At 35.9% G+C, this 53923-nt stretch overlaps 3 pseudogenes; 2 read left to right on the forward strand and 1 right to left on the reverse strand.

Annotated features, from left to right (window-relative positions):
* The first annotated feature begins 6615 nt into the window (after positions 1-6615).
* LOC109676471 (solute carrier family 2, facilitated glucose transporter member 3-like) lies at positions 6616-7686 on the forward strand (annotated as a pseudogene).
* A 25905-nt stretch (positions 7687-33591) lies between these two features.
* On the reverse strand, positions 33592-35118 carry LOC141416260 (fatty acid desaturase 3 pseudogene; annotated as a pseudogene).
* A 1838-nt stretch (positions 35119-36956) lies between these two features.
* Positions 36957-38181, forward strand: LOC109676472 (transcription factor 7-like 2 pseudogene; annotated as a pseudogene).
* Positions 38182-53923: the final 15742 nt, after the last annotated feature.

Consider the following 53923-nt stretch of genomic DNA (forward strand, 5'->3'; position numbering starts at 1 on the left):
AAAAGAAGATAGTTTTGTTATTAAGTTTATTTAAGATTGATATATCCAGATAGCCAACATTATGTTTATTATAATTTAAATATGTAAGATTTTATCAGTAGTGTTTTTCTAATTTGTGAAAATAACAGTTATCAGTTATACAGTATCTTCTATATACATTATTTCACAATAAAATGCTTTTCTTATCCTCATACACAGAAACGCACATGAGTGAGTATAGTTTCCCTTATAAGAATGAAGAGTTTCAGGTTTGGACAAGTAGTCAACACTTAATGGTCAGATTTCTCAGGTGTCTGACTCTAAGCACACTCTTTATGAGATGACTACCATGGTTCACAATTAATGATTAATAAGACTCTTTAATAAGAGCAATATAGTCATTTGTACTCTTTAATACATTAACACTAACATAGGAGTTAAACTACTTCAGCCATGTTCTTTCTCGTACGGACTCATATTTCTAACTATTGGCACATAAACACATCAGGTACCAGACTCCAGAAGCACATCTGTTGAATGTTTTAGGATTCTCCAGAATGTCTTCACCAAGACAATATGCAAAAGTGGAACAGTATCTGGGATTCATTTAGTGTCCTTGAGGGATTGTTTTATTAGATTATTCAAGACTTGGTACAAATTTTTTTGATTTTGGAATGGAGCAGATCCTCATTTATTTTCTCTTAACCAGTGTTTCTACTTTTCCTCACAAACACATCAGTTGTTGCTTTGGCTCAAGTTAAACAAACACAGATGCTAAAATCATCAGTTTTCTCATATTTTCCTACCTATTTCTGCTATGGAAAGTCATTAAGTTGCTGTAAAAGACACATTTTCCCAATTCATTTCACCTAAAGAAACTGCCAGGCAAAGTGAGCTGCCAGCATATGGGCTGTGCAGACTTCCTTCCTAACATGTATTTTGCAAGTAGGTGTTTCATTTGCAGTTTACCAGAAGCAAACTGGTTTTCAGATTCGTGGAGAATATCATCTCTGTAAAAAAATGGAATGGTAATAACTACTCCTGGTAGAGTTTGCTCAATAGGAGAGCAATATAGAATATATTTGACAATATAGAATTGTCAAATAAAGGATTGAATGGAACACAATGTTTAAACAGCTTAAGTATACCCATCTAGTGGGGATTCATGTTAATTACCAACCCCAGAATGGATGGAGATACAACACCAGCACAAAACCAGAAGATGGGGATTAACATTGTTAAAATGCATTTTATGTAAAACACAGTGATTCATCATGCCCCTTGAATTCAGTGGTAGTATATCTATTTGCTTGATAAACAAAACTGTGGCTTAAATTTTGTGCAACTTTCCCAAATTCACAGAGGTAATAAAGATTACAATATGCTTCAACCCCCTGTCAGTGTGATCACAAAACCTAACAGCAAGTACTGGAATTCTCTTTTGGGTTCTACTCTCTTGGACTATTCCATATGAATTCCAAGAAACAAACACAGTCATGACATTTTTTCAAGACACTAGGAAAAAAATGACCATTAGCTTTTCTTTCTTTTTTTTAATTTTTATTTTATTCATATGTGCATACAATGTTTGGGTCATTTCTCCCCCCTTCCCCCACTCCCTCCCTTAAACCCCTACCCTCTCCCCTCACCCCCTACCACCTCACTTCCTGGCAGAAACTATTTTGCCCTTATCTCTAATTTTGTTGAAGAGAGAGTATAAGCAATAATAGGAAGGACCAAGGGTTTTTGCTAGTTGACATAAGGATAGCTATACAGGGAGTTGATTTGCATTGATTTCCTATGCATGTGTGTTACCTTCTAAGTTAATTCTTCTTGAACTAATCTTTTCTCTAGTTCCTGGTCCCCTTCTTCTATTGGCCTCAGTTGCTTTTAAGTATCTGCTTTAGTTTCTCTGCCTTGAGGGCAACAACTGCTATCTAGTTTTTGAGGAGTCTTATCTATCCTCACACCTCCCTTGTGTGCTCTCGCTTTTATCATGTGATCAAAGTCCAATCCCCTTGTTGTATTTGCCCTTGATCTTCTTATTGCCCAATTCTTTACATTACAACATGAATCATAAAGAAGTACTATTGTCTGTTCATTTAATATTTACTTTGTTGTCACCCATGTATCTATAGCAAGGATAATCCGTAGCTCCCATGGTAGCATAGATACTAATGGCAGTATAGTTTTAACTCTAAGCTTATATATAGATTTCATATCTATTAATAATCATTATGTTGTTCATTGACTTTCAAGATTCCAGTGTAGCACTCCACCCAAAATGCTACTGTGATCATCTACAGGAAACAGGTCTTATAGTAGAGAACTGCAGGATGCTTGCTATAAGCTCTGAATTTCTAATCCTTATCATCTGGGAACATAATGAATTTACTTAATATTACCACAGTTTAGTTTAATTTTCTACTAAGTGAATTTAGAGGTAATTTCTACCTCATTGGGTTCTTTGACACATTAATGAGATAACGCATCTTGATCATTGATGAGATTACATCTTTTTGTCTCATATATTAGGATGCTAATTAATGCTTATCATTTTTATTGCATATAGAATATGTATATTTAGAGTTTATCTGTGTTCTTCAGCAATATTAGCAGCGCCATGAGATATTTAGATAAAATTAAAGCCCTCACACTTTTTCAACTTATCTGTGCAACACATTTCACAACTGTCTTCTTCTGCTAATTTATCCATTTGTTTTGTATTTTATTATTTTTACCTCTAAATTTCTCAATATTTTAAATAATTTTAATAATGTTCCTATCTTCCAGCTCAACAATGGCTACTAGTGGTCAGCCACATGGCTTCTATATGTTGATTTGGGATCAGGTTTTTCTGCTTATTTGTTCATTTTGCTGTTGTTGTTTTGTTGTGTTTCCAAATATTTATAAATAACATATTATTTTTAAAACAAAAATAAATACCTGCGGAGTGAAATAGAAAAATTTTCACGAAGATAATATACACTATCATGTTGTATTTTTGTCAACATATTATTTGGAGTAATCCTATATTTGGCAAGGCTAGCTCAAAGAGTCAAACACATAGGTGTTTTTCAAGATATTGCCAAATGGACTTTTATATAAGTTGCAATCTTTTATATCGCATCCAATAATGGAGTTTTTCTCCTTAATCATATTATCACATAGTTCTCTAATTTCTGAAATTAAAGTATCGAAAGTGGAATCTGAATGTTAGTCCACTGTTTTCCATTTTAGCTCTCAAGAAGCATTAATGATAACAGTCAATTATTTAGAGTTACCTCTAAATAAATAATTAAATGATAACAGTTAATTATTTAGATAATTAAATGATAATTAAATAAGTTAATTATTTAGAACTCTAAATAATTAACTCCCCCAACCCCACTCTATGTAGAGTCACCCAGAGAAATACAGGGAAAGAAACAGGACAGATTATGGTGAAAGGAGGAGAGAGGTCAGAGAGAGTTGAAGCTTGATGACTTCACCTGCCACTATTGGCTTTGACTACCCAGTGAAAGAAACATGAGACAACAAAGAAATTGCAGAATTGCAGTCTCTAGAAGATGAGAGTAACCACTGTCAACAGCCATCATGGAAATGCAACCTGAATCCAACATCCACAGGCACGTGAATTCTTCCAGCCATCCAAGAGCATCTGTAACCAGATTCTGCCCCAAATTCCCCTGATGAGATCCAGTAGTGCCAGAGCCACAGCAGAGAATTTACTGGAGCTGATGGATTTCTGATCTACAAATCTGTGTGAAAATAAATTTGCATGAATTGAGCCACTGAACATGTAGTAGCTTATGATACAATGTTTTCTGTAAGAGAAAAAAGTTGCAGTAACTTTTATACAGTTAAAATTGAAAGGAAAATAATAGCTAAGGAGAAGGAAATGACTTTGGATAAAACACAAATTATTAATGCTCTCCCCTATTTGTAGAGAGCTATAGATTGAAGCAGAAAGTGGGGTAACTGCAGGTAATGAAAATCATTATCAGAGAGTAAACTGTTCATTTAAGGCAAGAGTCCAGAAAATTCTAATAATGGCACCATACTGTGATGCTTCCAGGAATAAATGACTAAGCCACAAATGACAACTCAGGAGTTAAATGAAATGTGAGGGGAGAGAATTGAGTGAACCCAAGAAGTTAAGCAATGCAATATCCTCAGAGTTGGGATACAGAGGAAATTCTGAAAAACATGACAAATCCTCAACAAATTAGTTAGAATTATTAATAAATTGGCAGAAAAAAATAATGAGGTAAGTGGTTGTTAAAATCAAATTTTATTTAAAATTTTATTGTTGAGTGATGTTTATACCAAGGAAAGTTTTGGCATTTATTGTGAATATTTCCATAATTTAGGAGACTGCTTGTATTTTTCCAAAGAACTTTTACTTCATAAAATTTTGTGGTAGAATTTTATAGTTTTGGGACTGGCAGAGTGGCTAAAGTGGTACAGAGCCTGCTTAGAAAGCAAGAAGCCCTGTGTTCAAATCCCAGTATTGCCAAAAGATAGTTTACAGTTTTTACATTCTCACAGGTTAGTTAGCTTTAAGTAAATGACAAGTGCAGCTGACATATATTTCTAGATACTGCTTTCAACACCAGTGACAGGAATTAAGCATTTAACAGGGATTTCTATTAGGCATTGTTTGAATTTTATGAAATACTAGACTTTAAGAATCTTAGAGAAAATTTATTAGTGGGCTCACCTAACCCCATGGCTTTAAGTTTCACCTTTATCATAAAAACATCTTTCCTTATTATTGAATTTACCTTTCTGGAGCACTAGGGTCTATTTTATAAGTGCAGGATTGGCACAAGAAACAGAAACTCTAGATATTTAAAATATGAAGTGCTTTAGCACAGAAGTTTGAAAGAGGAAGACTTATAAATTCTAGTCTTCCCTGACTGTGCTTTAAAAGTATGCCTAAGTAGCTTCAGTCTAGATATTAGGAAACTCCCCTTAGCATCCAAACACCAGAAAATGCAGAAAATCACTGTTAATATCACAGCTGCCACAACTAGTGAACAGACATTAGAGAAAGTCTTTTTGCTAAATCTCATGGCTCCTTAGAAAGACAAATGACCTCTAATGACACTCCACCTTCCAAATCTAGGGTATTACCCAAATGACACAACTTAAACAACATCCAAAGCTCCAGAAACAAAATACCCTCCCTGTGTTTCTATATGTGACAGAATGGTGAGCGTAAAATGAGGGTAAAAGTGGCACCTGAACATCAAAGACAGTACTTAGGAACTGCTCCAAATACTTACATGCTTCTGTGACATACTTACTTGGATTTTCCTTAGGCATCTCACATATGGAAAAAATGTAAAATACAAAATAAAAAAAACCCACTGAAATCATCTTTCTGGTTCTTCAAAAGTCTATCACCTCTGAGTCATCTTATCCATTAACTCTTCAGGTTCATAATACACCACATTTTTTAATACAATAAAATTGGCTACATTTGGCATTGATTTGGTATTCCCAACACTCTAAAGAAATCATTGCCCAAGATAAAACTATTATTTTTCTATAATTGTTAGACTTCCAGGATGTCTGTGTATGTTTGCATGGTCCTAACGATCAAACCCAGGCACTCTATGACAGAGCTATACTCCTAACCCGTGGTGCTTCTTTTTGATACGAATGAACCCTCATGATTTGGCTCTTGACACCTCTTCAGGTTTTCTCTTTTGCCTGTCTTGTGTGTCTTCCTGCCCTTCATTTATATTAAAATACTTGAATGCTATCAAATAAGACATATTCTTTAATTCCATAATGTGTTATTATCAGGTGGTTTTTCCTTCTTTTTTTCTGTACTTTCTCCTGAAACCACATCTGCATGGGTAACATCAACCCATCATTCAAGAATGGCAAGTGTCTTGCCTGAAATATTTTTCCTTCCAGCTGAGTCTAGACTCAATGTCATTCCTCTGGTGACCTTAGACTACCAAACACAACTTTTACTTTATTATTTACTGTAGTTATCACAAAAAAATCATTACATCTGGTGATAATTTAGAATCCTAGGTACTTGCATCTCTGAAACTCATGGTGCATTTTATGTTCTAAGCATATTCCAGTATGCTAGTAATTGAATACAAGAAGTACTGATGATAGTAATGATACCTGAAAACCTATAAATGTAGAAAGAGATAAACATTTGTAAACATAAATTCTTATGTAGGTTGCTAATATTAAGGTGGACAGCATATAAAGTATAGAACTTGAAAGATATGATAGTTTGTGTATATAGGTTCTATTGCTAATAAAGATACATAGACATAGAGTACTAAGTTAAAATTCACAGATATGGTGAGCATGTTTTAAATATAATGGTGTGATATGTTGTTCAGGCATTTTCTGTGTTTATAAGATGCTTAGCAATGATGTGGCCAAATGTAGCTTTAGATTGGTGCATTTTTATGAGATTGGCATATACTGGGATGGAAACGGAATTAAACGTCCTTTTAAATCCATACATATATTATAAATCTGCATATCTCAGTACTATAGAATAATTGACCCTCAGTTTTATTTCAGCATTATAGTGTAAGATACTGATTCCAACAAAATGATTATTTTGAAAAGTATCCTCTTGATTAATCACTTAATCCTCCGTTCTTGCTCATTAACAAAAATGAAGAGGAGCATACCAAGGAGGTCCTGCAGCATCTGTGGGGCAGCCCAGATGTGACCGAGGACATCCAGGAGATGAAAGAAGAGAGTATTAGGATGTCACAGGAAAAGCAAGTTACCATGCTAGAGCTCTTCAGGTCACCCAGCTACCAACAGCCCACCCTCATTTCCATCATGCTCTAGCTCTCACAGCAGCTCTCTGGGATCAATGCTGTGTTCTATTACTCAACAGGAATCTTCAAGGATGCAGGAGTCCAGGAGCCAATCTATGCCACCATCAGAGCAGGCATGGTTAATACTAGCTTCACTATAGTTTCTGTATTTCTGGTGGAAAGAGCAGGAAGAAGGACCCTGCATATGATAGGCCTTGGAGGCATGGCTTTCTGTTCCATTCTCGTGACGTTTCATTGTTACTGAAGGATGACTATGAAGCCATGAGCCTTGTCTGCATTGCTGCTATCTTGATCTATGATAATTGGACCAGGCCCCATTCCCTGGTTTATTGTGGCTGAACTCTTTAGCCAGGGACCCCACCTGACGGCCATGGCAGTGGCTGGCTGTTCCAACTAGACCTCCAACTTTTTGGTTGGACTTCTTTTCCCCTCGGCTGCATCCTACTTAGGACCCTACGTCTTCATCATCTTTGCCACTTTCTTCATCATCTTCTTAGTCTTCACCTTCTTCAAAGTCCTTGAGGCCCGAGGCAGGACTGTTGATGACATCACCCGGGCCTTTGAAGGGCAGGCACAGGAGGCCAGTAGATCTGGGAAAGGCCCTGGAGAGATAAACAGCTGTCAACCTGTGAAGGAGGCCACCACCAATGTCTAAGATAGACCTCCTTCCACCTCCCTCCCAACATGGAAAGCAACCTCTCCCTGAAGAGGGGAGACTCCATCAGGATGAAACCAGGACTGCTGAATGCTGCTACTTGATTCCTTTCTCATCCCACACACTTCACGAACACTGAAATGAACCCAGTGCTGGGGTAGTCAGCTCTTCAATGGCTTCTTAAGTATTTCATTTCTTGGACATTCTCTTCTGTTCAGAAGAAACCAACTGAGCCTACCTTCATTTCAGGAGGGATTGGCTGCATGGCATATGACAACTCTGCCAGCTCTTCTTCCCTCAGGTTCTGTGTTTGCCTCACTAGGGCACATGGGGGAGTAGGTGCAGTCCCCACCTCAGCTTACCAGCAAGCAGATATACAGAGGCGAGGCCCACAGGGAATTACACAGGTCCCTTTCCTCACTTCATACAGCTCTGCACAGCAAAGTAACTTGAGTTTTATTTATTTTACTTTCTGGTTTTATTGCATATTTATTTTTTTAAGTATAAAATAATTTTACCAAATAATAAAAACCATAAGGAAATGAGGTTAGAGGGAGGTGTCTAGAGAGGTCATAGGGTAATGTTTTGGTACTGGAGAGTTGTTAAGTAAGGTGCAGCAGAAAGGGAAGAATTGGAGTGAAATGTCAGTTGTCCTGGAGGGATGTGGATGTGGGTTTGCACGTTGTGTCTTAACAATTTCAGTATTGCACATAGAAACTCTTCAGTTTAGTTTCTCAGAAGAGTTGTGTACCTGTATTAAAAAAAGCTACTGGTTTCCTTTGGAACTTTTCTTTATAATTTATACATAGTATTACTTGAAATCTAGGATCGTTACTAAGATGGGCATTGTAGTTAATGGTGGTTGATAGATTTTCATTTTTGATGGAGTCCAAGAAGGGAAGGTTATTTGTAGAAAATCTCCCTGCTTCCCTGCTCCAAACAACCCCTTCCCCTTGTAGTGGACTCACTTTTTTTTTAAGTGATCTCACCCATCTGGTAGGAGAGCACTCCAAATGAGAAACCTAAAAAGTTTGTACTTGGTAGAGGCTTGATATTTCTTCATTTTGTTCTTTAAGAGATTTTATGTGTTTATTTTTATTTTATTTTAACTTGTAGCTTTAAGGGGATTCTGAGAAGAATGTTCACAGCTAACTTGGAATTTGTAATCTCAGCTCTGGGAGAGGATCTCTCCTGAACGATTATTGCCTAGTTTAAGTGTGCTGTTGCTCTCAGGTCATGGCATGCTTGTCTGTCTGTCTCTGTGCCAAGTTAGCCTTGTCACCATGTTACTGTGATGCTATTCCAAGTCTCTTTAGCAGCCTTGACTCTTTCTGATACAGACATTTGAGATAGTATGAGTAAAGGTGCAGTGTAGCCCACACATGAGAATTTGAATATATGTGCACTGTCACTTTGCTCTGGGTGAAAGTAGTTTATTGGTGACAGGTTTCCTTTGCTTCTGTAGTCTTCCTTTTGAATAGAATGTATTAAAACTCATCCCTGTGTATATAAGGAACACTGCCTCTGCTGGGTGGAGTTTACATCCAGACTTTAGATTCAGACTCATCTGGCTACCTTTTCCCTGGGGGGAGGAGCTTCCTACATCATGGGGTTGAGAGTGGAGGGCTTAACCTCACTCAGATGGGAGCGACATAAGAAAGTGCAAGGTCAGGGCACGTGGCTCTTGGAAATCCTGTTGTAGGGAGACAGAGGCTTTTGTTGAAGGGGATAAGAAACACATGAAGACTTTCTTCAACTGGAGCCTTTGAGAGGTTAGAGGAGATGACAAGACTCCTGCTGCAGATCACAGACACCTCCACACTTATCTCTTTGTTCCCCATCCTTTTGTAAATGGAGATTGGACCCTTAAGACACTCTCTCCTCCCCTTGCTTTTTTGTAGATTGCCTGATCTCCCTATTCATCCTTGGTGCTTACACATTTCAGACACTTTAGCCAAGCCCTGGTGTACAACAGTATTTTAGTCCTCAGTTCTCACCATTCTGTTTGGTTGTTGAGCCTTTGATTAAAAACTCACATAGCTATAGAGGCGGCTTTGCTGGAAGGTGACTTTTTTCTAACAACTCTTGTGGCTCCTTGGTGAGTTGACAGTAATGCAAGGTGGAATTTTTCCCATTTCTCAGTGACAAGATTATGAATATCTGCATATGGGTTTTCTATTAATGTTACTGTGGTTCTTTGTTTTGAAATAAAAATTCTGAATGTACATATGATAAAAAATCACTTATGCATGTATTATTGAAAATGTACAGATTAGGTTTTATCATAAGTTATAAAGAAGACCACATAATTATTTCAAATTCATTGCTTATTTAATTTTTTTGGCAGTACTAGTGTTTGAACTCAGGGCTTTGCATTTGCAAGACAAGACACTCTATCCATTGAGCCACATCTCCAGATATTGTTAACAGTTTTAACTCCTACTTACATAAACATAACTTAAGAATTATAACATAATATAGCTGTGTATGTGGCTTATACATGTACTCCCAGATTCTTGAGAAATGGAGGTCTGCAGTGCAAAGCCATCCTGTGATAAATGTTAGTGAGATCTCATCTCAACAAACAAGCCATATGTGTTAGCATGTGCCTGTAATCCCAGCTATGTGAGAGTTGAAGGTAGGAAGATCATGGTGCTATGATAGCCCTGGACAAAAGCACATGACTTTATCTGAAAAATAGCTAAAGCAAAAAAGGGCTGGAAGTGTGCTTGTTTTATAGAGCAACTGCACACCTAGCAAATAAGAGGCCCTGATTTCAAACTGCATCACTTGCAAAAACAATAAAGTTTTTTTTGACATAACATAAATACTACATACAGCACAAAAACTTCAACTTCAAAATCATGCATAATGAAATTGCATCAAGAAAAACACATGAGGAAATGGTTAAATACTACAGTATAAATTAAAAATTAAGGTAATTGTTTCACATTACTTTGAATTACTTAACTTCACTGCTGAAGTTAAGCTCTAAATATATTATCATTCTTCAAAATCAATCAAAACCAAGTGTGATCAATAAAAAGAAATGCAATAATGTAGTTTAATACAAATTTATTTTTCATTTTTCTTGTTTAATGTGAGTATATTTAAATGAATTATGAATTATAATTTGGTTGTATCAATACTTATGGAAAGCAGAAACAACATGTGATATGTATTTTTGTGGTTGATGCTAATCACCAACATGGAATCTGGGCAGCTGCAGCCTACATCTCCAGGAACAGAGGGAAAGTAATGCTTCACCTAGTCAGAGCCCTTCCTTTGGTGAGTTCATCAAGAGTTGCTGTAAAACCTCAGGCTTCAGAATATAATATGTGTAGAGGCTGCAGTCTATCATAACCTAAGAACTTTTCTGGATAAACTCCATTTTGTATATATTTTCCCCTGAAAAGTATCACTCTCCCTAACAGAAGCACATCCATGTTTTAGGCTTTAAATCATTGTATATGGATATTTATCAATTTTCACATATGGTAATAGTTATATGGTTAATTATCTTTTAATAACTAAAAGAAATGGTTGACTATAGCTTCTCTCTACCTATCCTACTTAATAATACTCACATGCACACACACAGACATGTGGAAGTCATAAAAATGCTCATAAGACTGATGTCTAACAGGCTGTGTTATTTCCTGCTTTATTTACTAATGTAAATAGAAAAGTATATGCTGCAAGATATTTAGTTTTAGGAATACACTAAGTTTAGAATGAATTGACATAACATTCCAAAATAAGAACCCAACAAGTAGATCTTTAAGAAGGAGAAATTCTGCCTGGAGCTAATACCACAAGAGAGAAGCAGGTGCTTAAAACAATTAGGGGTGACAAACAGCTTGGAGAACCGGAAGTAAAGAGAAATGTAATCTTAAGATGTTTGGGAGAAGACTTGTAATTAACTATAATGATTACATTGTGGTTATAGAAAACTGTAAGTTTTCTGGTAGGTGGAGATTGGGAGAATTGTGGTTTGATGCCAGGCAAGGCAAAAGTTAGCAAGATCCCATCCCAATTCATAAACCAACCATGTGGTATATGCCTGCCATTCCAGTCACATAGGAGGCATAAGCAGGAGAATCATGGATTGTGAAAACTGTAATCAAAAATTAACTATAGCAAAAAATATGGGCTGAGGACATGGCTCAAGCCTTAGAGAACCTGCCTCCCAAGTGTGAGCCCTTGAATTCAACTCTCAGTACCACAAAAAAAAGGAAAACATTTTCAAGCCAGGGTGTGACAAATACAAGCATGTTTGTATGCTAGCCAGTATATGATACATCAGAGATCTGTTTGTTTTGTTAACTGCATTATTTAACTATATTATTTTTAAAATGAATTTGGATTTGCTCTCTTTAATTTGAGAAGTACACATCTAAATGTGTAAAATACATGTATGGTTCAAAGTGTGGGAAAGAATACCATGAAGTTGTTATTTTCTCAGTATAAGGCATATTGTTCTTGAAAAAAATCCTAAGAATTATAACCAGATATGATATAAACATACTACATAAAGGGGAAATCTAGTAACATAGTCTACCAGTCTCAACATCAACTTTTTCATTTGTTTTTGGTACTTGACATTGAACTTGGGCCAAGTTCAAGACATGCTAAGCATGCACTCTGTCACAAAGTTGCACCAATAGCCCCTTACCATCAATTTTGGAGTGACTGCCAGAAGATACCCACACATTCCATGAGATCCTAGTGACACTGGTCTTGACATTATCAGACTGATAGTAAAGGACCCCCTACACTGATCTGCTGTGCTGGAAGATACCTCCCCATGACAATCATTTCCACTGACCTTAGACAAAGCATGACAATGAACCCAACAGGATTTTATCTAGGGTAATGTGATTGTTCCTCACATTTTTATGAACCTCATTTGCACAAAGAAGCTGAAAAATCCCAGATCATCCTTCCTTCAAAGTCAGTCCATCTTATGGATTCTGACACATGGAAACACCAACTGTGTCCCCTCCCCCACCTTCACAACCCTTCCCAGTGCCCCTTGAAACTTGGGTCTTCATCAGCACAACCCCTCCTAACTTAACAATGTTATCTGTACTTTGATTGGAAGCTCTGGCTATCGTCAAAGTAAGTCACACACAGTGGTATGTAGAAAGTATTGTTTACACTGCCTGCAGTTCTCTCAAGCTGGGGCTATTTTCTCCTCTGTAGCTCTGTTGCCACTGGATTTAAAGGCAACTGATGCTACCCTCCCTCTTCCTGGCCCTTTACTCTCACTTAATATTTACTTTTGTCTTTTCTCCAATGGTTCCTTTTTTCCTCTTTCAGAGTAACTTATATGTCTATTAAACACAGTCTCTTGTCTTTATTTACTTTTATTCATTTCTTTAATGTTTGAAGTAATTTTTGTAGTCATACTTCAACCACTACCTTAATGTTCAAAGCATCAAAACAAAAAAAAACCCTCACATTATCCTGATGTTTACTTTATTGCTTAAAAATGATTCTTTGAATTTTAGCAATTTCTAAACTCCACAGGACTCTTGATTTTGTGGTTTTCCCTTGTGAGATACTCATCTTATCCTATATGTTTGACAGTATTCTGGATAATCAAATTGACTTTCTTCTATTTGTATCACCTCAGAAGTTCAGTTATTATTCAATTTTGGCTCATTCAGGCCCAAAATTTAATATTAGATATGCATGTTAGTAAGAAAACAGCACAGTAGTCCAGCTCTGAAACTTTGGAGTTTAAGGATCTACTCTCAGTTGTCTTCATAAATAGAGCACAGAACAAACTTAATCCCTTCTGTTTCCGAACTCTATATTTCAACAGAATTGAAGTCTCAGACCCTCAGTTAGCTATGCTCAAGATTCGTGGGTTAGAAAGCTCTGATCTGATCATACAGCTGACCTTGAAATCACCCACTGAAAGTCATATCCCTTAAATTTCCAGTGACACCCAGGACTTCATTCCCCTTTATCTTTTATTCTCAGTCTTGAAGCCACTCCTATTAATTTCTCAAGCCACAGAGGAGAGTGTATTGTTTTAATTCTAAAAATGTGATCTCAAACCTCAGTGTCTATTTCTCCATAGATGTCAGCAGCTGTGTGGGTGAAGAAAGTCAAAAATTCAGGGTTGGTAAGGCAGGGAAGAAGAGAAGATCTGCAGCCTTCAAGATTATCACCTCTTTCATTTAGTTTTATCATTTTCCTTATAACATCTCCCCAGGACAATGTAGAGATTTATGCTTTGGATTTTTGCCATATTTTAAAAATATTTCTCTTTACCTATATGTTTTACTGTCTTCAGTAGTGGCAGAAATTTGATAAAATGATTTGTGTGGTTTGATGGAGTCAATAAAGAAGTTTCTGTTTCCCTCACTACTTTCATTCAAGACAAAAGGAAGCCAAGAACTTGGACAAACTGAAACAAGAATTTTGGATTTCTACTCATTCAGCTCTTACCGGATATGCCTTTGACCTGAGACAACAATGGCTTCCATGTACCTAATATAAAATGTAGACAGATTTATCCACACTCAGGCAACATTGCAAAGCCACAATCTTCTGCCACTTACTAGGACCTCTTTGCAACATTTGCCATAGACAAAACCCATAATTTTTGACAGGAAGTATCAAGGAGAGACAGAAAGAGCTAAGCTTTACTTCTCTGCAAATCCTTCATACAAGTTTAGTGTCGATGGCAGGGAGAGCAAGAGTCTAGCCATAACAGATGGACCTTCATAACAAAGCAAGGCAACTTAAGTAAAATTTAACTTAAGTTGTATTTAGTAAAATTTGATTTACTAAATGAGGTTTTTGAAAAACCTCATTTCAGGCAGAATTGGGTAGCAACAAAGAATATCCTTCTGCAGTCCAACAGCCTGGTAAAGAACCCAGCTCTGGCATTGAGTACCCTGGGGAACTTGGAGAGGTTGCTGATGCACACTTGCCTCAGTTTCCTCTTTGCACTCACAAAGACCAATAAATGTGTTAACATAAAAAATTCACAAAGAACCATGTCTGATGCTCAGAAGCTCTGTAGAATTGTTTATTCCCTTCCTTTCCTACAATCTCTAATCATCAAAGTTCTGGAGGCAACTAAGTATATTTATTAATTTCCTCTATAAAGTAGCTTCTTTATTAACAATGCATACCTTATTTTATTTTTATTAAAACATGAAAATGCTTACTTAGGAATTATGCTTATTCAATATATAAACTGCAATTTCAACATCCACATTAAACTGCATAATTATGCTCTTATCTAGGTGTTCATACTTTGACTGGCATCATTGCTCCCCTTTGTTTTGAGCAGCTACTGGCTTCCATGGCTGTCCAAACCATGGATGGCCATTGTGGGACTACCCTGTAGTCAACCTAATAAACTCCTCATATGTGCACACTCTGTTTCTATTCCTTTAGGGAAACCTGACTAATATAGTGGTGATGAACTAAGACAATGAGCATTGGTTTTATAACAGATGTCAAGTGTTTTAGTAAGAGAAGTATCATATACTATAAAAGAGAAAGGATCTCATATAGTTTTGAAATCAGTGACATTTTCCTAGAGAAAATGAAAACATTTTTAATATACCATGAAATTCTTGTAAAAATAGGAAAAGATACTGAGGAAGAGGGAGAATGACTTCCTGGCACAGGAAAGAGAAAGTGCAGACTCCACATCTGAAACAGTGTGAGACATTTGCTGAAATGAATGAAATTTTGTAAGATTAAGAACAGAAATAAATTGTGACTGAAAAGAAAAGGAAGAGTCTCAACGCTATCTGAAGACTAAGGCTGTTCTCCACTGAGCACAGGAAGTATGAAACTACACCAAAGAGTTTCTGCAAATTTGAAGAAAAATGTATTTATGCTTTTATTCAGATCCGATTTTCAACACAGCAAAATCCAATGGGACAAGATAGAGAGGAAAAGATGAATAAACTGAGTCAAAGAAGAAAACATAGATAGAAAAATATTAAATAAACAAATTTGGAAACATTCTAAATATTAGAAATGCAACAAGCAGGAAAAGACACAAAGTAATCAATGTACTGACATATTAGAGTAATTACACAGGGAAAATTATATTTATGGTTTGGGTGTTTTTAGATTACTTTTTTTTTAGCCTTTGATGAATTTATGGAAAGATTTCTTGGCTAATTCTAAGGAAAATAGTTGTGGGAAACATAATGCTTGCATTGTTTTATCACAATATTGATAATGTTTCCTTTTTTGAATAATGAGCATGCTTTGTATTTGTTTACTTATTCATTTTTGGGATCCTGGGATTCAAATTCAGAGCTTTGTCCATGCTAGAAAAATAATGTACGCTTGAGCACATCCTCAGCCCTGATAACACTTTCTACTTTCAAGTTTCACCAAATAAAAGCCACATTCTTTCATTTTATACTACCAAGCAGGTTTAACTTAATCTATTATAAAAACCTTAAATATTTAAAAGAAAATTAAATTAGTAAGTTTGTAATTATTATCTAAGCAAACTTAAATTTGTATGCAAAACAGTGATTTCATAAGGAAGCTTAGTTATGCATAACACAATCTTAATGATCCTCATGAACCTTAGCAAACTGAGTCATGAAAAATTAAAATTTATGTTCCTAAATAACTTTTAGATCTATGATAGTAATAAAAATAAATTGAAATATTTTTAATCTACTCCTGTGTTATTGACTTTTCATTACTCTGACAAAATACCTGAAAGAAATCAATTAAAAGGAGAAAAGATTTATTTTAGCTAAATTTCGCAGGATTCAGTCTATTTTCACTTGGTCCCATTATTTTGAGTGTTAGGCACAGTCAAATGTCAAAGTGCAAAGGGTGTGGTAAAGCAGAGCTGCTCAATTTATGACTGCCTGTAAGCAGAGAGATAGAGAGGGAGCAGGAACAAGGTAAGCCTTTGAAGGGCCTACTACCAGTGAATCAGTACCACAGACAAGGCCCCTCAATCATAGTTTCCACCACTTGCCAATAATGCCATCAAATTATCAATCCATCAATGGATTAGTCAGTTGATGAAGGAGTCATCATGATCCAATTACTCTCCCATACACCACCATTGGGGGAAATGTTCTCCGTTTCATCTTTCTAATGTACAATAATACAATTACTACAGGTCCTTCTGACAATGGCTAAGTTAAGAAGATGGGTATACATAACCCAGTACAATTTTAAAACATTTTAAAAATGAATATGCGCCAAACAATAGTACAGATTTTACAATTTTAGAAATACATTTCAAAACTTTTTAATGGGGAACATGAGAATGTTTATTGTATTGAATATGAGGAAATAAACTCAACATAGAGTTGTCCAGGGTCAACCATGAAACTATCAGAAGTCAGAAAATAATCAAAGCAATTTTTTTCTATCTCAGTCAAATTTGTTCCACCATAATTAATGTCATTGTTATAATGGATATCCACTTTATTTCTATCAGTCAGCACTTTTTTGTGGCACAGTGATTTGAACTCAGGGCTTTACATTTGCTAGGCATGTGCTCTATCCCTTAAGCCATTTGGCCATTCCTGTTTTGCATTGGATATTTTTGAGATAAGGTCTCATGAACTACTAGCTGAGGTTGTCTTGGAACCTGGATCTTCCTGATCTCTGCCTCCTGAGTAGCTAGGGTGACTGGCATGAAAGTAGGCATTTACTGAATTCATACAATACATGGCATTGAATTTTCCATTAACAGAACTGCCAGTTCTTTCCAATCTAAAAATGATATGAACATTTTTGTTTCTTAGGATCTTATTGTCTAGAAAATTTTGTAGACTAAATGTTGCTTTGTTTACCTTGACTGTCAGCTTGATTGGATTGAGATATGCTGAGGAGATTAATGAATCATACTTCTGAGTATGTTTGCAAGGGATTTCCAGAAACCATTTTGTCATGAAGATTCATAAAATAGTTTAATCCACTGATGGTTTCAGAGTTTGAGTACACTACTGGGAAGTGGTGAAAGTCTAGGAGGTGAGCCTACTTCAAGGAAATGGCTCACTGGAGGTGTGCCTTTGAAGGGTACATGGTGGCCCTGGCCCCTTCCTGTAACTCCTTGCTTTCTGGGTGCCATAAGATGAACATCTTTTCTAACCTATCCCTGGCTCCACGATGTCTCTGCCTTGCTATGAGAGTAAGAGCAATGGAACTTGCTGCCTGTGGGCAGAAAACTCTGAAACCTGGAGCCAATGTAAATCACTTCTTCCTTGGTTGACTTTCTGAGGTATTTTGCCAAAACAATGAAAAGCAAGGCTGGCTACAGGTGCTTCTTTTAAACCAAGACAATTTTCAAATAAACATAACGTAGAATACTTTCTGTAATAACTTGGTAAGAAAAGGAAGTACATTTAAATATGCATTGAGAAAATGTATTAAACAGCAAATACATGTGTATGATACGCTATACACACTCAATATGAATTTAGTGGAGAATAAAATTAAGCCTCCCTACAGTTTTAAACTTAGAAAAAAGTATTAGTTCCAATCATGTACAACCATTGCACTGAAGTTAAAATAGTTCAGTAGCAGTGTCATGTGACTTAATTTGTTCTTTTATTAAGAGTTCTAATGAAGTCTTCTAGAGTATGAAGACTTAAAAGCTAAGAGCACAGAGATAAATGTGTTCAGTAACACACTGTAAACTTCTATCTGATGACTTCTTACTGAATTCCAAGATTAACAAAAGGGGAAACAATTAAATGAAAATCATATGCCTCAACTTTTGAAACTTGTCTTCTTGAAAGTTCCTCAACATTATAAAAGCTATATATGACAAACCTACAGCCAGCATTATACTTAACGGAGAAAAATTAAAACCATTCCCTCTAAAATCAGGAACCAGACAAGGATGCCCACTATCTCCACTCCTATTCAACATAGTACTGGAATTCCTAGCCAGAGCAATTAGGCAAGAAGAAGGAATAAAAGGAATACAAATAGGTAAAGAAACTGTCAAAATATCCCTATTTGCAGATGACATGATCCTATACCTTAAAGACCCAAAAAACTCTACTCAGAAGCTTCTAGACATCATCAATAGCTATAGCAAGGTAGCAGGATATAAAATCAACATAGAAAAATCATTAGCATTTCTATACACTAATAATGAACAAACTGAAAAAGAATATATGAAAACAATTCCATTTACAATAGCCTCAAAAAAAATCAAATACCTAGGTGTAAACCTAACAAAAGATGTGAAAGACCTCTACAAGGAAAACTATACACTTCTGAAGAAAGAGATTGAGGAAGAATATAGAAAGTGGAGAGAACTCCCATGCTCATGGATTGGTAGAATCAACATAGTAAAAATGTTGATACTCCCCAAAGTAATCTACATGTTTAATGCAATTCCCATCAAAATTCCAATGACATTCATTAAAGAGATTGAAAAATCTACTGTTAAATTTATATGGAAACACAAGAGGCCATGAATAGCCAAGGCAATACTCAGTCAAAAGAACTATGCAGGAGGTATCACAATACCTGACTTCAAACTATATTACAAAGCAATAACAATAAAAACAGCATGGTACTGGCACAAAAACAGACATGAAGACCAGTGGAACAGAATAGAAGATCCAGATATGAAGCCACACAACTATAAGCAACTTACCTTTGACAAAGGAGCTAAAAACATACGATGGAGAAATAGCAGCCTCTTCAACAAAAACTGCTGGGAAAACTGGTTAGCAGTCTGCAAAAAACTGAAACTAGATCCATGTATATCACCCTATACCAAGATTAACTCAAAATGGATCAAGGATCTTAATATCAGACCCCAAACTCTTAAGTTGATACAAGAAAGAGTAGGAAATACTCTGGAGTTAGTAGGTATAGGTAAGAACTTTCTCAATGAAACCCCAGCAGCACAGCAACTAAGAGATAGCATAGATAAATGGGACCTCATAAAACTAAAAAGCTTCTGTTCATCAAAAGAAATGGTCTCTAAACTGAAGAGAACACCCACAGAGTGGGAGAAAATATTTGCCAACTATACATCAGACAAAGGACTGATAACCAGAATATACAGGGAACTTAAAAAACTAAATTCTCCCAAAACTAATGAACCAATAAAGAAATGGGCACGAGAACTAAACAGAACTTTCTCAAAAGAAGAAATTCAAATGGCCAGAAAACACATGAAAAAATGCTCACCATCTCTAGCAATAAAGGAAATGCAAATTAAAACCACGCTAAGATTCCACCTCACCCCTGTTAGAATAGCCATCATCAGCAACACCACCACCAACAGGTGTTGGCGAGGATGCGGGGAAAAAGGAACCCTCTTACACTGTTGGTGGGAATGTAGACTAGTACAACCACTCTGGAAAAAAATTTGGAGGCTACTTAAAAAGCTGGACATCGATCTACCATTTGATCCAGCAATACCACTCTTGGGGATATACCCAAAAGACTGTTACTCCAGAGGCACCTGCACATCCATGTTTATTGCGGCACTATTCACAATAGCCAAGTTATGGAAACAGCCAAGATGTCCCACCACTGATGAATGGATTAAGAAAATGTATCTATACACAATGGAATTTTATGCAGCCATGAAGAAGAACGAAATGTTATCATTTGCTGGTAAATGGATGGAATTGGAGAACATCATTCTGAGTGAGGTTAGCCTGGCTCAAAAAACCAAAAATCGTATGTTCTCCCTCATATGTGGACATTAGATCAAGGGCAAACACAACAAGGGGATTGGACTATGAGCACATGACAAAAGCGAGAGCACACAAGGGAGGGATGAGGATAGGTAAGACACCTAAAAAACTAGCTAGCATTTGTTGCCCTTAACGCAGAGAAACTAAAGCAGATACCTCAAAGCAACTGAGGCCAATAGGAAAAGGGGAACAGGTACTAGAGAAAAGGTTAGATCAAAAAGAATTAACCTAGAAGGTAACACCCACGCACAGGAAATCAATGTGAGTCAATGCCCTGTATAACTATCCTTATCTCAACCAGCAAAAACTCTTGTTCCTTCCTATTATTGCTTATACTCTCTCTACAACAAGATTAGAAATAAGGGCAAAATAGTTTCTGCTGGGTATTGGGGGGGGAGAGGGAGGGGGCGGAGTGGGTGGTAAGGGAGGGGGTGGGGGCAGTGGGGAGAAATGAACCAATCTTTGTATGCACATATGAATAATAAAAGAAAAATGAAAAAAAAAAAGAAAATTGTCTTCTTGATATATGTCAGGTCATTGGAAAGTCAAAGACATGCATTTATTTGCTTCACTCCATTTTAAAATAACTTTACTAATTTGTAAACTAATATTTTGCTGATTGCATAATGAAATAAAGTAATTGCTGTACTTAAAAATAGCACATGAATACTTTTTAAAACCTTATTCTCTTAAGATTATTACATTGAATATTTATTTTGGAATTTGCTAGATTTGAAATACTTTTTTTCTACTCACTTTTTTCTGAATTTATATAAGTTGCTAGATTTCTATATTGATAAGACTATTTTTGTTCACAAATTTATGACTTTTTTCAGATGCCTGTTTTTTTCTGGATATACATATATACCTATAATAGGGAAAAGTACCCAGAAAGACAACTTACATATGCAAATGTTCTCAATAAAAGACAGATAAGTCTCTTAATCATAAATGCCTATACTAAAAAAATTAATCCTAAATGAAGAAAGAATTTTCATTTCACACGAAGATTTCAGTAAGACATAAAAATAGGCTTCCATTTCCCACATTTACATAATCTCTTTAGTTTTGAGGTTTCATGAGAAAATTTCCCATGTATTTTAATTGATATTTTTCATCTTTAACTGACAAATAAGGGTATGAGGTGATGTTTTACTTATATACAAATTATGAAAAGTTTAAATCAAGCTAATTAATGTAGTCATCACCTCACTTTTTTTCTGTGAGAATGTTTAAATTTCCTTGTGGCAATTTTAAAACACATTACTATTTACTAAGGTCACCATGAATGGACTGGATCCACAAAACGTAGTCCTACGTCTAACTGGAACTTTGTACACTTTGATCCACATTGTCCTCTCCCCTGTCTCCTTCCACAGTCTGGTAACCAGCATTCTACACTCAGTTTCTGACATGAAATTGAGATGGAGATCAACCCATAGCTGCATTTTGTAAGGTTTTAGATCCCTAAGACTTGCATAAATATTACTGACAACTAATATGAAAAGTAGTGGCATATAATATTTATCTAAAATATTTAAAATTTCATATTTAAAATTTTATATGTAAGAGAATGACAAATAAGAATTGATGTAAGTAGAGTATTGGCATTGTTATAGGAATAATGTTTCGTTATTTGTGCTCAAAATACATTGTTCAATATTTCATAAATTGAAAGATTTATTACTTGATGTCTTCAAATGTGAAGTTAGAGAACATTAGATTCGTGGTTTACTTGGTGTTCTGTTTGTAGGACTTAAATTTTCTCTGAAGTATTTTATATCACAAGATAAGATCTTCTTATGAATCAGCAAATACATTCTGAGAATGGTGAGGTTATGGGAAGTCTTCAGAGAAATGTTCAGTGACAAACGTCATTCATCATGTACATGATAAAATTGACATTCTAAAATCATTTTATCAGCTCCACAGAGTTCAAAGCTGTCTGCATATTGATTGTTTATAGAGATCATTCTAGCAATTCAACAGGCAAAATACAGTAATGGAAGTTATACATTTCACAGAGTTTAGAATGAGAATTTTTTAACTTTAAGGAGCTCAGCTGTGAAAAGAAATGATAGAAATGCCATTTCAGAAAATAGTTTTTATAAAATACACATAAATTAGTGAGAAAAAGTGAAAATTCTCATGAGCAAAATTATACATTCAGATTTAGATATCTTAGCATATCTAAATCACTTTGTCAATTATCAATAAGGGCAAAATAGTTTCTGCCTGGTATCTAGGGGATAGTGGGGGAGAGGGAAGAGGAAAGAGAGGGGCCAGGGAAAAGGGGGGAGAAATGACCCAAACATGGTATGCACATATGAATAAAAGAAATAAAAAATCATTTTGTCTATTTACTATCATTGATTACCTGTAAGTATTTAAAATTAATGTATCATATTTTCAAATTATTATGCAATTTCATGTTACTGAATTTTACATCGAAATCCATTAGACATTTTTGGTGTCTGAATGACAGCAGTATTGGAAAAAGTCATTTGCTCATTATAAGGAAGCATTTTGTACATCCTGACACAATTGTGAAGTTTCTAGATTTATAGAAATGCCTATTTCTCACTCTTCTAAGGTCTGGCATTTAACCTTTTCCTTTGCATTCTATGAAGTACTCCAAATTCACTCAATAAATACCAGTTTTTCTTTAAAGTAATCATGTTTGTTTTTTACTGTTGGTAAAAAGAATAACAATACTGATATAAAATATCTTCAGGAATCACTTGTTAGACCTGCCCTGTCAAACATAAAATAACTAAAATAGAATACATTTTACCAGTTTTATTCCACAGGCTCTATAAATTTCTCATTCTAATAGTTTTTATCTATATGAGATGACAAAACATGTGTGAATATTCTCATACAGAATATTTCTAATGTATTTAAATATATATATATACACACATATGCTTCCCTGGAATGTCATTAACAAGTCAATCGTTGTTTTTAATCACATATGTAATATCACTTGAGATTAATTATTAACATGTATACAATTTTGTACCCACACTTACATAAGGCAGAAGGACATTACTGAAGACAAAAATTAAGGAGAATTTTCTAAAAATGGAAAGGCATAGAATAAAGAAAGATTGCAGTAAATTTTGATATATTGTATGTATGGAAGGCTCTATATCCATTTCCTTTGGAATAATTACTTTTAAAATGTATCTGGGTATGTGAGAAGGATTGCCTTTTTCATGTACACTTGATTTAGAAATTACTTTATCCCTCACCAGCTTACTTCAACTATATTTATATTCACCAGAAAGAAATCCTGGAAAACAGCCTAGCCACCAACACTGAAATATTGCCTCTAAAAGTGCAATTCAAATAGGAGGACAAGTTTGATAAATGAGGGACAGTCACATACTTACATTAAGTTGAAGTTGGGCAATTGCAAATAGGAAAGAATTCACAAAAGATCTGAAATTCAGAATGCTGCAGACAATTGTAACAATTCCAATTAGCAGAATAGCTTGTTGTCAGTTGTTTAGGGAGACAATTGTTGAAACTGAACTGAGAAAATGTTTTCAATAGATACTAAAAGGTAACATCTAGATGTAATAGTAAATGAACAAAGTGCACTTGAAGGAAATGGAAAGGACTGTTAGCCTTATCCTTATCTTACTTTTTCACCAACCATGTGTTGAAACAAGGAATTCTGTGTGAGTACAGTTTAGATCTAATATAAAGTAACTATGATTAAAATGAGAATCAATGTGCAAATAAGGTTACTCAATGTGATCTGTTTGTTTGCTGATGAGCTCTGAAAGACATTGGAAAAGTCACAATTTTACTTTATCCAGTGTATGAAGATAAACAACACAGAAATATATTTTCACATAAAATAAAAGAATTTTAGAAATTGTAGTTTACAAAAAATTATATAAATTAATTGATAGGAAATATTTTATATATACATATTTCCATTCTACAGCATTAACAATATGAATAAATAGAATAGAAAGGACAAACACTTAAAACATTTAAAGGATTATACTGTGAAATTGTATTTTAATATTTTTATAACTAAAGTAATGAAGATAAAAACACAAAGTATCAAACTTTCTTGATTTCAATGATGTAATAATCATTGGTAAATTTACAGTTTTCTTAAAATGTAAAACTGACTAGTATATTAAAAAATCACAAAACAATGTACTAAGCTTCTAACTAATAATAAAAAGAAAGTAAATAGAAATAAGTAATCAACTAACTAAAGTATTAAGGGATATTATTTAAAGACAACAATCAAAGTTAAAAGTTGGTCTTGAAAATAAAAATAAAATAGACAATCTGGTAATTCAAAGCAAAAAGAAGACAGATATGCTTTACAAATAGATAGCTTCAGAATTTTTTTCAAAAATTATCTAATTATAGATAACAAAGGAAATCAATGTTAGTTAGCATATATATTCAGTAACTAGAATTCTAGAATCTTCTAGACTAGAATAGAATTTAACATCTATGTAAAATTGGAAATTATTTGGGAAAATAAAGTTATATCAGAAATTTTATTAAAAATGATTGTTTTGTCGATAAATTATCTCTCCTCTAAAATAGCCAACCAATTTCAAAAACATCAGAGTGAATATGAAAAGTGTATGCTCAAGAACATGGTTAATCATAATACATGCAGTTTCATGTTTTTCAGCAGGAAAATAGAATTATGCAGTGAAGTTAGGTATCATTTGTCTGAATCATATCTAAATATTTATACCTAAATATTTGTAAAATTCAAAACAAAAAACTTTGCCTTGGACTGCTGTTCAAAAAAAGACAGTCAGGTAAAGCTATAGACGCATAATGACAGATGCATCAAGGAGGCTTCACGGCAAGGTGTAAAGGAGAATTGTCTCTGTTCTTTCCTGAAAGCCTTTAGGAAAACATAGTTTTTTCAAGGAGATCCCTAGTAATCACCATACTCAGTACAGCAACCTGCATCCCCATGCAGGTTAGACCAACTCCATCCCAAGATACCATCCCCTTCTGACATATTAAACACCTTTTTTATTTATTTATAGTCTGATGTCTCTACCCTTTTTTAATATAATTTTTGCAGCATGAGTTGTTTTATTTTCTGTTTACCTATAATAGGTATGCATCAATTCCTTCCTGGTGAATAAAGTGAAAAAAAATCCTGCAACATTTATATTTCAGATTATTTTCTAATTCTTTTGGATGTTTCTATCTTTGCTGACATGCATTTTATTACACATGCTTATGTAAAGCTAAGACTTGTATTGATTTTGTTTCCCTCTGCCCTAATTTTCAGATAAATGAAGCTATGTATTGAAAGGAAAACAAATAAAAATCAAAATTTAAAGTAAAGTTTTATTGGATCATTCCAGCAATACAATATGTGTATTAATAATGGATACTCAGATGATAAATGAAATGAACAACTATTTTCCTGCCAGAATGGATAAATTGAGTAGCTTATTCACTTCTGTTACATCTTCCATCATCATCTAAATTATTGACATTTTAAGAAATTATATAAATAGAAATTGAATTTTAGGATATAAAAGCTCTGAGTAAAATTAATATAAGATTCTTCAAAGTTACAAGGTAAGCACAAGATGCAAGGCAAATTCATAGCCACTTGTGAAACTGGCAGAGGTTCAGCTAAAAAATTATACACAGAACACCTGCAAGAGAGATGGGATCAGGTAGATGAAAACCAGGATTATTACTGTGGTATTTATCAATATATATTTATGCATCTTTTTCCAATTTTAAAAAAGTCTGTATTGAATAATTATATCTGTATCAGCCTACCTCTAATACTTAAGAAAACGTCTGAATAGTTAAACCAACAGAAACTATTATCCTCACCTTGTCTTCTGTTCAAGTATCAACCTACAATGATGTTCCAAATCCAAAGAGAATATTTTCAATGAATGAAAATGTTTCTCAAAGAGCTTCAATGCTTCTCATTTTATAGAGTTCTCATTTTATTGTGTTTAATATGCATTTAAAACCATATGTCTCTTCAGATTTGAAAGTCAGATGGAATGGGTCAAATAAAAAAGCTTTGGCATTGAGATGGTTATCTACATATAAATTAATGTGTTAATTACACTTTCCTGAGTCACATACAGAGGCATTTGCTTAGAAGAGTCAGTGCTAATTTTGGATGGTGGACACATTATTATCGACTATTAGAATCTTCTGCAAACTTGTGGTAATTGTGGTTATGCAAATGAAAATCATTCAAACTTTCATATTAAAGAAAACAGACTTATGGATGAGAGTAAAACACTCAGCAACAAATCCCACAATACTTGGAGAATTTGCCTTATAAGTCTATTAAATTCTTAAAGTGAAACTTGAAAATGTTATACTTTAATCAAGTAGGTCCTCAACTTTGAACTGTAGTCTCAGGTTCAACTCCTCCATCTTGTTATTGGCACCATAGTAAGTTCTAATATGTAATTGATATAACATATCTTCAGGTTATGTTTACTGCTCTTAATTTAGTTCATTTTATTTACTAAGAGAGTTGCCTTTCCCAGAGCAAAAGATTCTTTTTTAGATTTTATCTGTATTTGAATGGGAAGGCCTTTATCAGTGTCTGACCCTCCACCCTGGCAGAGACAGAAATTCTGGTTTAGACTTTTATTCTATAATGTAGACAATGGTCAATTTATTAGTGTAAGTGTGTAGGGGAGAAAGGAAATCTTTGCCTTTTGGTTTTCTAGGTATTTGACTGGGACACTGCAGCAAAATCCAGATTAACAAAAGCATAGGAGAGAACAGGCAGTCCGAGATTCAAGATGGCTCCATTCACAATTCTCCTGACACTTCTGTCATGATGCAAAAGGTACACACATTCAGTAGAAACCCTACTGACTTCAAATTTGCAATTGTGTTCTCTCCTGGACCAGTGATACACAGGGTAATTGTCTCTGGAGATGCTGGATGCTACCCTTAAACCAGAGGTCCACAAAAGTAAAAATGAGTACTCTGCAGTACCTAGCAATGCTGAGCTCTGTTTGGTGGGTTAGGTCTGTTAATTCTTTTCAACTGGATGATACTTTCAATGCAGGGAGTTTATAAAGATGTAAACCTTCCATAAGTGAGCAGCATCTATGTTTATTTGTTTATTTATTTATTTACTGTGGTACTGGGGTTAGAACTCAGGGTCTTGCACTTGCTAGGCAGGCACTCCACCACTTCATCCTTGCCCCCAGCCCATCTGTATTTAGTTTAAAGAGACCAACTCTTCAAATTAATGCCCATACTAATATTGGACTTAATACTAATATTGACTTAATGTTGATAGACTCTTAATGCCTTTAATACAAAGGCCAGTGACATCTACAAAGTGTGGTAAAAGAGGTAGCCCTTGTGATCCTGAACCTCCAAAAGACCAAAGGACGCAGACAGGACACCTGAGAGTGGGCAAAAACAGGAAAAGCATAGGCTGAAAATGGGGTGCTAGCCATCTGCAAATCCTCTTCCAGGTCTACCCCTGGCACCTGTTCCTCTGGCAGGTAGAAAGTAAATAAGCTTAAAAGACCCACTCTCAGGACAAATATGAAAACAGGTGATCCTGGACCACAAGGGATTAAGCACTGTGTATCCAAAACCAAATTCATGTCATCACTCAAACGATTAATTCTTTCAACTCTTTTACTCCCATAGAAATTAGGAAAGAAAAAAAAAGATAAGGAAGCTTTTCCCACCCCTATTCAGTTGGATGCAGTTGACTGAAACCAGCATATTGACCTTGGTAAGAATCTTTATCTTGACTGCCTTAGTCAGAGATCTTAGAACTTCTGCCTCCAAATAAACAAGGTATCCCTCTGGATTGTATTTTATATTTGTTGCCAGAAACTATAGGGAAAGAAAAATTATTTTCCCTCTACTCTTTTAGGTTCTTGGTTGGAAGTGACAAAAGGATTAGCAAGAGACAAGCCTGTACATTAATATTGTGGAAGTTTTCCATAACACAGGAGAATCCATAAGAAAACAAAGACCTGGAAAGTCATAAGCATAATTGTCTTTACACTAGATTTGAGGAAGAGGAGAAAGATGTACAAAAATGTGGCAGGTACAAAGGGATGCTACTGGGTAAGAACTCAGGCTCATGAACAATGTTAGCTATGGCTCCTCTGTATCCCCCATCTCCAAGGTAATGGTTCCACTTTCCTCTGGGTGTAGCAAGGTCAGAAAGTCCTTCTTGTGCCTGCCTTTCTCAGTTCAATACAAGGAACCAGGTTTGAGGATAGCATGCTCTGAACCCCATGATGTTGAAAGAATGAATTTTTAGTGAGAGAGGATGGTTGCTTCTTGTGCTAAATCACAAATAAGAATAGTCCATGGGGTAAAAGTACTGTATTTATCATGATCATGTATTACCTTATATAAATGCTTGTCATTATCATAATTGAAAGAATTATGACTTGGTAAACTAGAATATGGCCAAAAAATTCTATCCCTTTCAAATTCAGTGATAGGTGGAAAGTTCCCCAAATACTGCACTTTGATCTTCTAACTTTTAAGCAATGTATTAAAACTGCTCTTGATTTTATTAACACAGCCCTCCTCTTTGTGAATATTGCATAATTTGTCCCAGTAAGAACTTACTGAGTTTTTTGTTGGTCCTATTAAAAATGTAGCTACGTACTTTCCATCTTATGCTGAAGCACTGACTAATATTTCTGATTCTAAAGCACTTCTAATTGTAAGCGTTCATATCTTTCATTAGTAAGCTAAATTTGACAATTCATAACCCTGTTGTGTAGAGTTAGTGAGCATTTTCCAGAAGAAGGTTTTCATATTTCATTTATTCATAAATTTCTGTTTTATTTTTATCTTTAAAAAATTTTAAATATTTTCACAAAAACATTTTATCGTATATACATGTATCAAAACATCACAAGGGATGGGTGCCAGTGTAATCCTAGCTACTTGAGAGGCAGAGAACAAGAGGTTCATGATTGAGGCCAGCCTGGGCAAATAGTTCACAACACCCTGTCTCAAAAATACCCAACACAAAAAAGGGTTCAAGTGGTAGAATGTGGTTCTGAATTCAAACCCCAGCTTTTCATTTTAATGGGACACTTAATCTTGGCTTTCTGAACAGAGGTAGACAATTTGAGGTCCTTCAGGAGTTGTGTTGTTCTCAGTATCTCCTTTTCTACCTTTGCCCATTTATTCTGTTCAGACACAGCAGAATGAAGAGCAGTGGTATAGCAAACTTCGACGCCATTTACCTGAACAGGGACCTCACAAGCTTCGAAAAGACCTGACTACTGATGTGTTCAAGCATCACACCAGCCATAACAGCAGGAACACTGCAGGGGTGGCCACCTTTTCCCTGGATGCTGTAGGCCATACATTTTAAATAATGTCTCTCAATTTTGTTAGGCCAGCCTGGACTATAGTCATCCTATTTATAATTCCCAGGTAGCTTGGATTACAGACATGAACTACCAAACCAAACTTATTAATAGAGATGAAGTCTCATTAATATGTTGCCTAGGCTGGCTTTGAACCATGATGCTCACAGTCTTTGCCTCCTGAGTAGCTTGTAATATAGACATGAGCCACCACACCTGGCCTTATGCTCAATATAAATGTTTTATGTAACCTTTAAAATATAAATTAAAAAAAATTAAAATCCACATTCTTAAAACATGAAGATACATCCTGAATATAGATGCAAGTTGAGATCTTTGAATATTATTTCCAAATCACCTTTTTAGATCTGATTATAGGCTTTCTCTTGAAATATACATTCACAAATTCATTTTACTCATGTATTACTAAACATTGCTTTAAGTGCATTGAGTTTTCACTGGCTCACTTTTCCACTTCTTTCCTTTTTAAGATCTTATCTCACCTCATATTTTGTAAATGAGAGCTTATCTGGTATATTTTCTGACGACCTTCAGCAACACTCAGTCATATTTAAAGCTTGTTAACATATATGCTTCATCGATTCCCAGCTTAAATATCACACATTACAATTTTTAAACTTGTATATTTAGGAGCTCTCTCTTTTTATTACTTTTTTCTTTTTCTAAATTTTTCCATGTTCTTAAAATTGCCTAAACATAATGTGAAGATTTCAGTTTTCACATCTGAGTCATAATCTAAGTGAAAGTACATTATGACTATGGGAACACGAAGATGGGAGCACACAGTAGTGTCATAACACAGCAGAGACTGGAGTAAGCCAGAATTGACTTTGAATCTTGCACACTCACAGCTTTGTGATGGCACTCACAAACACTCACAGTGTATGTGACAGTATTCAAGTTACATAAATCGTTAATAATTAAATAATTTTATCAGCTGCATGATACAATAATAGGAATGAATATCTGTTGGAAAGATTGCTGTGAAATTTAATATTAATGGAATTCTAACAATAACATTATCTTTATTGTAAGAAATATAAATATTTTATACAACTTTTTCCTTGTAACAACTGGATGAGGTAAACAGCAATGATTTCTAGTTTATACATGACAAAAGTGAAGCAAAGAGAGGTAAATAACTGCCAAGGATGACACACTCAGTGAGTGACAAGGAAAATTCTAAACCAGAGACCCTGGATTATCACATTGTTTTGGATTAAAGAGGAACACGTATTTCAGGGCATGACTTCTCACTGATTTACACTTTTCATTCTTTGGTAGCTTAAGTTATTTAAATTATTCATGAGTAACAGCAATCATTAAATTAAATTCAACATCATGAAAATGTAAGTTCCATAATAAGAATTTAGTATTTACTGTCTAAAATGACTTTAACACTAAACTTCTAATGCAATTGGATTAGCTTTTCTGCCCTCATATATGTATACATATATGTATATACATATATATCATGTATATATGTATATATATATGATAGCCATAGTATATCTATCCATTGTGTGTGTATATATGTATATATATCTATATATATATATGTATATATATATAGCCTATATATGTAGGGACTACTGTATATCATATATATATATGCTATATATATGTTTCCAATAAAATGACAGAATGATGCATTTCAACTTAAAATTCTAATTTAAAATGGCAGAATTTTAAGTGTAAATCTATATTTTTAGAGGCAAAAATGCAGAAATTAAAAGAGAGAAACCTAGCAAATGTAAGAAGGGTCGATTTTAAGCAGAAATTCAGGCACAGAATTCCATCACTGTGTCCTTCCACATTTCCCATTCATTTCTACTAAACATTAATTGGTATTTAACTTTATTGATAAACTGAAAGAATTGGAAAAAATGCATCTATGCAACACCACCACCAAAGAAAGTCAAAGAATCTCATTGTTCCTGTTTGGATGTATATCTGTGTTTTCATATGCTTATGACATCACATAGCTATCTCTCAAAAACACATCCACTTCCCACTTCTTTGATTTATTCAAATACAAAAATTTTGATAAAAATCAAAGACCATTGGTTTGCATATGAATCATTTAAGGTAGTAAATACTTAAACTTCTTCATCCTCAAGAATAACCTGCAGGAGCTTCTGTTCCAGTTACAGGATTGCAAGCAAAGCCCACTGTCCACAATTTCATAATTTAAAAACTTAGAGTACTGGTTTCAAAATGTATTCTTTTCATAACTTTTTATGATTTTAATATCAACAGTAATGAGTCTATCAATAAATGAACTTCTCAGTTTTTGTGGACTCTACAGAAATGGTCATTTTATCTGTTCTGACTTATCTATCCAGAAATTCCATGGTGGTACCTGAAGTCTTATTATTACTCACAACTGCTCCTTCTTCATAATGTAATCCTAGTGTCCTCCTTTTCAGTAAGAGCCATTTATCACACTAAAACATTCATCTATGTTACTTTTTGAAAATTTCTTGACCTCAAATACTCAACTCTGGTCTCAAAATTAACCCTTGCCTTCATTCTTTTTTACATAAATCTTTATGCATTCTTAGTAATTGTCATCATTCTCTTAAAAATGTCCAAGAAAAACAAAATCATCTTAATGCCAAAATAAATAAATAAATAAGACCAGACTACTTAACTACACTTTAACTACTTTTTTTGTCATCCTCTCTTTCTTATTCATCTACCTTTTATTTATTTATTTTCAGCAATCTATGAATACAATTTCTGCTGTGGAAATGATTTTGACCTTTTTCTCTTTTTCTATATATTTTATTTACTGAAAAAAGGAAAAGCCAGTTCTGATAAGATAACTCTCCTCTTTCTCTCCTTCTTCATTGATAAAAAAATTTATCTAGAGAACAATGTGTGTCAACTGAAGACAGAGCAGCAATCTGGTGCTGCTCTGCAACCTTAATGTTTAGTTACATTGTTCACTTTCCCCCAAATTTCCCCACATTATAATCCTCTCTTCTCAAACACCTCATGTCATCAAAAAGCAATGGAAAGAAATTTAACACGTTTGCATTTTTATGTTAGCATTTTTGTGTATAAAATTTCATTAGATTTATGCCTCCCATGTCAAATCATATTTTTTGTTCTACTCATTTATTTCCATCAACATTGATGCATATAATGATAATTTCTATTTTAAAATATGAATAATTTTAAAACAGAAAGAAAAAATGGTTTTTTCTACATTATTGTGACTGACACATTCTTCTTTCTGGAATTTATCTGATAATCAGCCTTTCATATAGTCACATTCACTAAATAGCACTATTAAAGGTCACCTATAATTATAATGCTATTGCACAAAAAGGACAATCATGAAAATTCTGATTGAACCAAACAAATTTATCACAGTTGATAACTTCCAGGTATCTCTACAGATAGACTTATCAATCAGGATGTGTAAAAAGAAAACTGATTCCATTCAAAACATCTTGTCTTCCCATTCAGAATTCACAATTCTATTTGTCTACTTAGTAAGACCAAAATGGAGTTATCTTTAACACTTACTTTCTTTTACAAAATACAATAGCACTTTCTTTAAACCTGTGCATATTTTTTCATTCTGTTTCTGTGGTATCATCATTGTATGTGTGTACCTGTACATGTGAGTTAGAATACTGACAACCGACCACCATTTCCACTTACATTTTCTATTTTCAACAAAGTAATCAGGTATCTGAACAGATACCATCTTAATTAATTCTCTGTTAGAAACTATTGAATTGCTTCTTTTCTTTTTTTAAAATATACCTAAGTTGGTTTTTATACTTGGAAAAGATGCTGTGCTCACCATGTGGCTTTGAGTACCCTCCCTCTGCCCCTGGTCCTGTTGGGCACAGAGCTACAGCCATAGTGCTGCTGACTGGGGAAGATGACAGGACCAGGTGGGCAGGCAGGGTACACCATGGTGGGGTGAGGGTGGGACTGTACATCTTACCTGGGGTGGCTCAGTGATTGCTGGGGCCCTGGCCCTTATCCCTTCTCTGCCCAGGCAGATGCTGCCTTCATTGGTGGAGGTAGGCATCCAGCCAGACATTGCCAGACTTCAAGGACCTGATGATGTCCACCAAGGCAGTGAGAAAAGGCTTCACCTCATAATACAGGCCGTGCTTAGCACACAGTACTTTGACCAGAGGGGCCACTTGTGGTAGCTGTGCCTCGGGATTGTGGGGAAGAGATAGTGCTTGACCTGAAAGTTGAGGTGCCTGCTGAACCAGTCAATGAAGAGTGAGGGCTCCACGTTGCAAGTGGCTGCCAGCTGAGAGTTGGCCCAGTCCCGGTGCTTCTCATAGCCAATTTCTTTGGGTATGTGGTTCATCTGCATGATCCACATGAACCAGTGGCTCTCCAGGACCCTGACAGCAACAAAGAGGAGGAGTGCCCCAGAGACACTGTAGAAGGTGATGTAGGACAAGAAGAAGTAGGAGTAGATGCTGGTGGTCCAGAAAAAGTCTGTCCACTGCATGCACACCAGTATATATGCCAGATTTTCCACTTCAAAGTTCACCAGGGTGAGCAGTGATGGGCCAATCAGGACAAAGTACAGGTACTGGTGGCTGTAGGGTAGGTATCTGTGTTTCTTCTTGCCTTACTCCACAGATGACTCCCTTAGGAGGAAGACAGGTGCCACTGTCACATCCGGATCCTTGTGGAAGATGTTAGGTTTGGCATGGTGCTAGAAGTGGCAGAAGTTCAACCAGTGGGCAGAGAAGTCCTTCAGCAGCCCCATCACAAACTGCTGGGCTTCCTGGTTCCACCGGGACTTCCTGAAGATGGAGGCATGGCCCAGGTCCTTCTGCAGACACCAGTTCTGAGCCTGACAGATGGCCATGATGAGTGTGACAAGAGTGCTGGACACCCAGCCAGAGCCCAGGAGGTAGACGATGAGTCAGCCCAGCACTTCCATAACTAGGATGTGGCCCAGCAGGAGAGCAAAGAAGATGGGATCAGCCTCAGCTTCATGCATTTGGCTATCTGGCACAGTGCTCATAAGTCCTTGATCAGCTGGGTATTCTGAGCTCCATCTTGGCTGGGCTCCTTTGGGGCCAGTTCTCCTATCAGCAGGGGCCACAGGAACTTGTGCACAAAATGGAGATCTTGGTGGAAGGCATGGAAAGCATCCTTGGCGGCCTCTGCACTGTGGTGGCCGATGAGGCGGCTGCCCCTTGGGTGCCTTTGCACCCAGCAGCTGATGTTGTGCTCAATGTCCAGCCACTTGTTGCCTGGCAGGTCATGCCGACAGATGTGCTCCCAGCAGAAGATGGGCAGAGGCTCCCCTGTCTCCCACCCACTGCTGCATGTAAAAGTCCTTGGGGCCCCGGGATGATGGTGAGGTCGAAGCAAGACACCAAGAGAAACCTGCTTCTCTTTTCAGTGAAAATTAAACACATATTCCTTATTTAGTCTTACTTCTGCTCCTGCTACTTGACTGAAGTCATATTCAACTACATCTTTCTCCTTTTGCTTGCTCCAGAAAAACTGACATCCTTGTTATGTCACAATATGTGAAACACATTCTTGAGTTACGCCATTTTACACTTGCTTCATCTCTCTGGAATGCTCTTTCCGTAGATATGTGCATAACCTACTCTCTTATTTCTTCAGGGTCTTCACTTCATCAGAACAAATTTTCATGATTCTTTTCTACATGTCTGTCAGTTATTGCTTTAAGCTTCAAACCATTATTAGTTGAGTAATCTGTGAAAAGGGACAGTTTGTTAATAGAGATAACTGGAGAGATGTAGCAAGAGGAAAGAGTTTTGCTTCCTGGTTCTGGGATGCTTTTCTATGCACTGCCTTGTGCTAGTGAATTTTGTGTTTGTTTTGGACCATGCAGAAGCATATCCTTCTACTGTGCACAACTCATCTCTACAACACCAGCAAGGTCACCTGCCATACCCAGAAAACAGTAACTTTCCTCAGAACTCTGCTCAAGTGATTCTTCAGTTCAGTGCCTGTTGTTAGATGTCTCTGAATGAAAAAATTTGCTCAAGACCTTGAGGACAGATTTCAAGCAAATTCCTCTGGTGTGGCTCCATAGTGACTTCTTTGCCATGAGACAAGCCATACACATGCCCTTTCCAGCAAGGACTGGATCTCACTCAGTCTTGGAAGTTAGCTGGACTCTTCGCTGTATGCTCCATTGCAGCCCTAGGCTGCTCTTAGCCTCTCCAATCCCTTATGCTACTAGCATTTCATTTACTCTATGAGCCAATTTTCTTTCATAGCTAATTATTTCCATTCTATTTTCCCTATAAAATTAGTGTTAATTCTTTCTCTTAATCAGAACATTTTGACTACATAATATAAAATATGAACCTCAGCCCATCTGACTATCTTTAGCCAGTTTTCCCTATTGTGTTTTTCTCCAAAACAATTAGCATAAAATTACTAGACTCTATTTACCCATTATTATCTACCTTCCCTCGTTCATAATATAAAGCCAATGATGCATAGGGACTTTATTGTTTTAGTTACTACATCTATTCTGCATAGAACAGTGCCTGGTATTTAAGAGATCTTCAAGACATATTTTGAAAATGAATGAATGAATATTGTGCAATAAAAATACTTGGAAAATTAAGTCACTCAGGAATATCATAATCCCATTTTGATAGATATAAACCTTTTGGGCAATTGCAAAAGTATTGTATAATATTCAAAAAATATATTGTAACTAAATATATTTTATGGACTAAGACTTTCTTAGTTTATGGCAAGGTAATTATTGTGAAATGAGAATAATTTTCTATCAGAGTGAGTGAGTATCATTTATTAGTAGAGGTCAATAATAAAAGAACAAAATGAATAACTTCATGGAAACAAATTTACTCTTTAGAATATTTTGAGATGTCAAATTTATTTTTTCAAGATAAAAATTGGCCATAAATTTGTAAAATTCTGACTTTTTTAAAGTATTGGTGCTGGTTTTCATTACAATTAAGATCTAACTGAGAAAAAACTTCTTAATGGTCACCATAACTTCAAATCAGGTTTCTATATTAATAAAAACCTTAAGACAATTTAGTCATAGTGAGGTTTTCCAAGTAAGAAGGCAGACAGATTTAATTGGGGATTTCAAGTTGTTAGTGATTGGAACTGGGCAGAAAGATAACATAATTAGATTTCCTTCAAAGAGTAGGGTGTGCAGGAGGAGTAGAGCTGGGACAACTTTGCAGAGAGGGACTTCGCTGATGTAAAGTCGTCTCCAGGCAATGAATCAGAAACGAATCAGAATAGCTCCTCTGATTCCGAGGCAGAAAGAAGGCCTCCACTTCGCTCCAAAAGGTTCCAGGATAAATCCCGGGAGAGTTTGGAGGAAGCCGCCAAAAGGCAAGATGGAGGGCTCTTTAAGGGGCCACTTTATCCTGGCTAGTCCTTCATCATGATTCCCGACCTCAGGAGCCCCTACTTCCCCAAGGGATCTCTCTCGCCCACCGCCTTAACCTATCTTTAGATGAAATGGCCTCTACTTGGTGTCCAGGCAGGGAGCCTCCAGAGCAGACAAGCCCTAAAGGATGACCACTCACCATCGCCAGCGCACATTGTCACGAACAAAGTGGTGACAGTGGTACAGTACCCCCATCCTGTTCACCCACTCACGCCTCTCATCACCTACAGCAATGAACACTTCACCCCAGGGAACCCACCTCCCCACTTACCAGCTGACTTGGACCCCAAAACAGGAATCCCATGGCCTTTGCACCCTCCAGACATATCTCCATATTAACCGCTATCACCCAGAACCATAGGACAAATCCCCCATCCGTTAGGATGGTTAGTACCACAGCAAGGTCAACCAGAGTACCCAATCACAACAGGAGGATTCAGACAGCCCTATCCCATCAATGCTTCCATGTCCAGCTTTCTGTCTTCTAGGTTCCCTCTCCACATGGTTCCACCACATCGTACTCTACACACAACAGACATACCCCACGGTACCATAGTCACAGCAACAGTCAAACAGGAATCCTCACAGAGTGACGTCAGCTTACTCCATAGCTCAAAGCATCAGGCCTCCAAAAAGGAAGAAGAAAAGAAGAAGCCCCACATAAAGAAGCCCCTTAATGCGTTCATGTTGTATATGAAAGAAATGAGAGCCAAGGTCGTGGCTGAGTGCCTTGATCAACAGACAAACTGGTGAGGCCCCTGCAGATGCAAATACCCCAAAGAAGTGTCGGGCTCTGTTCCAGCTGACCCACAGAGTTTATGGTGCAAACCCTGCCTCAGCCCACCCTCCTCAGATGGACGCATACTAGACTCGCCACCCTGGTCCCTGCACCTACTAGGCTCCCCACGCCAGACGCCAAGTCACAGACTGAACAGACACAGCCTCTGTCCCTGTCCCTGAAGCCTGACCCCCTGGCCCACCTGTCCATGATGCCTCCACCACCTGTGCTCCTGCTGGCCGAGGCCGCCCATGGCAAGTCCTCTGCCCTCTGTCCCAACGGGGGCCCTGGACCTGCCACCTGCTGCCTTGCATCTTCCCCTCCTCATCTCTCGCACAGCCATCAACATCTTCCTTATATTTCCACAACTCACTGGCTGGGATCCAGCCCCAAACTCTGTGCCTCATAACCAAGTCGTTAGAATAGCTTTAGAGTCAGCCCTAAGTGTTGTCTTCCAGGTTCTTGGTTTGACCCTCACTCCACTCTGAAAACTTTTGTTTTGTACTCTTAATTTTGTGCCACATGGCTACATGAGTTGATGTTTATCTAGTTCATTGGTCAATATATGACCCATTCTTATTTTAATATCTCCTTTTAAATATGTAGATGAGAGAACAACCTCATGATTCTACCGAAATTTTTATCAACATCTGTTTAAAGTCTTTGTAGTGTTAAAAAAATATATATATATATAACATAAATATATACATACATTAAATATATACATACATATATATATATGTATATATATATATATATATACATAACTGTTACATAGTTTGGATAGCTAAGTTTTAAAAGACTGATTAAAAAACAAAAGAAAAAAAAGAGAGAAGCAATTTTGTAGCAGCCCTCCAGAAGAAGTTGTTTCTGCATTATTTGTATTAAATATGAACTTGCAAACCAATCATTTTAAACCTGTTTTTTAAACCACAAGGACACAATGAATGCAGTGCCACTGCCTTTTTTTTCTGTGTGAAACAACTTTTATTGTGATGTTACGTGTTATCATTTAAATGTACAGAAACAAAGGGTTAAGATGTGTTAATATACCTTGTTCTGTGGTGTTGTTCTTTTTGGGGGAAAGGGGTGCTATTCAGCATTTAATGGAATCACAGAGCTGTTGGACCACTAATATTTATTGCTTTAGAGGTTGCTTGTCATACCTGTATGTTGTCCCTTTTTAAATATTTTTCTTGAAACTGTATAAAGTTTTTTCCCTTAGCATAAGCATCTTATATATAACAACTCATTTGTACAAGGTTTTTAAGTTTATATAAACAATGTGTATATATTTTTTTGTTTCCCTTTTTAACTTTTTTTTCCTGTATGAAACCCAGATACTACCAAATGGACATTAATTGCTGTATTAAGATTCAGTAGCATTAACAAAGTTGATTTAAAAGCCATTAAGGACAACAAGACTTGAACGCTAGAGAGGGAATTTTAGATGCTGTCTGAGCAGGAGTGGAAACTGCCCGTTTCTCCCATGAACTCCTAGCCAAATGCCTTGTGCCCTTAGGACAGGGACTGACAGTGTGCAAAACTTTATGTGCCAAAATTCTCTGTGACTTTAGTTTTCTCCCTACTTTGATGCTGAACTTTCTGTTCATCATGTTTTGCTGTGATGTCATATAGGTAGATTTGCATGTAGTTTTAATGTCACCTATAACAAAATGTGTTTGGTAGCAGATTATCCAGAAAGCATTTTAAATAAAGAGGCACAAATCCTTACGGGTCAAAATTCAGCCTATTAGATAACTCTTAAACAAAAAACCAGCAGCCGCTTTTATGTACGCATATGACATAAAGTAGGTAGTGAACTTTAAGAATAATAACAAAATAAAAACCTAGGCATGTTGATGTTGCAAAATGCTGTATAGAGCTGAAACCTGTTAATTCAGTGCCATGGTAGTTGGCATGAAGCGATTGTAAAACTGTCTGGTTTATTAGAATGTTAACTATAAAATTTTTTGTGAATACTTTGAATGTTTCCTAATAGTTGTGATGTTACTCTTCCGTTTCATGCTCTTATTTCAAGTTCATTTTTAATGGTTTGGAAGCCATTTTTGTAATGAATAAATGTTCATGCTGTACAGTATCTGTAGCATGCCATTCTGGATTAATAAAAATAATTTAGTATGTGCAGAGAAAAAAGATAACATAATTATATAAAAGAGATAACATAAATAAACAGTTGAGTATACATAAGTTAAAATTTGGTTAATTCTTTAATTTTTAATTGCATCCAATATTTTTTTAAAAGACATTTTTCATTTTGTTATTTTGTCTATATCATGTCAAAGCAGCTGAGGTTTTGAAAGCCCTAGATTTTATGTTTTAGGATCTATTTTCCACTTGACACTCTGTAGTTGCAAATTGAGAATTGAGTTGTTTTGTGGATTTATACATCTAAGTATAGCACTGATGACCTGAATCATCACACAAGAATACATAAATGTGTGTTTATTTCTGACACTTCTGCTTCATAGAGTTAAAGTCTGAAGTTCAAAATCAAATTAACTTCTAAAGCATCCAAGGCAGATCGACATTCATTTCACTCTGTTGAAACTACATCAGTAGTAACTGAAGAAGAAAATGGCAACACAGATGTCAAGGCCCCCTGAACCATAAGGATTCAGCAGACTAGCTAGTGGAAAAAGACTATCAGGTCATAACTTTAATAACTCACACTCATCTGATTTTAATTAGACTTTGGCAGTTGAATGACCTCTATGAAGCACTCAGAAATATTTCCGTCATGTCAGGTCATTGAATAGACACACCACTTACTCCAGACAACGAAACTTACTCCAGAATGTACACATTAAAGCTCAATTAATCTCTGGCCTAGGTGTTTGTAGGTTTTAGCAAAAATTCACAAGTTCTGCTTTCTCTAAATAAATCATCTAGATATTCATTAATGAAATTTATATTTCAGTTTCTTTCTTGTCTTTCTCTTTTCTATTCTTTTGGTACTATTGTGTGTTGAACCAAAAGCCTTTCATATGCTAGGCAAGTGTTCTAACCACTGAGATGCACCTTGATAAATTGTGTTTCCAATGTATGTCAATTTGGTAATCTTATCTGTAGATTTTATCTCATACAAAAAATAAAAATAAAAGTACTATTTCTCCAATTTATCATATAATACTGCTATCTTTATCATATCATCATTGATATTAATGTTATATAATTGATATTAAATATACCTGGGTTTTACTCTGTGCAGAATAGATGTTTTTCATCATAATATTTTCATCACTATATTGGAATGGTGATACCATTTTCAGGCATTTTTTAAAGCCCATACATTTATAATTACAGTCCTTCCCAAACCCATGTTCAGTTTAATGGTAAAATCCTTCCCATGAACTGCACTTTGTGTAAAGCATAAAATAATCAAAGCAAAGAAAAATTACAAAAATAAGAGTGAACCTAAGAAGAATAACTTGCCAAGAATATTACTTTAACTAAACTTCCTTTTAGGTACTTTTTAATATTTCTTTCAAAGAAACCTGTAAGGAAATTTTCTGAAGTTATTCTAAGCTGTACAGAAAAAATAAAAATACCCTCTCTAAATCCTTTAAAATAAGTATGTGCTTCTACAATAGCTCTGTATTCTCTAAATAGATGCTTTAATTATGTAACTGTATGATTTTTCAGTTTTACCACCACATGCAGCTTCGGTCTTCAAGAGAACTGCCTGCTGATTTTTTTTTTCATGATACATCTTGCTTTATTTAATTCATTTCCACAGACATGAAGTGCAAAAGAAAGAACGTTTTATAAGGATATAGGTGTTTCTATGAATATCTAAGAAATAGCAATGGAAGAAAGAACACGTCTTTGGCAAAATATTAAGGTCTAGTACTTTACTGATAAATAAATAAATTCATAGAATATCTGAGAAATAAGGAAGTCAGAGTCACACAAATTTGTGATGCCTAGAGAATACATTTACAATATTTGTAGTTGACACTCAAAAGTGTGTAGGGAATATAAATCAATTGAGTTAGAAATATTTCTACTTAATATTTCATAAAGTATGCTTTAAATGCATATAGGTAACTTTTCTCCATCAGATTATGTTAGGATGATTAGAATTACATAACAAATAACAACTGAACAGTGATTATAAAGTCCATAAAGGTATTATATGTGTAGGAAATATACAAATTCTGCATCCTAAGGCTACTTGGGACTTGGTTCTACAATTTATACAACTATAAAATAAAACAGTAAAAATAGAAAATGATTTTTAATAAAGACATGAATACTTTTTATGACCAATTTAAATAATAGCAGTTTGGTGGCATGGGACATTTCTATTTAACTAAATTGTCAAAGTGATTTTGTAAAGGAAGAAAAATAAGGATTGGAACTTGGAAAAGATCAACAAGAAAAGACATCCCAGAAGAGTTGAACAAGGATGTAGTCAACCAGTCTTCACAGGCTGTACATCTGTGAGAAACATCATTGCATCCAGTTATAAAAATATTCCCAACACTGGAGAGGGTAAATATTCATTTAGGAAACTATACTATTAATTTAAGATAAAAGCTCATTTCCATGCCTCAAAATACAAGGAGTGAAGGAATGTATTTCGGGAATCTTCTTAACCCCTGCAAATTTGATATACTGTGTCTTTTCTTGTTTAAAACTTAGAATGAATTATAACACTGTGGTTCTGGTACTTATTCAATGCAAAGTGAATAAGTGAGGTCTTTGACTCTTTTGAGGGGTTCATAATTACAATATGTTAGTGCTAATAATGGTAATCACCCTCAAAGAATGACAATGACAAGAAGGAGGAAGGCAGGAGAATGAAAAGATGTTAAACAACAAGTCCTTTGAAGGAAAAGCTAAAAAAAGAAGTAATGTCACAAAAATACCTTTGGTACACCCTGCTATAAATATACTTGGAAAATTATTTGAAATCTTTAAAAACCTTATAAAAATTCAACAAGTGTTTTATATTTTCAATTAAAAAATAAAGAAAGCTTTTTAAAGTAATTTGGATGAGTTAAAATTACTGAAACAGCATATGACTCCACAGATCCTACCCCTCCAGTCACCCTGCCCATTTTTTCATACAATATAATATATTCAGACAGAAAAAGAACCTTAAGTAGTTTTCCCTGCTCACCTAAATTTAAAGCAAATGGAATCAGCACAAATAAAAGAACAAACCAATTAATGCTGTCTTTTATGCAATACAAATATGAAATTTTATAACAAATTTGAACAAAACACTTATTCCCAAATATTGAGATTCCCACAAATTAAAATGTGGAAAAATGTGTCTAAATATAATAGGAAAATAGTAAAAAAGCATTAACAGGATAAAGCTTTATTATTTACTTGGAGGAAAGTAACATTTAACACAGACAGCATACTTAATCCAAATTTCAATGAATAATAATGAGCTTTTGAGATTCTCATTATAATAGTTTTCTCTCTTCCTGGTTCATTGATGTATTAATAACCTATTAAGGAATACTTCTTCTTTTTATAACGTTCTGGCTTATGTTTGTAAATATGTGAGAGAATACAAGGGAGAAATTGAATGATTGGCTCAACAAAAGTGAAGAGCATTACCAAATATTTGTCTTTCATTTTGAAGTAAAGCATAAATATAATGTACTTATTAAAAACTAGGAGTAGTAGGTAGTACGTACCCCCCAAATAAAATTGCTAAATCTCTCTTACTGGTAATCATTTTGATGTCAGACAAATTATAGCCCACAGAACTGCACTATTTGAGAGAAAGAATTATGGTTACAAATATTACAAATATAAGAGGTTTACAAATTTATAACTCACAACATTTTAATATAATGATAAAATCCTTGGACTAAAAGTGTTTTGAATTATACAATTAGGATATAATCATTACATTTATTTAAATTTATCACTAAATCCAAAAATTTTAATTCTGGTAGACTAAGAATGTGGTCATTTAATTTTTATATACTCACTGCCACTTACTGCAGCTAATTTTCACCACTCTTCAAAATTTCTGAAATAAACACTAATGTATGGCATGAATAAGAATACAAAGAATCAGCAATTCAATTTCAATTGCATAAAATTCCTTTTATAGTGATTTAGGAAAACATCCTTCCCTTATATGGAAGTTATAAATGTAAACCCTATTATGACTGTGCTTTTATTACAGAAAATCTTGTATATACTAAGATAGATTAAAATACATCCAGTTATTCTATTTTTCTTCAGACTACTCTTTATAACAGGCATATTGAGTAAAATGCAGTGACTTTTACATGTGGTGTCTTTTCTTCTTATAAGATATTTATAATACATATGAAAATAAATGAACAATAAACTCTCTCATTTCTATTCTTATTGAGTATAACAGCAATGACAATGAATCTAGGAAGTATGTTACTTTCTTTTCCTTATGTTTCACATAATAGCCTTTCCAATGCCTATTTTCTTCATGATAAATAACTAGCAATTACAAATATTTAAAATAGCAATTATAGACTCTGACACAAATAAAAAGAAGCAGAGACAGGAGACAGTACAGAAAAAAAACAGAGAAGAGGCAAAATAGCTTTGAATCATTGAGCTTCAAATGGCATTAATGAATCCTAGCAAGTCACAGTGGTAGGTTGCCAACAATCAAGACACATCATGGAGGCACACAGGAGTTAGATTCACATTCATAACTCATTCAGTCCAGAGTGAACCTGACCTCAGATGCTTGCTTTTTTCTGCCCCATGAAATGACATAAAATATCATTTTAAACTTAGTATATTTAGCTGAAGAAGAAGGATTATTGGAACATTTAACTAGACAATATATAAATATTCTCTAATCATCTCAGATTGCAGGTTCCATTCTTCTTTTGGTTGTTGGCTAAATAATGAAAGTATTGTTTTGGTCAAATAGAGGGCAAACTTTCCTCAAACCTCAGAATATAATTCCTTCTATCACTGTAAGTGATTCAGTAAGATCAAGAACCTAATCCTAGAATGACAAATTATCAGAAATTCCATGAACTTGTTGGTTTGGTCCAATGAGCCAGCTAGGCAATGTGCCTTACATACCAGTCTCTCTGGACTACACCTTCATTCCTCCTTATTCCTTATTATTTTACAAAGGTTCTTGTTGTAAAAATCAATACCCAAGAAAGCCTTCTTTTAAATATTTCTCCATGATAATACTACCATTTCACAGGACCCCATGGTTTTACTTTGTATAGATTAGTGATTTAAAATGTTGTGACTATGTGTTTAATATTTTCTGTCACTGTATTATAAGCCTCAGAACAGCAGCCATTTTGGCTCTTTTGCTGAGCACTACATCCCCAGCTTTTTAGGTTTAATACATACTGTTTAGAAAATACTTATTGAATGAATGAGCAAGTGGATAAGAGCAAAATAAATGTATTTAATGACTGGTTTTATATGCAGCATGCAGCTAAATATTATATGAGCTGCCCATAGTCATGATAGCAGTACTCAACCCATCAATTCAAACTCAGCTGCTCAAAACTACAATTATTTTTATTAGGGATCCGAGGTTCAGTTGGTCTGCTTCAAACTATGGCAACATCTGTGATGACTGTACTTCTTATGCACACTGATTGATTCTTCTGCAGACTATGAAACCCAGACTGCAGGGATGGAAGCTATTTAGGACACTTTTTGCAACATGTCCTAAATGCATGAGACCAACCTCTATTTGAATAAACATACATAAAACTACTGCTTACTGCATGACAATTAGCATCCATTGTCCACAGCAAGACATATAACCAAGTCAAATCCAAAGCGGGAGAAACATATTTCATTGTTTATACAAGAAACTGGAAAGTCACATGGTGAAAAATGTGTGGCTGTGGGGAGAGTTCAAGAATTTGAGCTAAATTTTGACCTATTACCATCTCTCTCTCCCTCTCTCTCTCTCTCTATATATATATATGTATATATATATACATATATATATATATGTATATATATATATTCAATATTATCTTTATATTATTCAGAGTCTTGGTTACCACTGTAGGTCACCAAATAATATTCATCATATATAATTTAAGCAGAAAGAGATTTACGCAAATTATTGAGAAACTTTAAGATTTCTGGAACATCCAGAGACTCAAGCATAGATACTATGCAGTTTAGAACCACATGACCTGGAAAAAGACTCAGGTTTTTCTACCACAAAACCCACTGACAATGCTACTTACCACTGAACACCTATGATGTAAAGTGATCTAAGAAAAAAATCTCTATTTTAGCTGTCACAAAAGAACAGTCCAGCATTACACAGCTGTTCACCTGAGTCAAGATCACCACCTGTCCCTGTTCACTCTGCAGTAGTAGTCTCTTGCTGGTGATCCTGCTAGCACAATACAGACCACAGGCAAGTGGTCTGAGAAATGCAATTTTCAATCTCCTGTCCTCTAGGAAGTAGCTGTGGATATCAATAAGCAAATCTGTGTTTTATGACATAGAGTCAGTTAAATTCTCCCTTTCTAGTATCTACTTGAGACTAACCCTTGTAAGTTTCACTTGTGTAGTCTATTAAGGAATCAAAAACATTTTTTAATGTTGTTAATAGCTTTGCATAGGGCTTTCATGAACTTAAGGTGCAGTTGAGATGTTTCATTATTGACAGTGAAAGGTTTTTATAAAACCAACAAATATTTTCACACTAAGAAAGATGTAGGCACTGAAGAGGATGGAGACAGGAGTCAATCAGAATTGGAAAGGGAAGGAGAAAGAGCTGCAAAAGTAATGACAGCATCATTTTTTAGTTCAGAAACTCAGACCAGAGGAGTGACCATAGAAAGACAATAACTCTGGGGTGTTGTTTGAATGCTTCAAAGCCACATTGGAAGCAGAGTCCTGTAATGCTGGAAACTGTGTGAAGAATTTCACAACAGCATCCACACCCTATACCTGACACAAATATGGTTGTGATGAAGCTGAGGGTTGTACTTCACTCAGTAGGTGTCACCCACAACAGCTTACTACCATCCATTAGGGAAACTCCAACCAGGATCCTCTTGGCACTGTCCAACATGTCTCAGCTTTCAAAATGTTTATAATGTACATTTAATAAAAATGCTTTATGAGGTATATTTGAGGGTATAGAAAAGCAGTTTCACGAATTATATTTCTCTCCCTTACCCCTTTCCACTACTCCTATTATTCAACAGCTTTCAGTGAGTTTCTGTATGCCATCTTCCAACGCAATGTATTCAAAGTTTTTCAGTATTATTCACTCTCTATCTTTCTCTTTTCTTCTCCCTCCTGCCCTTTGTCCCCTCAAACATATATATATATGTATAATGTATAAACTATATAATATATAATATGTAACATAATATACAATCTAAATAATAGTACATATTATCTACATACATATATTAATAATATGATATATACATATATAATAATGTTCTATAGTAATATATGTATATTACATATAGTTAAAGTTCATCTATAAAAATACATAATAAAAAAATCACATTAAAAATATAATAATGTCATTTATAATCGTGTTTGCACTGTGTATATGTTTATCTTTTGGATCTGTCTTCACTATAATAGAGAAAACATGAGAACTTGGTCTTTCTGAATCTGGTTTATTTCACTTAACATGGCAAACTCCAGTTCCATCCATTTTCCTGCAAATGTCACACTTTGATTCTACTTTATGGCTGAATAATACTCCATTGTGTATATATACATGCTTTCTTAATCCAGTCATCATTGGAAGGCATCTGTGCTATTTCCATAGCTTGGGAATTGTGAATGGTGCTGAAATAAACATGGGTGTGAAAAGTGTCTTTATTGTTTCCTGGCTTATATTCTTTCAGATTTATGCCCAGGAATGGTATGGCTGACACATATGGTAGCTCTTATTAATATTTTTTTGAGAATGTCTATACTGTTTTCTATAATGATTGAACTAATTTACCTTCTTATCAACAATATTTATGGGTTTCTTTTTCCTCACATTTGCATCATTTTTGTTGTTTGTATTATTGGTAGTCATTCTGACAGGGGTGAGGTGAAATCTCAATGTAGTTTTGATTTGCATTTCCTTTAGGACCAGAGATGTGGAGAATTTCTTCACATACTTGAACTTCCTCCTTTGAAAATTGTCTGTTCCGTTTATGTGCAAAGGCTTGTTGATTATTCGGGAGGGATTATTTCAGATTCGTAGAGACACAGGGAAATGGTGCCTGTCAGCAATCTCATCTTTCCTCAAAGATATATATATATATATACCACATTTTTTTATCCATTCATCCGTTGCTTGACACCTTGACTAATTCCATAATTAGGCAATTGCAAATGGTACTGCAATGGACGTGAAGGTATCTTTATTCAAGTTTGTTTTCATTCTTTTGAATACGTGTCTGGGACTGGTATAGCCAAATCATATTGTAGCTATATTTTGCATTTTTTGAGAAACTTCCACATTGATTTCCATGGTGGCTGCACTAATTTATGTTCTCACCAACAGGGTATAATTCATTCTTTGCTCCACTACATCTTCACCACTCTTAACTGGGTTTTGTTTTCATGATGATAATCATTCTGACTCAGGGGACATTGATGCTCAAGGAAGTTTGGATTTGCATTTCTCTGAAGAATAAGAATGCTGAACGTTTTCCATGTATTTATTGGCCATTTTTGCTTGATTTGAAAAGAGTATATTCATTTCATTCCTGTAATCCCAGCACTTAGGAAGTGGAGGCAAGAGGATCTCAAATTCAATATCATCCTGGGCAACAAAATGAGATCCTTTCTCAAAACAGAAAAAAAAAAACCTATTAAGTTCATTTGCTCATTTATTGATTTGAATATTTGCTTATTTTGAGTTTAATTTTTTTTTACTTCTTTATATATTCTGAATATTAATCTTCTGCTAGATAAACAAAGATCTTTACTCTAATAATTTTTTCTGTCACTGTCCAGGAGCTTTTTAATTTGATGTAATTCCATTTGTCAATCCTTGTTTTTTCTTGTGCTATGTCATGATGTGTATCTTTTATGTTTTCCTCTAGTTTCAAAGTTTTATGTCTTTCATTAAAGAAAGTCCATTTTGAGTTGATTTTTATACAGGGTGAGAAGTAAGGATCTAGTTTCAATCTTCTATATGTGAATATTCAGTTTTCCTGGCAACACCCTGTGAAAGAGCATGTGCTTTTTCGTTGGTTTGATGCATGGTTTTGGTTCCTTTGTCAAAAATCAGGTGACTGTAGCTATGTGGACTTATTTGGGGGTTCTCTATTTTGTTCCATTGTCTACATGTCTATTTCTGTGCAAGTACCGTGCTGTTTTTTGTTGTTGTGATTTGGTAGTATAGTTTGAAGTCAAATTTTGGGATAACTTCCAGCACCTTTTCTCAGGATTGCCCTAGTTATTAGGGGTCATCTATGCTTCCATAAAGAAGCATGAATGTTGGGATTTTTCTTCCATTTCTGTGAAGAATGCAAATGGAATTTGATGAATTTTGCAATGAATCTATAGATTACTTTTTGCAACATGGCATGCTCTTTACAATAGACTGCAAACCAGCAGTTAATCTAACATATGGGCTGACACATTGAACATTGTGTAATCCTTTGATATCATTTTATGTCAACACTTGCTTTTTTAGTTAAGAACCTTTCTAAGAATGTGCTCCCACTTACCAAGGAGGATCTAGATATTTGTGTTAACTTTCCTTCTGCTTTCTTCAAGTCCTAATACCATCATTACAGATATGGACTTGATAATGTTATTTAAGAGGCAATGTACATTTAGGATTAGACTGGAAATACTAAAAGTCAGGTAAAGTAATATTAATGTAGGAGTCCAACTATATTAGCAACTTTTACTTAAGAAAAGACTTCTTTCATATGTTAATAATTGTTTATGTTCAAAGCTCATTTTATATGTTCTGTTCCTTGACAATCTTGATTCTTGCCATCTCATGTGAAAAATATTTTCTTATAGACAAAAATTGGTCATCAATGTATTGATATTTTAATACTATGAATATCAATTACCTTTACTTGGTGAATTCCAGAACTTCTTTTAAATAAGGGTACTTCTGTACCCTCTACACAGTACTCCACATTAAAACACACAATACGATTAGTGGTCTGGAGAATGTTTCTTACATCCTTTCAAGAGTTTCTAAAGATTGTAAGCTCCGCTATTCCAATTGTTTTCAAAATTATAATTACATTGTCCAGTTTAGTTTAAATCAAATAATAACTCAGTTTTTATATGTCATACTCTCTAATCTTGAATATTAGTCATTATTAGTTTAACAAATCTCCTAAAAGTATAACATTTCCTCTCAAACATATTTCAAATTCAGTTGCCAAAGAAAAATTCTGAAAAGAAATATACACATGCTTAGGGCTTAAGTACTCAAGTGTAAAACCCAATGAAGTCAAATACATTAGGGATAAATTGAATTGCTTAGGACTTTTTAGCCTTTTGATATGATAATATTGTTATAGATTTTGTTATAACAATTTTTGTTATATATTTTGAAGAATAAACTCCTCAATATTTCTTTGAAATCATAATTAGGACTGATGCATCATTGTTTGTGGTCTCTTGTCTCCTGGGAAGCAGGGTCTTGCCAGGGAAGGGCACAGGTGTTCTGGAGGGTGATCTTGCATGATGGGACTAGGTCAGGGATACACTGCCATTTGAGGGAAGCTGGCTTCACTTGGTTGTGGGGGATCCAGGGAATGATCTCTGCTACCTAAACTGCGATGGGAGTGGATAAAACAGTAACAAAAGGGCCCCTCCAGTGGGGCTTTAGCAGTTGACCATCCCATTCCTTTACCCAAACAGCATCCCATGATTTATAAAGCTATGTGGGAGTTTTGAGTCTAATGGGGAGTCTCTCTCTAACCAAGTCATTGAGTTTTGTGTGTGAACCCAAGGACCTGCAACTGTTGTCTTGGGGTGAGGTCACCTATTGCCTTAAGGTCCCCTCACAGGCCCTTGAGGGTAAGCACCCAAAAAGAATTTCAAAAGGGGAGAGACCTGTCCACTTGGTGGGGCTTGACCTAATCCCAGGCAAGGCATATTTTGAGTCCATATAGATGTTTACCTGCATTCCTGCAGTGAGCAGGAGCACCTATGTGAGAGCAATAAGCTCAGCCTTTTGTACAGAGGTCCCGACTGACAGACGTGCTTCAGTGACAGTATCCAGAGTCACTAATGCATATCTGGCAAAACATGTGCTGTCCCATACAAAGCTGCTGCCATCTGCAAAATACTCAATGTCTGGATGACTGATAGACTGATCAGTCAAGTCCCACAAGGTGGAGAACATTTCATCCATAACCTCCTAACAGTCATGCTTGGGGGGCCTGAATCAATCAGCAATGGGTGGCTGGGTTTAGGGTCTTAACAAGCTCCAATTGGATACATGGGTTTTCACATAACATGCTTTGATATCTGACCATTTGGGAGATTGTCAGCCAATAATATTCTTTATATTCCATAAGAGTCAAAACAGAGTAGGGAACTGTGTGCTTTTGTCCCAAAGTAAGTTTGTCTGCTTCAGTCACCAAGATGACAGTAGCCACCAGGGTGCACAGGTAGGGTGGCCAGCCTCAGGAAGCTACAACAAGTTGCTTTGATAAATAGGCCACCAGATGGTACCAGAAAACTAGCAGCTGGGTCAAGACTACTACAGCTGTCCCCAGTCTGTCATGTACATATAGAAAGAAGGGCTTCATCACATCTGGCAAGCACAGAGCAGGGGCATTTGTGAGTGCCCTCTTAATTTCCTTAAAGGCCTTTATTTGCTCCTCTCCCCATACCATGGGTTTCTGTTTTCCACCCTTTCTAGCTTCATAAAAGAGTTTTGCTAAGAGAGATTAATTGGGGATCCAGATCAGGCAGAAACCTGTACTTCTAGAAATTCTCCAATCTGTTGACAGATCTTGGGGACCAGAATGGAACAGATGGCCTATTTCCTCTCAGGGCCCAGTCTACATTGTTGTTGTGACAGGTGAAACCCAAGGTATTTGAAAAATCTGAGCCTTCCTTCTTTTGGGCAACCTTATGTCCTCTCTTCCACTAAAGGGAGAGAAGGAGGTGAGTTCCTTCCATACAATCCTCTTGAGTTGGTCTAGCCAACTGAAGGTCATCTTTGTACTGGAGGAGTGTGCAGCCATGCTGGTCAGCTGAGACAGCCTTTGGGTAGGATGCCAAGGTATCCCCAAAGAGACTGGAGAGCTTTTGTAGCCTTGTGGCAACCTAGTACATGTCAATTGTTCCTTCTCTCCAGTACTAGGAATTTCCCATTGGAAGGAAAAGATGGGTTGGCTCTGTGGGGCCAGGCAGATGCAGAAAAATGTGTCCTTAAGGTCCAGGCAGATTAAGAACTTTGCCTCAGCTGGGAAAAGGCCCCAAAGCATATATGGTTTGGGGCTGCAGGGTGTAAAGTAACAGTTGCTGAGTTGACTGCACAGAGGTCCTGAACTGGCCTAAAATCTTCAGTCCCTTGTTTTTGATCAGACAGAAAGGGAGTGTTCCAGGGAGTTTAACAAGTCCAAAGCATCTCATACTTAGGAGCCTGTCAAGATGATTTTGGATCCCAACTTGGACCTTGTAAGGAATGTAGTATGACCTCTGGCTACCAGGAATGGCTCCTGGCTTTAATTCTACCACCATTGGAGGTATGCTCCAAGCTGGTCTAGGGGGATTGTCCTTAGCCCATATCCCTGGAATCTTAGAAGGAAGCTCAGGCATGATAGGAATCTCTTTCTCAGGGGCGTAGAGTTGCCATTCCTCCTCCTGTGCAACCATGAGCATTAGAATCTTAGTGTCAGGCCCTCTCAGCTTTAAGGCTGCTGTGCCATTGGATCAAAAGTTATCTGGGCCCTTAATTTGCACAATAAGTCTTTGCCATCAAAGCCATAGGGCAATTAGGAAGGTAAAGGAACACATACATTACTTCATGCTTCCTAATAATGCCTCCAGATACCATTCAAGCTGCTGGCAATCTCAGTCATCATTAGGGTCCCAATGGAGGTCCTTCTCAGGGAACTTGCCATGAGTATAGGCTTGGGCACTTAAAGTGCCTGCAGGTGCATGATCTTCCAGCCACTTTAGAGCTGCCAAGGTTATACAGCATTGCTCCTCAGTATTAAATAGAGTCAGAAGAAGCTGTCAGCAGTCTGTTCAGGTGGGCATAATTATGAGTTTGGATGATGGATTGCTTAGATCAATCAGAGCTTGAGGCTTTTCCATGAAGGAGGGGATAGATATGGTGCTTCCAATTTAGGAGGTTTGTTGTGATAAAGGGCTGGTACATGAATGTCTGCCTTTCTTCTTGTATCTGACCATGCTGGTCATAATATATTGGGATCTGGACTTCTCACAGGAGCATCTGCAGGGAAGTGGGTCCCAGAGGAGAGGCTAGGCCCATTTTGGGACTGTTCAAATGTTCCTAGTTGAACCCAGGGGCTGGTCTCACAAGGAGCTGTGGAGTGAGGACTGGTGGGCTCAGAGTCTGAGGAATGTGTGATTGTTGTAGGTTCAAGGACTCCTTGGACCAGCCTTGTAGGTGTATTTGCTGCTGGGCTTCCCTGTCTGATGCTGCTTCCCCTTCTGGGGGTGGCAGCAAAGGGATGGAAAGTGGTGGCAAAGGTAGGTACAGAGGCACATAAGGGGGTAGGATCTCCTTGGGGTCCCTCACTAATGTGGGTTTCTGTGGCTTTTCACATTTTTCCCTGCACTTGGAAGCTGCTGCCATCCTGGCTACCATGACCCTAGATTCTTACTCTAGATGGGGCTTTAGCCACATGGGCCAACTGCAGACCACATCCTGCCCAGCAATCAATATAAGAAAACTGATCTGAGTGTCCAGGCTCCCGTACAACCACTTCAAAAACTCTATTGACTATGAACTTATCTAATGACCCCTCTGGGGGCCATCCTATACCAAAAGGAGGCCCGTCTGTTTCACAGAAGGTCTTAAGCTTGCCAGGAGTCAGCTTGACTCTGTAATCTTCCTTAAATCCCTTTTTAAAGTTTTTAAGCACACACTCAGAGGGGTTGTTCTTACTCTGACCTCCTCCTATTCCTCAAGTTACCAGATATCAAGACAGAGACAGAAATGGAATGTATGAGGGTTGTGGAGAGGAGGTAA

The sequence above is a fragment of the Castor canadensis genome, chromosome 14, assembly GCF_047511655.1.
Source record: "Castor canadensis chromosome 14, mCasCan1.hap1v2, whole genome shotgun sequence".
NCBI classification, from domain to species: Eukaryota; Metazoa; Chordata; class Mammalia; order Rodentia; family Castoridae; genus Castor; species Castor canadensis.